This window comes from Pipra filicauda, unplaced genomic scaffold (assembly GCF_003945595.2).
Source record: "Pipra filicauda isolate LSUMZ 115617 unplaced genomic scaffold, ASM394559v2 scaffold69_size3009148_pilon, whole genome shotgun sequence".
Classification (NCBI taxonomy): domain Eukaryota; kingdom Metazoa; phylum Chordata; class Aves; order Passeriformes; family Pipridae; genus Pipra; species Pipra filicauda.
In genome coordinates, this window is record NW_024104864.1 from 2,801,958 (window position 1) to 2,869,230 (window position 67,273).

The 67,273-nt window shown below is 50.4% G+C and overlaps 5 protein-coding genes and 1 non-coding gene across 16 annotated transcripts in view; 2 read left to right on the forward strand and 4 right to left on the reverse strand.

The window, feature by feature from the left end:
- The first annotated feature begins 4,464 nt into the window (after positions 1-4,464).
- LOC113992773 (C-type natriuretic peptide 2-like) lies at positions 4,465-6,393 on the forward strand. Its single transcript, XM_027730418.2, has 2 exons — positions 4,465-4,563; positions 5,962-6,393. The coding sequence occupies exons 1-2, from the start codon at positions 4,465-4,467 to the stop codon at positions 6,232-6,234; spliced, it is 372 nt and encodes a 123-aa protein (XP_027586219.2). The 3' UTR covers positions 6,235-6,393.
- A 2,369-nt stretch (positions 6,394-8,762) lies between these two features.
- Positions 8,763-12,597, forward strand: GAPDH (glyceraldehyde-3-phosphate dehydrogenase). The gene is made up of 12 exons (XM_027730415.2): positions 8,763-8,797; positions 9,314-9,357; positions 9,947-10,046; positions 10,186-10,292; positions 10,379-10,469; positions 10,642-10,757; positions 10,857-10,938; positions 11,090-11,241; positions 11,352-11,430; positions 11,657-11,740; positions 11,856-11,953; positions 12,295-12,597. Exons 2-12 carry the CDS (start codon positions 9,335-9,337, stop codon positions 12,362-12,364), a joined length of 1,002 nt encoding a protein of 333 aa, XP_027586216.1. The 5' UTR covers positions 8,763-8,797; positions 9,314-9,334; the 3' UTR covers positions 12,365-12,597.
- Positions 12,598-24,125: 11,528 nt separating this feature from the next.
- On the reverse strand, positions 24,126-34,596 carry IFFO1 (intermediate filament family orphan 1). Of its 7 annotated transcripts, none has more exons than XM_027730412.2 (10): positions 33,851-34,596; positions 28,859-28,919; positions 28,678-28,773; positions 28,301-28,441; positions 27,849-27,857; positions 27,225-27,385; positions 26,622-26,742; positions 25,834-25,926; positions 25,510-25,640; positions 24,126-24,902 (listed from the first exon to the last, which is right to left on the reverse strand). In XM_027730412.2, exons 1-10 carry the CDS (start codon positions 34,531-34,533, stop codon positions 24,800-24,802), a joined length of 1,599 nt encoding a protein of 532 aa, XP_027586213.1. In that variant the 5' UTR covers positions 34,534-34,596; the 3' UTR covers positions 24,126-24,799. The 7 variants fall into 7 exon arrangements, with proteins under 7 accessions (XP_027586213.1, XP_027586212.1, XP_027586210.1 ...); XM_027730411.2 differs by having other exon boundaries at positions 25,834-25,929; XM_027730409.2 differs by having other exon boundaries at positions 27,225-27,409.
- Positions 34,597-42,448: 7,852 nt separating this feature from the next.
- On the reverse strand, positions 42,449-48,620 carry NOP2 (NOP2 nucleolar protein). The gene is made up of 16 exons (XM_027730407.2): positions 48,464-48,620; positions 48,342-48,387; positions 48,174-48,265; positions 46,781-47,049; positions 46,452-46,495; positions 46,102-46,286; positions 45,101-45,300; positions 44,908-44,997; positions 44,741-44,828; positions 44,504-44,644; positions 44,193-44,332; positions 43,827-43,916; positions 43,426-43,548; positions 43,244-43,341; positions 43,016-43,146; positions 42,449-42,907 (listed from the first exon to the last, which is right to left on the reverse strand). Exons 1-16 carry the CDS (start codon positions 48,567-48,569, stop codon positions 42,651-42,653), a joined length of 2,100 nt encoding a protein of 699 aa, XP_027586208.1. The 5' UTR covers positions 48,570-48,620; the 3' UTR covers positions 42,449-42,650.
- Positions 48,621-49,218: 598 nt separating this feature from the next.
- CHD4 (chromodomain helicase DNA binding protein 4) overlaps positions 49,219-67,273 on the reverse strand; it is a 20,811-nt gene continuing 2,756 nt past the window's right edge. The window contains exons 3-40 of one of the 5 annotated variants that reach the window (XM_039388916.1): positions 66,910-67,037; positions 66,535-66,726; positions 66,032-66,150; positions 65,342-65,583; positions 65,130-65,257; positions 64,871-65,006; positions 64,477-64,658; positions 64,102-64,341; positions 63,128-63,331; positions 62,840-63,045; positions 62,468-62,599; positions 62,112-62,208; positions 61,553-61,744; positions 61,265-61,465; positions 60,196-60,333; positions 58,022-58,143; positions 57,738-57,911; positions 57,278-57,419; positions 56,694-56,825; positions 56,464-56,581; positions 56,129-56,253; positions 55,613-55,850; positions 55,273-55,445; positions 54,932-55,112; positions 54,745-54,831; positions 54,485-54,573; positions 54,265-54,398; positions 53,643-53,787; positions 53,290-53,455; positions 52,794-52,903; positions 52,418-52,550; positions 52,193-52,270; positions 51,944-52,081; positions 51,741-51,849; positions 51,291-51,423; positions 50,201-50,396; positions 49,894-50,085; positions 49,219-49,815 (exon numbers count right to left, since the gene is read on the reverse strand). In XM_039388916.1, the coding sequence (XP_039244850.1) occupies positions 49,754-49,815; positions 49,894-50,085; positions 50,201-50,396; positions 51,291-51,423; positions 51,741-51,849; positions 51,944-52,081; positions 52,193-52,270; positions 52,418-52,550; positions 52,794-52,903; positions 53,290-53,455; positions 53,643-53,787; positions 54,265-54,398; positions 54,485-54,573; positions 54,745-54,831; positions 54,932-55,112; positions 55,273-55,445; positions 55,613-55,850; positions 56,129-56,253; positions 56,464-56,581; positions 56,694-56,825; positions 57,278-57,419; positions 57,738-57,911; positions 58,022-58,143; positions 60,196-60,333; positions 61,265-61,465; positions 61,553-61,744; positions 62,112-62,208; positions 62,468-62,599; positions 62,840-63,045; positions 63,128-63,331; positions 64,102-64,341; positions 64,477-64,658; positions 64,871-65,006; positions 65,130-65,257; positions 65,342-65,583; positions 66,032-66,150; positions 66,535-66,726; positions 66,910-67,037 (5,714 nt within the window). In that variant the 3' untranslated portion in view covers positions 49,219-49,753. Of the gene's footprint in view, positions 49,816-49,893; positions 50,086-50,200; positions 50,397-51,290; positions 51,424-51,740; positions 51,850-51,943; positions 52,082-52,192; positions 52,271-52,417; positions 52,551-52,793; positions 52,904-53,289; positions 53,456-53,642; positions 53,788-54,264; positions 54,399-54,484; positions 54,574-54,744; positions 54,856-54,931; positions 55,113-55,272; positions 55,446-55,612; positions 55,851-56,128; positions 56,254-56,463; positions 56,582-56,693; positions 56,826-57,277; positions 57,420-57,737; positions 57,912-58,021; positions 58,144-60,195; positions 60,334-61,264; positions 61,466-61,552; positions 61,745-62,111; positions 62,209-62,467; positions 62,600-62,839; positions 63,046-63,127; positions 63,332-64,101; positions 64,342-64,476; positions 64,659-64,870; positions 65,007-65,129; positions 65,258-65,341; positions 65,584-66,031; positions 66,151-66,534; positions 66,727-66,909; positions 67,038-67,273 lie in introns of all 5 variants that reach the window. The other 4 variants (XM_039388915.1, XM_027730351.2, XM_039388914.1 and 1 more) reach the window with 4 other exon arrangements.
- Positions 53,124-53,262, reverse strand: LOC113992794. Its single transcript, XR_003542356.1, has one exon.

The window sequence follows — 67,273 nt, forward strand, 5'->3', positions numbered from 1 at the left end:
TCCTTGAACTGCCCTGTGAACATAAAGTGCCCTAAATTAGATTTTGTGTTAATCACATAAATAACCTTTAACCTCCTGTCTCAGAGGCAAGTTGGCATTTGTCCCAGAGCTATTACTACAGAATAATTTCCTCTTACCTGTCAGCTGCCTACAAAGCAGACTAGTCACTAGCTGGGCAGGGACAGGGAGGGTCCTCCTCCTCTCTGCACGTTCCTGCAGATCTTCTGCAGTCTCTGTCTCTGAGGATCTACCAAGTTCCCACAGTCATTGGGGTTACCCTTAGTTCACCCAGGAAGTAGAGCACGGTGCTCAGTTCCCCTCTGGCCTGGCTGCATAACTAGCAATAAAAGATTGCTGTAGCTTAATTTGATCCCTATTTAAAAAAAAAAGTCATTAGTAATTGCATAGCTTTGCACTGACCTGGGCCTATGGTTTTTCATGCCAATACTTGAATGGACATAAACATGTTAAATGGGTGTAGAAACAAGTAGAATGGGGGGGAATGACGGGGTGACAGGTGTATCTACTGGAGTGGGCCATGTGGACGAAACACCACACTTGAGTCCCATGGCACAGTGAGAATACCTGCACACTTGCCACCACTGGCATAAGAGCCAGACACCAGTACAGATACACTCCAAAGCCAGAGCATGCCAGTAGCTACAGGACAATCACGTGAAATACAAAGATCAGAAAGCTACAGTAATATTGCCCCTCTCTCCCTTCCTCCCTGGTAAAATATTCAGTGAAGGCTACAGGAGAGAGGCAGCAGCAGTAAATATGACACAGTCATGCACACGGTACGTGATTCCCCCACCACCCACGGGGTTTGTCACTCACATATGGGAATGAAAAAAGAAAAGGGCAGCATGTATGGGTGTCTGCTCAGGCTTGAGGTTTTACAAGCCTGTGCAATATGTGAGATAATATGTTGACAGTATTGCAGTAGGGGAAATATGAATGGGTGGATAGAGGAAGCAAGGTGACCATAAAACTCTTATGCACTGGCTCACCTTCAGGCCATGCTTTTTCAGTACAAGGAGTTCTTTGGGAGAGCCGGAGGAGGGTTTGGCAATCACTAAATGAGTGACACGGTGGCTCCTTCACTGCTTTGCACCCTGTCTTTTGCTCTGTCCTGACACTATGCTGCCTGGACAAGTGAGAGTGGAAAGTCAGTGAGTGAGAGCTCTAGTTGATCCCTTTCTGCAACTTCTTCAGGTGGAGCATCCCCCTCTCCTCACTGTCATCTCCTGACACTGGAAAAATTAGCAGTCCTGTGTCATGGATCAAGAAGTCCTGCAGAAAGATGAGGCAAAACCCAAGAGGGGTTTGGACAGCTACACAGTGGCTACTGCTTAAAGTAGATGGTTGCTGCCCTTCTGTTCCTCAGAAGCAGATATTTTGGTGGCTGCCAAAATGACCAGGAATTGCTACTGAAGTACTAATGTCACTCCCTTGCTTCTGAGGCATTGGGATTACTCACTGCCAAGATCAGTGGTGTTTCCATTCTCTGAGGGCCTCCTGACCATGGCTGCTCTGAACTCCTTCCTACAAATGATACCAGTGGAATAATGTGAATATTGCTCTTCCTTCTAGAGCCTGCAGCCACCATTATCCCTTTCCATCACCATGGGCCAAGGGGCGTTCCCTCAGGGTACTTCACTCAGTTCCCAGTCCTCCCACTCTCCACTTGCTCTGCTCCTTTCCTATATAAGCAACTGTTTGTAAAACACTGACTGTGATTTAGCAGGAGACTACTTTTCTGGTGGTCTTGCAAGCTCTCAAATCAGTGCCCTAGCATCAGAGGCGGAAGGGTTTTTATAGAGGAAACTTGTTAGCATCAGAGAGGAAAGAAGGACAATAACCTATTTGAGTCTGAGAAAACTGGGGCAATTGGGGACTCGTCTGCCAAAGCCTTTTCACTTCACAGTCATTGCCAGGACATGTCAGACCAACTATTCAGTGCTACTGCAGTCCCAGCAAGGATCTGGGACACAGAGCAGCTGCAACATCATGGTACCTGAGCAATTGAGCACCATTTTATCCAGGTTTTGCTGGATTTGCAAGAATTTACAAGAATCTGCAAGAAAATTTGCAAATTTTCTGCAGTCTCTGAAGTTTCTTGTTTGGTAGGAGACAGTGATGGCTCCTTCCCCCTTGCCAGTGCCAGCTTTTGCTGGACCTAAGGAGTGGACTTGTCACTTGAGATCTCCGAGCCTGTCCACCCCTGCAGGGCTCAGTCTTTGTGCAAGTGGACTGGAATTTTGGAGCAGTTGCAAACACATTTCTGGCATTCTTGCAGTACGGGGGCCACCACATTCAGAGGATGCCAGGTCATGCTGCTGCTACATTTCATATCAAAAACAAAGTGTTGTTGCTTTGGTACTTACCTTTCACTCAGGAAAGACCTGACTCCCGCAACCGGTGCGTTCAGCCCGAGATGCACCTGCCTGCAGCTCTCTTGCCGGCAGCATGAGTGCTCTGGCAGGCTGACTCAGCTCCTGGATGGTCAGATGTGACTGGGAAGTACAGAACAGCATCCTCTGGGACATCTTGCATGTGGAATGAACACGTGCTCACTTCCTGTCCTCCTTCCTTTCTTTTCCACCCCTCTGAATCTTTCACACCACAATACTCCATACCCTACTGCACCCAGCACATGGCACATGGCTGTACACACATCCCACACTCTGTTTCTGCCCAGGCACCCCGTCTGAATGCCCACGTGGACAGCACATCCCATGACTCTCCAGCAGTCACCTGTGCTTTGTAGATTAAAAGGCTGGTATGAAGGTAAAAGGCTGATATGAAAGTAATCCTGTTCCCCACGAAAGGTCTCAGTGAAGGACATTAGCAGAGACCTAGGGAGCCCCTCCAAGTGCTGGGCCAGGCGAGGGGGTGACGGGGACAGGATCACAAGAGCAGTGCATTGCTCTGGAACCAACACCAGACATGGGTCACAGATATCAGCTGGAGCTAACAAAATTGGATATCCCCACCTGTGCAAAGTGTCTCCTTCTTCCAGCATCAATGCACCAGAGTGATGCCTCCTACTCACTTCTCATGGACTGGTTGCAAAACAGTTCATAAAACTTTCTAGCTCCTTGGGCAGCAAAGAAAGGGACCCACAAATCAGCATCTGCAAGTGCAGAAGGAAGGAACGGAGGGAGGGAGGAAGAGCAAATATCCGAACTGTGACTTTTGTTGTCTCTGCAAAAGACTTTTTTTTTTCTACTTCTCTTATTTCCTTGGAAAAAAAAAAAAGACCTTTTTTTTCTAATTTTCTTCTTTCCTTGTAAAAAATAAAAGCAGGCAGCACAACACTTCCTGTCAAGTTTTGACCCAACTGCTTTGTGCAACAGTACTGAAGAAAGGGAAGTTTAAGGTGGTTTTAAACTCGCCCAGTACAACCATTACTAATCCTGTACCGGGGTACAGTCCCCCCATTCCTCTCCCCTGACAAACCTTCCTGATTAGTTTCTGTCTTCACACTCAGGCTGACTTCTGCACCCTAATCTCCAAACAGTGACCTCATTGCCTTGTTCAACTGGTGAGAAACTACAGTAAAATGGGAGAGGTAAACAAAGGGGGGGAACTAATGGCCAGAAGATTTAGGAGGTAGGAATCTGCTCCTTGCCGTCCTGCTTCCATTGTGTGCCTGAGCTTGAGAAAGTGCAAGCTGAGCCTCGACAAGGTCTTTTCTGTGACGGTTCCTCTGGAAACTCACTCCAGTCTTCCAGATGGTGACTTGGGACAACCAGCCTGCATATTATATACCCACTAGTACTAGACCCAGGGTTCTAGTCACTGCTTGTTACTGCTACAAATTCCATATAGCATCAGAATTCACCCACCTTCTGCAGCAGGAGCTCTTCATTCCCAGGCCAACCGTCTCACCAAAATATAAATACTAAAACCAAATGCCTGTATTGTCACAGAGCTGAATCTGTGTCTGCTCTGTGCAGCCAGCAGTGTGCCCACCGCTAGCTGAGCTGTAGTTCATGTTCATGCTGATTAGAGAAACAGCAGTAACAGCACTCTGCCTACAAGGAGTATGTTCAATACCATTACACAATGCAACCTTCAATATCCTCCTTTGGTACATGTTTCAAAGTGTCACCCCGTTCCTGACCCTGACAGATACCTCCAGGTCCTGGGCAGCAGCAGCTCTACTCACACTGAGTGAGTTGAGTTGAAGACATTAGTCTTTCCAGACACTCAGTAAACACCTTTGTGTCCTTTTTCTTTAGAGGAAGGGGTCTTGCTGAGCTCACCCTGAAATATATCACCCTGGACAAAAGGGCTGAAAGGTTAAGGAGCTCCAGGGGGTGGATCAGGAGGGAGCTGGGGGCCAGGCACCGGCCAGAACCAAAGCTATAAAGGCAGAGAGGGGCAAGGGACCGCATTCAACACGGATGCTGCATGTCCTGCCTCACCTCCCACAAGCCCTGGGATAAGAAGAAGATGCAGGGGCTCCAGTCATGGCCTTGCTCGTTTTTCCTCCTCTTGGTTCTGCTCTCTGCCAGCGTTCAGACTGTGTCCTTACCAGGACAGAGGCTACAGGTAGGAGGGACTGGGAGAGAGCTGAGGGAGGTTTCAGAAGTGGAGTGACAATTTGGGGAAGTTGTTTTTGAACTTCAAATGAGTGGTGGTCCCAAATTTCAACTACTGGAGGCTGCTGTCTATTCTCACTGCTCCCTCCCCTTCAGTCCAGCAGCCTCAGCTCTAGGGTGACTTTATAACCCAGCTCCTAAAGAGCATCAGCATTTCAAGATGGGAAACACATAAAAGCTTTTTAGTGCTCTGCAGAGGATTTTAACCCATCTAACCCTGCTCTGTGTCAGCAACGACCAGAAATCACAGGTGTACCTCTCATCATGTTCATTGCCTGGTTCTGACGTTTCAGAGAGAAGATGTATCCTATTTGGCCAGGATTTTTGCTCCTAAGCTCATTATTGCCCCTCAGTAGACGCTCTTTAAGGCCAAGAGCCGCAGTCAGGATGCCAGCTAAAGGCTTCTTCACTTGAGTAAATCTTTTATCCTCAGTAGTTTCAGCAATAATATTTTTGGCTTTCAAATCTACACAGCTCCCTCTTACCCAAACCCTAGCCTGAGCCCCAAAACCTTGCCTTCACATAACCCTGGGAAAGCTCCAGGGAAGTTGTCAGGACATGAACTAAAATCATAAGACTGATCCTGGTATGACTCACCACTTTCACTCCTCGCTGAAGATGCCCGTGTCCGCTTCAGTTAACTCGCTACCGCAAAGAGCTGCACAAAGGCATCTTCAGCCTTAGCTCAGCATCCATGTGAGAGACAGATGTGGAACGGTTACCATAGGCTGCTTCCTAGGGCAGCCAAGCCGTGCCTCTACTGCGCCCAATGCACCCCTCAACCCTTGTCTGCAGGCTTCCAGCAGTGCTGGGGGGGTACAATCAGCAAAGATGATCTAGAGGATTCCTGACAGATGGGGAGTCCCCCTTCCTCACACCTGCTGTGCTCCTGCCTCTCCCTCTTACCAGCAATTTGAGACAGGTCCATCCTTCCCACCAGCCTTCTGGAAAAAATGAAATGCCACACAGCAGCCTGAACACGCAGAGGTGCTCAGCATCCACAAGAGGAGCAAGGACCGAAGCCTGTTACCTTCCAAATCCAGGACTGGGAGGGAGGTGTATGGCTTGACAAGAGCAGGGCAATCTGCATGCAGGTGGAGGCTCACAGCAGGTGCCTGCTTGCTGTTTTCAACAGCAAAGTAATTTCAGACAGCAAGAGCTCATGATCTAGCCCTTCCCTCTGTCTGGATGCAATGTCACAGGCATAGTGCTGTGTGCAGGCATCACTTTAGGTCCTGCCTGACCCCTAAGGAGGGTGCGGGCAGTGGAGTACAAGGGGGTACAAAGCTTATAGCCAGGAGCAAAGGGATCTCTGCTCTCACCCCCCTCTTCCTTCTGTTTATCCCAGATGCTCCTTTCACGGTTGCTGCCCCTGGAGCCCGAGTCCACACTGGCCGAAGAGGACACAAAGGAGGGGTCCAGCTTTGGGCCTCAGTTGGTCTCCTCCACCCTCCCCTTCCTCCCATCTGGGGCTAGAGCTGCCCGTTCTTCTCTCTGGCGCAAGACCCTCGCCAGTCGCAAGTGGGCATTGCCTGGAGATTGGGCCTGGAAGGCCATGCCCAGGGGCTGCTTTGGGCTGAAACTGGACCGCATCGGGACCTTCAGTGGTTTGGGGTGTTAGATTTGGAGGGGCTCTGAGGTGAGAGGGCCAGCAGTGAGGGGGCTCGAACAAGCGGGCAGGGACAAAGTTAAGGGGAGACTTGAACGCACAGATAGCGAGCAGATGGGGGCAGCGGGGCAGGCTGTGGGGCCACCACCTGCCAGCAGCCAGGGCCAGGGCCGGGACCAGGGACCCCCCGCGCTGACGGGGCTGTGCTGGGGCCCGTCCGGGGCGGGAGCAGGCGGGCGGGACGCCGCTGGGCGGCTCAACAGCCCCGCTTCTCCACAGCCAGGGGCACCTAGGCTCGGGAACCGGCACGGCGCACCGCTGGACGAAGCCCCGAAGCTCCCGCCCCGAAGGAGCGCGGCGGCGGCTGCGGGGAAGCGGCGCGGCGGTACCGGGAGGAGCTGCCCAGCTCCGCAGCTGCTCCCCTCGGCCGCTGGACCCCCGGCTACGCCGGCAGCCCTCTCCCCTCCTCCCCGCGCCTGAGGACTCGCTGATTAAACACGCTGTACTGTTTGCCGCGTCCGAGCTCGGCGGTGGCCGCCCCCCGGCCGCGGGGCGGGCGGGAGGCGGTGGCAGAGCGGGGCCCGCGCCCCCAGCCCCACGCGCGGGTCCACACCGGGCTGTGCCGCCGCCGCCGCCATTCCGCGTGGGGCGGGCGGCACGCGCGGCTGCGGCGCGGTGCTGCCGGGGGGGGGCGGTACACGGGTGAGGGATCGACCGGGCACCGGGGTAAAAGGGCCGCGTTGGCTCATGCCGGCCGCACTCTGCCCCCGCCAGAGCAAACACAGGGGCCTCCTGTTTGCGCTGAAGCTTCCACCGGGGAGCCTCCCTCGGTGGGCTGCGGCTGGGGCACCACGGACCCCGGCGCGCGTTCGCAGCCCCGCTGCTGTACCACGAGAGCCATCATCATCCTCTGGCCTTTAAGGAAAGGTTGTAACCTCAGCTGGGTCTAAACTTAGCCGCAAGCACCTCGGCAGTACCGGGAATAGCAGTGGTATAAGGAGAGTTGGGTTACGTTTGAGCTGTGTGACCCCTCTCTGCCCCCCACCCCAGTACCTGCGTCGTTCCCCCAGCCCGCTCCCCCCTCTTCATCATCAAAGACCTGCTCAACCGAGCAGCCAAAGGGACGTTCCTCCTTCCACCTCCCCCCCCCGCCCCTCCGCCAATCCAGATTTCCATCCTTTACAATCACCGGAATCCTTTAGAATCACAGACTCTGAGTTGGAAGAGACCACACTGTTCCCACACCTTCCTCCTGGATGGAGGGGATTTGGGCGTGATGTGGGCGTTGTACCTAACGCGGGTTTGTCCTGCCGCCCGTGCCCCGCACCGAGCCGGGAGATGCAGCCCGGCAGGACTCCGAGAGGGAGCCCGGAATGGGGGGCGGGGAGCTGGGCAGCGGCCATGCCAGGAACCCTTCCTCCTCGCAGGCAGCCGGGGAAGGCGGGCCGAGGCGGCAGACGAGCAGGATTTCCGCCGTCACGTCCCGCGGGCAGCGGCACCAGTGCCGCAGTGCCTCATTAAGATGGTGCTCACGCCGCAACCCGGCCGGGGCCCCTCCAGGACACGCCTGGATAAACCCACCCGGGGAGGGTCCCAGGCGGGGGGCGAGAGAGCTCCCAACCAACACCTGCAGCTTCCCAGCGCCGGGGGAATGGGAGATGCAAAGGGGCTGCTCCCTCGGGGTGTCCCCAGCATCCCTGCAGCCGTTTTCCCCTTGCTACCACAGAATTATAGAATGTTAAGGGGTCGGAATAGACCTTAAAGATCATCTAGTCCCAGTCCCCCTGCCATGGCCAAGGACACCTCCCACTAGACCGAGTTGCTCAAGGCCTTATCCAATGTGGCTTTGAGCACTTCCAGAGTTGAGGCATCCACGACCTCCCTGGGCAACCCCTTCCAGCGTCTCACCACCCTCACAGCAAAAAAGTTAATGCTAATATCCAACCTAAATTTCCCGTCTTTCAATTTGTACCCGTTACTCCCTGTTCTATCACTACAGTTCCTATCAGAGAGTCCCTTCCCGGCTTCTCTGTAGGTCCCCTTCAGATACTGGATAATATTCCATGCAGGAGGGCGCAGGCTGCAGCCGAGGGTTGGGGGGTGCCTGCCCTTTGTTACCAGGTGAAAGCAGCGTACGCCATCCCCCGGGGCAGCAGCGAGCCTGGCGGGGGCAGCCCATCACCGGGAGGGGACGGGGCGGGGGGGGCCCTCCCCGCCTCCTCGGGCAGGGGCGCAGCCGCCCGTTCTCGCCCTGGGGGCACCTCCCCGCAAAGACCAGGCCATCTCTCACCACCGCCATCCCTGGGGCGGGAGGAGGGTGAGTGCCGAGCCCCGCGGACCCGCCGTTCCCGGCGTGGGGCCTTTGTTGCCGGGGGGCGGCGGGGCGGGGGCCACGGGGGGGGTCCGGCAGCCGCACCCGCAGCGCCAGCGCACGTAGCCCGGCCCGGCCCCGCGCTTCCATTGGGCGGCGGCGCGGCGGGGCGGGCCCCAGCCCTGCCCTTCCGTGCCTATAAAGGGCGGCGGAGCGGGGCTGCGCCACCTCTTCACTGCGCGCTCGGCGGTTTGGAGGCAGCAGGTAACGGGCGGGGGCGGCGGGAGATGCGCGGAGTGAGAGAGTGGCGGTGGGGGGTGGGCGTGTGAGGTTTCCCCCTCCCCACATATACACACACCGCCCACTGGCGGGGGGGCGGCAGCCGGCGGCAGCCCCCGGGCGGAGCGGGGCCGCGTGGCGCCGGGGCCCGCGGGCACAAAGGCGGCGCGGCGCGGCGCAAAATGGCGGGGGTGGCATGAGGGGGGAGATGGGGACGTGGGGGTGCGGGATGATTACCTGAGGAGGAGAAGGAGGAGATGGGGGCGGGTAGTTGTCGCAGGCTGTGGGGAGCAAGGGGGAGGAGGGGAGGGATGATGGCCCGGGGCGGGGGGATGATCGCCCGGGTGGGGGCGGGCTCGGAGCGCGGGTACCCCCTCGCCCACCCCCCTCGCGCCCCCTCAGCGAGGGGCGAGACGCTAACGGTGCCCGGGGCGCGCGCGGCCGCGGGGGGCGGTTGGGGCCGGTTCCCCTCAGCCCCTCAACGGCGGTTTCTGCCCGCAGGAACATCCCGAAGAAGCAAAGATGGTGAAAGTCGGAGTCAACGGGTGAGTGCCGGGGTCAGTGGGGTGCGGAGGGAGTGGGGATGGGGGGGGGCAAGGTCGCCTCAAGGGCGCGGTGGAGGATTGGGGGGGGGGGCGGTTTGAGCCCTGCCGGTCCCCGCTCTGCCCCACCGGTCCCCGCTCTGCCGTCGTCCCCCGGGGCAAAGCGGTACCTGCTGAGTCACTTCCCTGCAGATTCGGGGTGACTCACCCCGGAAGGCGATGCCGCTGCTTGGTTGCCCCAATTTCCCCCCACGCATCCCCGGGGATCCCCGCAGCCTCCCACCGAAAAGTCGCCCGGTGGATCGTGTGTCGGTGACCGTCCCGGGGATGTGACCTTCTCGTGTGGGGCCGAGGAGTAACTGGATCCCCGGGGCATCAGTAAATTTAGCACTTGACCTTTCCGGGGTGGGGGTCGCTCTTAATCTTTAACTAGGGTGCCTTGGCCTTTGGACAGGCTACAGGGCTCCCTCCTGCCCTGGTGGGCAGGGAGGAGCGGATGATTCCGAGGGAAGGCTGCCAAGGACTGCCTGCCGTGCTCAGCCCAGTAGGTTCCCTGTTGTGCCTTCACACCCGTGTCCTTCTCTCTCTCCAGATTTGGCCGCATCGGCCGCCTGGTCACCCGGGCTGCCGTCCTTTCTGGCAAAGTCCAAGTGGTGGCCATCAACGATCCTTTCATTGATCTGAACTACATGGTGAGTTGCCTTGCAGTGCCCCCTCTGGGCCTTTCTAAGTAGGGCTTCTCTAGATCTGTTCTAGTAGCTTCCCAGGAAAAACGAGTGTTACAGGAGGATGGCAGCCCAGGTACCTGACCTTCCTCTCTCTCTCTCTTAGGTTTACATGTTCAAATATGACTCTACTCATGGTCACTTCAAGGGCACTGTCAAGGCTGAGAATGGCAAACTTGTGATTAACGGGAATGCTATCACCATCTTCCAGGAGTAAGTAATCTCTTTCCCTCTCACCCCTCTGGAGCATGGAAGTGTGTGTCTCATGGAGCAGCTCTTACAGTTCTATCCCTCCTCAGGCGTGACCCCAGCAACATCAAGTGGGGAGATGCTGGTGCTGAATATGTTGTGGAGTCCACCGGTGTCTTCACCACCATGGATAAGGCCGGGGTAAGTATGCCACAGTGGCACATGAGAGAAGGGATATACAACCACTTTTGCCTGTGGGGCACGTTACCACGTACAGAATTGCTCAAGATGAGGCTGTAAGGGAGAAGAGGTGGTGAAGAAGCAAGCTTGGAGGGATCTTGAGTTATCTAATGTCTTACCTCTTCCTCTCCAGGCTCACCTGAAGGGTGGCGCCAAGCGTGTTATCATCTCTGCCCCCTCAGCTGATGCTCCCATGTTTGTGATGGGTGTCAACCATGAGAAGTACGACAAGTCTCTGAAAATTGTCAGGTAAGGAGAGAGGAAGATGTTTTCTGGCCTGGAGCTCTCACCAGCTGCGTGGGGCCTCCTCTCACCTCTGGCTGATGTGCCTTTTTCTCTCTACCCCAGCAATGCTTCATGCACTACTAACTGCCTGGCGCCCTTGGCCAAGGTCATCCATGACAACTTTGGCATCGTGGAGGGTCTTATGGTAGGTCTGCAGCTTGGTGCTGAGAACTCAGGGTGCCCTATCCACAGGTCCCCTCATATGAGAGGGAAAGCATCAGTAACTCCTTGTGTCCCCTGGGATGCTGTTTCTGGAGAGTATTGGCTGTGTTCTTACTCCTGTGCTCTTTTCTCAGACCACTGTTCATGCCATCACAGCCACACAGAAGACAGTGGATGGACCCTCTGGGAAGCTGTGGAGGGATGGCAGAGGTGCCGCTCAGAACATTATCCCAGCATCTACTGGAGCTGCTAAGGCTGTGGGAAAAGTCATTCCTGAGCTTAATGGGTGGGTGCCCCTTCTTGGTTATGAGTAGGAGGCAGAATATTCCTAGGGGAGTGGAGGGCTGGCAGAGGGGTCCCAGGTGCTATTTTTTTGCCGACTCACTTCTCTCACAGGAAACTTACTGGAATGGCTTTCCGTGTGCCAACTCCTAATGTCTCTGTTGTGGACCTGACCTGCCGTCTGGAAAAACCAGTAAGTGTTGTGGGCAAGGTCCTAACAACCTTCAGATGGTGCCCCTTCTTCCTCTAAACTCCATCTTGCTCCTGGAATTGCCATCTGTGTACCTGACTTTGTCCCTGAAGACTTGATCTTTGTGAAAATAGCACCTGCTGTGGTGCTCCCATGTGTTTTTCCTCCCTCCCCTGCCCCCAGCAAACATTTTGTGTGAGTTGGGATCTGACCATCTGTCTCTTCTCAGGCCAAGTATGATGACATTAAGCGGGTAGTTAAGGCTGCTGCCGATGGGCCCCTGAAGGGCATCCTGGCATACACAGAGGACCAGGTAAGGAGCTCCCAGTCTCCTGGCCTGTGGTTACTGTCACTTGTCTCATTTTTGACTGGCAGCAGCTTTGCTGGGATCTTGGGTAGCTGTGTGTTAAAATTTCCCTCTGTTTCAGGTTGTCTCCTGTGACTTCAATGGTGACAGCCATTCCTCCACCTTTGATGCGGGTGCTGGCATTGCACTGAACGACCATTTTGTCAAGCTGGTTTCCTGGTAGGTGCAGCCTTGGTGAGGGCTGGCACAGGCAGGTTACAGAGTTGGGTCCTGTTGGTCACTGCTGGCATTCCAGGGGGATACACAGACCTGTGTGGAGTACGGTTGGCTCCAGCTTGTAACAGTCTTGATGGAGTGAGATTGTTTCTTAGCTGAAACAACTATAGCGTTCTCTTTCCCCTCTTGGACACGTGGGTGGGATGCTCATTGCTTTCTTTACTGGAAGTGGATGGGAAGCTGCCTGGATCAGTTGTGTAGGATGGGGCAAGGGAGCTAGAAGAATTGGAAGAAGAGATGCAAGGAATGGGTCAGCCCTGACAGCACTTATTTTCTGTCCCCAGGTATGATAACGAGTATGGATACAGCAACCGTGTTGTGGACTTGATGGTCCACATGGCATCCAAGGAGTGAGCCGAGCACACAAGCCCCCCTGCTGCCTAGGGAAGCAGGATTCTCCCTTGTTGGAGCCCCTGCCCTTCTTCACCACCGCTTAGCTCTGCATTCTGCAGTGAGAGGCCAGTTCTGTTCCCTTGTCTCCCCCACTCCTCCAACTTCTCCCCGAGCCTGGGGGAGGTGGAGAGGCTGATAGAAACTGATCTGTTTGTGTACCACCTTACATCAATAAAAGTTATCACCATCTGAAATGTCTTTTCTGTCTGTCAGTGGAAATAGAAGGGGGGGTGTAATGAGCAGGTGCAGGTGCCTGTGTGGCACAGTCTCTGCTGCATGTGGCTGATGTGTGCAGCCTGGTGAGCTGCTTATTCCACATGGGAGAGGCAAGGTTCCTGCCTGTGAGCCAAAATAAGGTGTGGTGCAAGGCTGTGCTCTCAAGACTGCCTTGTGGTAGAAAGGAGCTCTGTGAGTCCATCCACCTTCTGCCTCTGGATTTGCATGTCTGATGGGCGTATGCAGGATAAAGTACTGAGCAAGGTGACTTTGTGCTTGGTTTGGTAAAGGGGCACAAGAAAAAGAAATCAATTCTCCTTCCCTTGCCTTAGTAGGGGACAAGGAAAATACTTCCTGGTGTTACAAGGAAGATATTTCATCTGCTTTTACCTTTTAAAATGAACTGGCTTTGCCTGAGAGGAAATGGCTGCCTTGGGACGTGTCGGAGGCCAGTGTCAGCATGGTGGTGGCTAGTCTTAATTCTGGCTTAATTCTGTGCGTAAGGAGGGGCAGTTGCAGTTAAGCTGCTGAGCAGCAAATCTCTGCAAGGTGAGTGTCAGCCCTCTGATTCCCTGTGTTACCTCTGGAAGCAGGAACACTGCCGAGCAGGGACGGAGCCTTCCGCGACCTGTGAGTGCTAGGACAGATAAGCGATGCGCTGCACAAAATCACGTGGCCCTCCATTTTTAGCAACTTAATTTAACATCTCGGGGCTGATGTGTTGTTCTCTCTTTGGCAGGCAGGGTTGGAGCTGTTGTGCGGACCCCGCTTTAGATCCTGATCTGGATGCAGCAAGGACTTAGCTGGAGGACTTAAAACTCCCAGGATCAAGGTATGCTGGACATAGTTTCCTGGAGCCGCTTATCTCCAGTGGTTGAGCTGCGTAAAAATTAAATGTTTGCTGGACTAGAGGGCCATGACTCAAAGTTATGTTGCAAAGAGAAAAAAGTTAAATAACCTGCCTCTGGATAAGAACTGGGACTCTGAGCAGATCATTAGCCCTGGGACAGCAGGAATACCTGGCTTACCCCACAAATGGCCCTGTGGAAGCTTTAGGTAACTCTGGAGTTAAATGGGAGCTGCCTGATGCTGGGCTCGCTGGAGGCAGCCCTCCCACGGAGCTGGGTTTCTGCTGAGGAGAGGTGTAGCCTGCAGACCTGTCAAGCTTACAAATGAGTCTTGGGTTGGTCCCATCCTGTCCTTGATTGCTGTGCTTGGGTGCTTGGAATGGCTGTGCTGTGTGCATATTTGTGTGTGTGCCAGTCAGCGCCTTGCTTGATAATCTGGAAGCGCAGAGAGGCTACTGAAACACCTCGCGGGGGGGGAGGGATGGATATGCCTGTTTTCCCATGTAAAACAAAAATATTTTGAACAGGGTTAAAAGGTGGAACATTACTAAGAGTAACCTTTTTTTTCTCTAAAAAGCCTTATGTTTCCTAAGGAAGATAAGGGTGCCTGAAAATTCACATAGAGCAAAGAATTCTTGTTATTTAACAAGAGTGAGCTCTATCCAACCTGAGATCAAATTGCTGTGGGAATGAGCAAATTCATATAACCTGGGGGATGGGGTGCAGGGAGGAGTATGTGCTCTCAAACAACAATTGCTGGGAATGTCTTGAATACAGGTTCACTGTGTTTTAAAATACTATTTCAACTAGTTTACAATCTTGCTTGAAATTCCTAGAAAAATGATAAAAGTATTCAGGCAAGGCGCAAGCCAGGAATCACAGTCTTTAAAACACGGTTGGTCTTGTATGGGAACAGGGAGAACGAGTGTGGCAAACAAGTCGTGCAGCTTTTGGACTGCCTGGAGGGCTTGGTTTCCTCTCTCATATAACCTCCCTGAAAAGCACAGCACTTCTCCAGAATCCTCATTTTGCATCCAGACACTGTGCCTACAGCTGGCACCACAGCAAGGCCCCTCCGGGCAGATGGAAAAACTGGCTCAGTGGCCAGCCTGTCTGAGAACTGCAACACTGACCTAAAAAAACTAAATTTTTTTTTTTTTTTAGTCAGTCTGAAAAACTGACATATTACTGTGAATGGCATTGGGATAAAGGTGGGAGATCTGCTGTGGCAGCTGCTTCTGTCTCTGGAGAAGAGTTTTTTCCAAAGTAGGGGAGCTCTAGGTTTGTTCTTACAGCTTTTCTAGGGAGAACTGATAGAAATGCTTGGTGTAGCAAGGCAGGTGCTCAGGCAAACATAAGGAGGCTCTTGTTCAGCAAAGGAGTGAAAAGTGATCACACCACTTTGCTGGGACAAACCAACTCCGAAAGCAGCTGTGATAAGCCATAATCTATCCTGATTTGTGAACACCTTGCAAGGGGAAGGCATAGAAGGACACAGATCCTGGCTGAAGGCTTGACTGCCTTCCTGGACAGGCTAGGCACTGTGCTGGGCTATCATGGGAGAGGGATGGACCTGGGATCCAGGTTCACTCCTTTGCAGGGCTGTGCTGACAGAAAGCTCTCTGATGGGCAGCCAACCATTTCTAGGGGTGCTAAGCTGTAACTTTTATTTTCAGTTTTAGGACAGCTAATGGTAATTAGCAGTGGTGTTACGGGAAAATTTAGTTTTATGGCAACTTTGAACATTTAGAGAAATTATTTTATACTTCATTAGCATTTGCACGGGCTACCACACATGCATTACTTCCCCAAGAAAGGGCTAGTTGTCCTCAGACCACCTTCTTGAGATGTCAGCATGAAACCCCAGCATTAAGGAAGATGCCATGTAGTGAAAATCAGCTTGAGCAGATGTGTAAACTAATTAAGCTCACTTGAAAAATCACAACAAAATGTAACAAAATGGCGAATGCGTAAGCACAGTAAAAAAAAGATCTTGGACCTTTTAAACATACTCTGTCCATTACTGAAGTAAATCAGTCTTAGAGCAAAGCAACTGACAAGATCAATGCAAGGAAGAGGAGATATAGATCTCCGATGGAAAGACTATGACACAAGGCATATATTGAACAGTGAAAGAAGACACCTTAAACAATAATGTTCCAAACTCCTTCATAACAAATGCCATTCACAAAATGCAGGTTCATGACATAAACTCAGGGTATGCAAATACCCCTTGTGGGCTCCAGCAGTACTCACAGAATGCAGGCATTTCATCAAAAACAGGCTGCCTACCTTTGAGCAATCGTACTGTCTGCACACTGCAAAAACAAATAATTTGTTACGTACTCTTCTGAGCTGAATGCAATCTCTTACTCTAGGACAGCTGACTTACCTCCATATATTACCTTGCTATAGAAGTGTCATCTTCTCAAGGGAGTTATTCTCAATTAAATGTTCCTAGAAGGAACAGTAGTGCTAGGTTATACTTTACTGCATAAAATTTGAAAAGGCAGCCATCAAAAAGCGAAGCTGTAGTCAAATGAAAATAAAAGAAAATAACAGAAAAACTCATAAATACTAGAGAATGAAGCTTAAGAACCTAAAGAAAAAAAAAGGCAGATTTTTCAGGAGACTGTGACAAATAGAAAATATGAAAACCTCGTTCAATGCATCTTGGAGGCAAGAAAGCTGCCAAAAAGCCATAAGATGGTGTGGGAGTGATTAGGGAAGCTTAGGGCCATGACAGAAAAGTAAAGTTGATGTTTTGCCATCAGAGGAGCTTTGGGGTATTGCCAGACAAGAGATTTTCCTCGGCACTGATGAGATGAAGCTGCAATTGCAAACCAAAGCATCAGGACTTGAGAACACGTATCTGTGACACTAAAGGGCAGCACAGTACCAAGTGCCAGACTTGGATGGTCTCTAGCATGAAATGGATGTACAGGTAACTGTGCTGTAAGTAATTCACCACTCACCTCAACCCCCCACATGATGAAAAGCCACAGGATTTATGAAAAAACAGGCTGGCAAAACCTTTCAAACGACAGCCCTAGCACAGGGAAAATCACCTTCTGCAGGTTTTAAACTAGCAGCAAGGCTGGTGGCGACAGAGAGAAGGTATGAGTGTCCAGCATCTGAGGACATCTGCCCCACCATTCAGCACCTTCAGAACAATTTGGAGCATGGGGTACCAAGGTCTGTTGATTATGCAAAATGATCCAAAACGCTGAATACTGAGTCAGCCTGTGGAAAGGTGCAGAAGGATCTTGGGACCGAGTGACTGGGTTATTAAAATGGTAGGTGAAATTCAAGGTTGCTAAATGAGAAATAATACATGTAGTGGGGGGAGGGGACACGACTCTTAACGTTGTGGGTCTCAAAGCCTTTCTTTAACATTGCCCAAACCTCCACCAAACAAGCGAGCAACCTTTCTTGACCTTGCCCTGAGTCCTGGGACAGAAAAAAAAAAGTGGTTTGTAATCTCCAGCTTTTTAGTTGCCAAGTTGGATAGTGGTTTAGGTGCTGGACCCAAATTTCAGATGGCCTCCAGCTTCCCATCTCCTCAGACTCCTAGTATGCCTTTATCAGCCTGACTAAACTGCCCTATAGAATGTCATCGTGCACTGACTTTAGGCACTGTGCAAAAATGCTCACTGGTCTTTTTCTTAAGGAGCAAAATAACTAAACTTTCCACTCTTGAAACATATTTTTTTCCAGTCTGGAATCACAGTTAGGAGTCTTTGCTCTATCTATTCCAGTTTCTGATGCAAAGCAGGACAAAGCACACCGATGTCACATGTGGATAAAAGATGTTTAAAAATGCCATCTGCTTCAGTGCCTGGCTGAGAACTTGCACAAGGTTGTGAATCCTGCTCCCTAAGTCTTTCCAACTTTCCCGTTGTCACAAGGAAGGTTAGTCACCAATATTTCTTGCTCATAGATGTATGTATGCGTGGCTGTATGTGTATGGCAACAGAATGTATTTTGACTCTATTCAAAACCACACTGTAATGCCTCTTGGCATTTTTGAGTGAGATATTTATTCTTTTAAAGAGCCTATCATTTCTAGATATCAAGAATGGTCTCAGTTTTGTCTGTCAATTCCTTGTCCTTCTATAAATGTGTGTAGATCTTTTTTCCATTCCTTCGCGATGTCTCCCCTCCTCCCCCCTCCACTGTTTTTTCATTGGCTTTTGGACGTGGCCTGTCAGACTAATCACTGACGTCATTTGTTCACCCATCCACCCAGGCTTTTCTTTAAATGTCTTCCCCAGTGCACTTAAAAACTGACCTCAGCAAACCATGGATTTCAGCAGCCACTGCTTTTTTCTCACCGTGGGGGTTACTGTGCTTTGCAAAACACCGTTTGCAGGAACACAGTGATGGCTCCACACTTTATTTTCTGCATCACTCGCTCCATCTCCCCAGGCAGCCTCAGGCTTTGAGCAGTGGCTTGTTCATCACTAGAGCACCCCACGCACCTCTCCACATTAGCGTGCTCTAGGTCATCTGTGCCTGGAAATGTAGCAGTGTTCATTTGGAGAAGATCCTGTCAAGGATCTTCCTTATTTGCTAATGGCCTGAAAAGTGCTTCATCATTTCCTTCTGACCACATTCTCCTCTTTTCATAGACCAAACAGACTTATCTGGTGAGTACTTCTCTTTTTTTGCCTTGTTTTGATTTTTCCCCCCCAATTTCAGCCAAGAAGAAAATATTACTGTTAGGATTGATTTTTCTTTAAATATAAATAGAACAACTTGTTAGTGTCCTTAGACATCCAGCTATTGTTATTTTTTTCTGAGGTGATGTGAGTAGCTGAAGACCTTTTTATACAGCTGAATTATTCACCTACCCACAGTTGCTGTAGTTGTTATGACGTTTATTTTTGTTAATTTGGGTCAGGCTTTATAATTAGTTTTATTAGTTATTCTTATTTCTAAGTACCTTTGTCACAAGGCCACTTATTCCAGGAAGCAGTTCACTGAAAGCTAGCTTCTCATGTGTACTAAATCACAGCTTTTTGAAAAGCTGGAAAAACTCTGCTCTTTTCAAAGATCTCTCACTCCTTTCACTCAAAGAAAAAGCTACACAACACCATGCAGTTCTCTGCTGACATTTTTGTCCTGGCTGATATCTCAGTTTGTTTCTTGGTTGATGCCTTGTCCTTAGGCAACCATCAACCTTAACCCAATTTTCATCTGTCATGAGGACATCTAAAATCATTGCCTTACTTGGACATGCCATCATTTGTAAACTGATGAGAAACTCTCCCTGGCACAGCATATTCTTTGCTATCCCCAGCCAAAGTCTCCCATGACAATGTAATTTTCCTTTTCACACAAAGCAGAGACATTAAATGTTTTTTGGAGGGATTCAGGAGTATATAAAAGACCCTTCAATGCCTTGATGAAATTGTGTCAGAGCATGTTACTTGGCTATCAGCTCTAGAGTGAATGTGATTTTTTAACACAGCTTGTAAACCCAATTCACAATTGCTCTTGCCTATTTGCCTGTTACCCAAATGGGTTAGACTGAGCTAGCAGTTCTACCATGTGATTGTGAACATTAAAAATATCAATTAACTACATTTCCTCCTACCCTGAGAATTCCTGTTTCCTCTTGCACTTTGCCCAGATGCAGTCTGCTGTTGGGAGCTGAAAATGTTGCCTCTTCCCATCTGTGGTGATATTGGTCCAGCTTGATCACGATGCCTTTTGATGGCCGCTTGAGCTCCTTTTCCATAGTGTTACCTTAGTACCCAGCTCTTACATCTGCTCTCCAAGCTATGACATCTATATCCCCCCCACCAGAGGACCTACTGCATCCTCTCCTTGCTCTGTCTCAAGGGAAAGTGAAAAAATTTTAAAAATTCACATTCAAAACTTTCCTCACATTCTCATACATCCATTGGAAGATTAAGCTACAATTGGGCTTCCCTAAAGCTGCCTGCAGTCCTTCCAGTTCTCCATGCTCTCTTACTATCACTCCCAGCATTAATCACCATGTGTAGGGGCTTGCCAGACATTTTCAGGAGCCTGTCCATGCATCATCCAGGTGGATCTCCAACGAGGCAGCACTCCACCGTATTCTGCATTAATTCTGACTTCTCCTCTTGAAAGGAGGTTTCTTACCTGTAGCCAGAGTATTTCATATACTTGATCATCACGTGCAAGTTCTGGGACACCCTGTGCCACAGGTACCTGAGACAGCAACAACCATAAACGTATAAAGAGTATGGCCAAAAGTACAAGGCTTAGGAAAGTCCATCTCCCAGCTCAGATCTAGAAACAAGAAAAACTTTCTATGAAGCTTTGACCTCTCCTGACTCTTGGCTAAGAAACAAGATGAACAGGTTAGCAGGGAATCAAAAGTTGTTCTGGGGAAGGCAGTCAGCATCACATTTAGGTCCATCTAAGGAATCCCGATATGAGGAAAAGCTAATTCACACAAAGGCAAGTCGTGCAGGACAAGTGACAAAGCACCCTCAGCAGAAGGGTGCCAGGTGGAAAATACAGGACCTTAACTGACTCAACAGACAAGTCAGACTCTTTCAGTGATATGATCTAAAATAGATCAGATCCAGGAATGAGTGAAGGGATGGCGCAGGCTCACTTAACACAGGGAAGAAGATCTGGGCTACTAAGTGGTTAGGTTGACTGAACCCTCTCTAAAGCCAGTAAGAACCATCCCACACTCATGCAGTGAGGCACAAGGAAAGCGATGCTCCCCACCTTCTGTGTGGGAAATTCTGCTAGTATTCATCAAGAAACTCAGTGGGCCTGGTCAGAATCCCAGAATAGGTAAGGCTGGAAGGGACTACAGTGAATCATCTGGTCCAACCTCCCTGCTCAAGCAGGGTCATCCCTGGCACATGGCACAGGATTGCACCCAGATGGTTCCTGAATATCTTCAGTGAGGAAGACTCTACAACTTCTCTGGGCAACCTGTTCCAGTGCTTAGTCACCTGCACAGTAAAGTTCTTCTTTCGTTCAAGTGGAACTTCCTGTGTTCCAGTTTCTGCCCCTTGCCTCTTCTCCTATTGCTTGGCATCACCAAACAGAGCCTGGCTCCTTCCTCTTGACACCCTCCCTTCAGATACTTGTACACATCGATGAGGTCCCCTCTCAGTTGGCTCTTCTTGAAGCTGAACAGGCCCAGCTCCCTCAGCCTTTCCTCGTGAGCTGCTTCCTCACCTCATGATCTTTGTTGCCCTCCACTGGACCTGTCCAGGAGCTCCATATCTCTCTTGCACTGATAAGACCAGAACTGAACACAGCCCTCCAGCTGCACCTTGCTAGGGCTGAGTACAGGGGCAGGATCACCTCACTCGACCTGCTGACAATGTTCTTCCTAATGCACCCCAGGATATCATTGTCCTGCTTGGCCACAAGGACACACTGCTGCCTCGTGGACAGCTTGTCCACCAGATTTCCAGGGCCTTCTCCACAGAACTGCTTTCCAGAAAGTTGGCCCCCAGCCTGTACTGGGGAGTAACGTGGAGTTATTACTCTCCTGGTGCAGGACCCTGCATTTGCCTTTGTTGAATTTCAGATGGTTCCTCTCTGCCCAACCCTCCAGCCTGTTGAAGTCCTCCTCCCAGCTATGTCTTCAGTGAACTTGCTGAGGAGGCCCCATTTACCGTTTGTTGTTAATGGATTTGAAGAAGCCCTTCTTACTGTCCTTCACATCCTTGGCCAAATTTAGTTCCAGATGGGCCTTGGCCTTTCTCATCTCATTTCTACACACTCTGACAACATCCCTATATTTGTTCCAAGTAGCCTTTTCCTGATTCCACCTCCTGCGTATCTACTGCTTGTGCTTGAGTAGTGACAGGAGTTCCTTGTTCATCAGCAGTTCTCTTGCCACTTTTACTCGATTTCTTGCTCATGGGGATGCACCGTGCTTGGGCCTGGAGGAAGCAGTGCTTGAATACTGACCAGCTAAATTGGAAACCTTTTCTGTGAAGGGCCCATTCCCATAGGATTCTTCCAAGGAGGTTCCTGAAGAGGCTAAAATTAGCTCAGAGCCACCCTGAAGATTGTGTGTCCAAAGACCATCGCTCACCTTTCAGATGCATCCTAGGGGACATCACCAGGGAAAGGGTAGGGGAGGTGACTCTAATGCCACAGGATCAGAAATGCATCCAGCAGGGAGCCACAGCTCACTTCTGGAGCATGCCTGGCACTGCCTGCTGAAGGCCCTTGCTAGGAGACTGATCTCAGCATGGGGAGCATGGAGTGCAGAGAACTGCACCTCTCACTCCAGCTCGAAGGCTGATTGTGTCCCTCAGCTCCTCATGGAGGCAGGAATGCTCAAAAGTGGGTTTGTCCCAGCCCAGGGACAGCATTTACCTCAAAGGAGGGGTTTTGTGCCACTCCTGCAGCTGATATAAAAGTTGTGCCTGTCCTCACCTAGACACAGCAGTCCAAATGTTGGGGAGGGAGAAGCCAGAGTAAGCACTAGCATATTTCCAGACTGCCCAAGTAAGTCTCCGCCAACATGGACTTCTGAGGGGTCGGGAAGCTGATGAACCAGTCTGTGTAAATGTTCAGTGGGAGGACCTCATTGCCAATCCAGAGACTCAATCCTAAAAGGATAGTCTTGGACAAATGTTCATGGAGGTCACCAGTCAGCAGCCACAGCCCCAAGCTGGATGTTGACAGAAGGACTGCCCGGATGCATCCTGCTATGGAATCCCATTCAGTCCATACTTGGGCATTAAACATTCACATTAATGCATGGACACCAAGTGAGACAGGAATTGATATTGCTTCCTGAGCAGGCACTGCCAAGAGGTGTCCTGGAAAAGGGATGGCATTAAGCAACACAGCACTGAGCAGTTCATAGATGTCACTGGTGGGGGAACAGAGCCTCTTGCTGGTGATACAATTCACCAGAGAACAGCATCTTGCACATATGGGTGGCAGAGACCTCGGTTTCACTGCGAAGGGAGTTCTGTCAAGTCCCCAGTCCCCAGTGTGGGACTGGGGTCCTGACATGTCCTGGTACACAGGTGTCTAGCAGCACCTGCTGTTCCTCTGGGCAATGACTGCTCATGGCAGAGATGTCAGTCCTGCTGTGCTTCATGCTTTAAATCTCTCCAGTCTTGTGGGTTCCTTAAGCAGTACTGAGGCAAAGGTATGCATGTCCTGGATTATGCACGGGGAAAGCCAGACGCTGCCAGCCACTCACAGAGCTCTCCACAGCAGAGAAAGAGCAGAAAATGCTGCAAAGACACGTACAGGAAAGGGAATTTGCATGAACCAGAAGAGCCTCCAGGCAAGATAGAAAGTGATCCCTGATCTACTGTGTGTGAAGCATCATCACTTGAAAGTAAAAGACTATTAAAATATTTCCTTTGGCTTTAGCTCTTTTAGGAAGAAAAATAAAAAGGGAAGAGGGAAAGAAATTTGGACAAGGCAGCATGGAGGTGAGGGCCATGGCAGGCACTGAGACACACACTACCCATCCACTTACACAGCCACAAGCAGCCAGGACAAGGGAACACACCTCTGTTGCTTCCCAGCACCCTGCTGCTCCTATGAAACACTCTCCCCGTTTCCCTTCAAGAAGTGAAGGTGGCACTTGTGAGTTGGAGCGCAGCCACAGCAGACCATCAGCTGCAGAACTGCCATCTCCCAGCAGCAGCAGTCCTCCAGCTCCACCCTGGCCTGGAGGTTTCCTCGGCTGCTGACTTCTGCCATTTGCAGGGACTCACCTCCCTGCCAGCTCTAACCAGCCAGGTCAGCCCACACTAAAACACCAACACATGCCGTAACACATCTTACAGGCACAGGCAGAGGGCCTCACCCTGCCCAAATGCCAACATACTGTGCTGGGGTGCACGGATGCCACGGCATTCCCAGCTAAAGCACATGGCACCGTTGGCCACCTATGATGAACCTACAGAGAGAAACTCTTGCATCGCTCAGCCCCCATTTTATCTACCTTACCTAATCTCAGAGATGATCCAAAAAACTCTACTGCTATGTTACTTTCTTTTCCTTTCAGGACATTTAGTGAGAAGCATTTTTTCTCCAGAGCTTCACCTGCCTTGGCTGTGCAGCCTGAGTCCACTGCTCAGTGTATCACACTGTTTCTCCAGAAGACACTGCCTCTCTGGATCACATTGGCTCTCAGCAGGCTGCTCATCCCCTCCTGACACCCTGCCAGGCTCCAGCCTTCTTGTCACCAGAGGAGCACATGCCACAGGCCAGCCAGACAAACGCTGTAAGAGATGGTGGGACAGGGGATTCCCCACTGTGGTTACACCGAGGTTGGATGTGGGACTGAGAGCAGGCGAGGAGGGTGCCCTGGCACGGCAGAGGAGACCAGGCAACAGGAGAGGAAGGTCCACAAGTCACAAGCCAGGATCAGCTTCACTTCCAATCCCTCAGCCTCAGCATCGATGATGCTCCAGGTTAAGAACAAGGCAGCCCACACAACACCAATGCTACACACAGTCTGTTGAGGGCTGGTGGCTCTCAGAACAGGGACCTCACCACTGTCCCATCTGCCAGTCCCACCCAGCATGCCCAAGGGATGGGACTGCCCCATAAGGGGACCCAATGAGGTAAGCTTGGGGGTCTGGTGGAGGACACCCCCTGCCTCAAGCCACGCATCGCCCGCGACAGCACAGGGAGAGCCCACACCCGGCGAAGCTGTAGAAAAGGAAATTGTCCCATTTAATGACCTCGCCCCCGTAACACAGACGTGAGCGCATCGCCGACGGGCGGCAAAGCAAAGTGCACAGTGAGCGGGACTTGGCCCCCAACCCGGAGGAGGGGTGGGAGGGCTCAGGGTGCCCGGCATGGCAGGGGCACCAGCCAGGCACCCGGCCAGCAGCAAGGACAGAGAGAGCCCTGGGCTCGGTCCAGTTGGCACCAGTGTCAGGTCCAGTTTGCAGGGAGGTACGGCTCTCGTTCAGCTCCGTGTAGCGCAGGGAGGGCAGGGGGCAAGTCAAGTGTACCAGGACGGAGGCCAGAGGAGGTGGGTCTGGGGGGCCTGGGAACAGGTCCTGGAGAACGCCACCGTGGCAGGTTTGGAGCCTCCCTGCCCGAACCACGGTTTAACCAAAGCAGGAAAAGGGAATAGAGAAGGGGCTGAAGGCAGAGCAGCCCAGGCAAGGGCCCTCAGGTCTATCTAGCTATTCCCATTTGCAAGGTATCCGGTGAGGGGGGGTGTGTGGGATCTGCCAAGCACCCCAAAATGGGAGTGAGCCTGGGTGACAGACGTTTACCAGTGGTTCCACGTCCCTGACAGTCTCTCCCAGGCGTGACTCAGGCACCCCCATGCCAGGAAGGGGGTCCAAGGGAACAGGGCCTCCCCTCATTATCTGATAGAAGCATCGCTGGGTGGATCGCGGTCCGATTCCTCACTCTCCTCATTCGGGGCTGACTCGCTGTTGGAGCTCGGGGTGAAGGCAGGAGACTTTCTGCAGAGAATAGCAAAGGGCAGCGGTCACAGCATCACCCAGGAGGAGGGAAAAGACCCCGTTTGGTGTGGGCAGGGGGCAGGACAGCAGGAGTGAGAGAAGCTGAAGTGCCCCTCTTGCTCCCCTGGGGAGTATGAGTCTGTGGGAATCCCTGGAGGCCGGGGAGGGTGTTCCAAAGGACACCAATCAAGAGGTCAAGAGCATGGAGCAGAGCTGGGCGAAATGCTTCAGGGACCTGTCCAGAGCAGGACCCTGACAAGGCATGTAAGGCTAAGGGTCTGAAAGCCCACCACAGAGGTCCCTAGCCTGAAGCCACCCTGGCTCCACAGGCCTTTGGGGACTTATACAATGTCCCTGCAACAATGGCAGCACCTCTCTCCATCAGGGGTGTTTGGCTTCACCTCTCAAAACAGACTCCTGCGTGCAGCCCACCTTCTGCAGAGGTGGCACCATGACCTGAGCGGAGGCTGGTCACCACGAGTCCAACAGCCTCTGGAAGCTGCCCTCACTCCATGCCACATCAGGGCAGTGCAGGAGTCCTTCAGCTCCCACTCACCACCACCCTGGCTCCAGAGCATGGGTATCCCATCCCTCCTGCTAAGCTCACCTGTCCCCAGACTGGGTGATGAGCCGCCGGCAAGTCTCCATCTGCACATCCAAGCCTCGCTTCATGCTGCACATTTCCATGTACTCGTGAAGGTGCCGGTTCATGTCGTTCTTGGCTGTGGCCAGTTCCAGCTGCACAAGGGAAATGGTGCAGAGATGAGCCCAGGGCACAGTGCGGTGCAGGGCAGTGGGCACAGCCAGACCAGGGGCTGCTACCCCCATTGCCAATGGTCTGCTCCAGCATTGTGTCTCCCTCCCCCAGGGATCCACTCCCCCATTTCACACCCTTCTGTGCTATGCCCTTCTCACTTCCTCATTCTCCCACCTCTATTTGGTCGATGGTTTCCTGGTACTCCTTCTCACGGCTCTTGAACAGTGACTCCGTGTCCTTGATCACCTTCTCCAGGCTGTCGTCCTGCTGCTGAGGAGAGCAGACAGCATGTTTAGAAGCAGGGAGGTGTCCAACATGAGGAATCAGAGGCAAGACAGAAAGAGAAAGAACTGGCAACACTGGGAAAAGAGGAAGAAACATATACAGTGTAGCACATAGAAGGCATGAGTCAGTTCTGCCAACATGGAGTTAGGAGACCTAGGACTTGCCACGCTGGGCAGTGAACACATCAACCCAGAACAAGCCCAGCAATGCACAGAAGCTTTGGAGAGCACAGACCATTTCCAAGCATTACACATCCCCAGGGGACTGCTGGGGGCCAAAGATGTGGGACGACAAGGGCTTTAGCCAGACACTGCTTGGGCAGTTTTGCTGCACACTGGGCAGATGGGCTGGAGAACATGAGCAAGGGATCACCACAGACCAGCCCAGTCAGAGGAGGTCTTCTCTTCTGGGAGGACTGTGGCTCCCCTATGTGTGTGGACCATGTTCTCAGCACATCCTTCAGGCTACAGGTCCCTGGTGAGTCTCTAATAGGGGGACCTCAACAAGTAATGTATTCATGTATTCGTGTAGAAGGGGTAGGAAAGCATCTGTACAGGCCTGAAAAGGCATAGATGAGTTGAAGTCTGGTTTTTGAGGGAGCATCTTCCCAGGCTGAGGCAGGACCAGGTGTCCCAACCCAAGGCTGGATCCCCAAGGGGACCTGACACCACCATTACCTCCCCCTGCACCTCTGCGGCTGCAATGGCATATCCAGAGAAGTCCTCCCAGAGGAGCAGCGTTTCTTCTGTCTCCTCCCACGTGAGGCTGTCACAGTCATCTTCAAAGTCATACTCCCTCCTGGGGGCAAGGGAACAGCACATCAGAACCCAGCAGGAACACCATGGCAGGCAGGGGCTGAGTCGGTGCCAAAAGCCTTGCTCCCGCTCATGAGCTTGCAGGGCTGCAGCTCTTGGGTGGTCTGGCCAGGGTGAACTCAAGTGTGCCCAAACCCAACACATGATGGGGAGGGGCTATATGGTCAGAAGCCCCAGAAAATTCAGGCAGGGACTCCCAAAACACGGCAAGGGGTCAAGAGAGGGGGAGCTGGTCCAGCTCCCACTCACAGCACGGGTGGGCTCAGGACTCCCAAGGGGGTCAGTCCCACCATGCCACAGAGCACAGGGTGTACATACTCCACAGCAGCACCTCCCATCTTGCCCTCAGCTGGGAAGGGGAGCTGCAGACCACCCCTGCCCTCCCCATCCCAGGCACCAGCCGGGAGCCTGATGCTGGAGCCTGGCACAACACCGTCGGCAGAGGAGCGCAGCAGCCGCACTCACAGCTGGTTCAGCATCCTCTGCATTTCCTCATTGATACTCATGGCAGTGGTCTCATCCTCCTCTTCCTCTTCAGGTTTTCGGGAGGCATCACTCTCTGATAGTGAGGTGTCTTCGTCGCTGACCTGCTTGCGCTCCCGCTTCCGCCCCACCGAGGCTGGGACCTTAACGGGAGACAAGTGCAGAGACTACAGAAACGAAGCCGGGTCCGAGGTCAGGAGCAGGTAGTTGGGAGATGGAGGGGAAAGGAATGGTGGAGGGACAGAAAGGCAGGGAAAGAGAGAAAGACAGAAAGAAAGGAAGGAAGAGAAGAGAGAGAGAGAGAGATGGGCTCATTATGATCAGGTTAAAGGTGGATGCAATGGATAAAACATGGTTTTAGCATTTTTTAAAATTAAAACTAAGCAACTAAAAATGGAATCTATGAATCTGATGAGAAAAAACAATGTGGTTTTACTGCAGAAAAACTCAAATCACCCACCACCCCAGTCCAGAGACAGAGAAACACAGTGACAGAAACAGGAAAAAAGAGAGTCTGAAAAAGGTGAAATATGTCAATATATACAGTCCGACCTTATTTATAGTAAGTTTAAAATTTGTAAAATTTCCCAACTGAATGAAACTAACCAGTTGCTTCTGTAGGGACAAAGAGCGAAACAGAAAGGCAGCAACATCCAGAAAGAGAAAAGAGACAGAGACAGAGAAGAGAGACAGAGAGAAGATGACGGAGAGGGGAAGGGGAAGGAGAGAGATGGAATTAGAGACAGACGCTCGAGCAACTCGTCTCCCTCCTGCAGCTGTTCCCCTACCACTATGGTGTCCCCGGACCCAACACAATAGGTCAGCAAGAGGCTGAGGGGACTCTTGATGCCCAAAGCAACATCTGGAGCTTTCCACCTCCTCTCTGTGCCCTTTAGCCTGGTCCTCCCGAGAGAGACAGAAAGCAAGGGACTGCAAGGAGTGAGGGTGACCAAGCGTCTCCCCTGGCAGGGGTCTGGTGTTGTCTCTTCTACCTCCTTTGAGAACTCTCTTCCCCAGAGCCAGCAGCTGAGCCTGGAGCAGCATCAGGCGCTTCTCACCTGAAACATCTTGATCATGTCCTCGCAGTTCCTCTGCTGTGCCACGTCGCACAGCTTGGCAGTGATGTCGATGCGCCGGCAGATGTCCATGTCCACCTTCATGGCCTTCTCTTGGATCTTTGTGTCCAGCTCTGTGATGTTCTGAACCCACAGCATCACAGAAAGGGGACAAAGGAGGAATATTAGGCAAGGCAAACAGCAATCACTGCCCCCACTTTCCTGCTCATGCAGGACCGCATCCACATCTCCACTTTGCTCACTGCACCCTGCCAGACCACCTCCGTGCTGGTTGTGCCCCACCAAGGAACTGCTTTTCTACACAGCCCCACTGCTCACGTAGGACCAGCTGTGGGGTCAGAGAGGGGTTAGGGACTCACATTGCTCATCAGTCCCTTGAAGACAACAAGCTCTGCCTTGAGCTGCTCCACCTTCATGGCCAGCTCCTCCTGGCAAGCTTCAGCCTCCTGGGCTTCCTGCCCCAGGCAGAGGGAGACAAGCAAATCAGCATTAGGGGGGGGCAGCTGCATTGCAAAGGAAGTGGGGGACGGCAGAGCTTACCTCCTGCAGCTCAGTCACCCGGTCCTGAAGCTGGACACGCACCGTGTACTCCTCTTCCCATCTAGGGAGACAAACGTGCTGGTCAGATCCTATCGGCCTCGCCTCGCTGGCTGCCAAAGAGAGAGGACGGAGCAGCAGCTGCTCACCCCAAAGCTATCCAAGAGGGTGGGATGACGGCACCGGGGTGGGAAGGAGAACGTGCCCAAGAATGCATAGCCTCTCGTGTTCAGGCGATGGCAGCTGCCAAGTGCATCGGCCCCGCTGGCCACGAACCCTGCCCCACCACGGCTGCCCACCCTGCGACGGGGGGAGCTGGGGACACCGACCCAGGCTGTACTGCACACTTTGCCACACTGGGGCTGGCTCACGGCCTGATGCAGCCCACTGGCCTCTCCATCCACCCCCGAGCCCCTCAGCCCTGGGTCACATGAGGTTCAGCTCCAACACTCAACAACGGGTTTGCAGATGTTGCAGAGTTGCCTCCTGTGCCACATTTTTGTGACCACATTTGTGTGTCTGCAGTGTTGCAGCTCAGACTGTCCAGAAGCACAAAATCCAATCTTGACGCCAAACCACCTCACGGTGTGAGTGACCACAATATGCACCACATGAAGAGCTGCTCTCCGCCTGTACCAATGCAGAGGGCTGCCCTGTGCCGGGCCACGCTGCCTGGGCAGGAGCACAAGTGTCCTTGGTTCTACTGCCGCATAACAGGTTGGATCAGAGAACATTGTTTCATCCTAGAAGGAAGCAGGATAGGGTGTCTCAGTTTACACCAGGCTGGCTGGTGGGTACTGTATTAGGCTCTGCAGCTTTTAAAGCGGCTGACCTGCAAGGCGCCCGGCCTTGCTATACAAAGACACATCCCCTAGCAATTATATTATATTTCACTGCATGAGATCGTCCTCTTAGATCATGCTGCAGTGTTGGCCCACTCCACAGTCTATTGGGAGGCCATGAAGCTGCACTGCTCTTTGCTGAGTGACTATCCCATAGAGCAGGTGGGCTGGCATGTGCTGTGGTGTGGCATGGGGCAGGGCTGCTGCATTCTTCCCTGGCTCCTGGCTTCTCTGGGAGCACCAGATTTTTCCAAGAAAGTAAGACTACTCTGGGAAAGCAACCAGAGCTGGACCCTTCCTGGTGCGGTGATCTCTGGTTTCTATTTAATGCTTGCAAGCACCAACACAGACACTGTGACTCTGCATGAGGACATGAAAAATCTCTCTTCTCACTTACACCAAGTTTGAACAATAAATCCTAATGTCTAGGAAATCAGAAAGTATATGAGAAGCCCTCACACTTGTTATCTCAGGGTATCTGGACAATCTGACAACGTGGGAGAGCCCTGGCTTATGAATTTCTAAGCTCTTAAAGCTACCAATGCTGCTCCTTACTCAAACAAGAACAAAGTGTACACTCCTCCTGTTGATGCTGGATCCATACCACAGCTCCAGAAGGGGAATCAAAGGGGGTTCCCATCCCTTTGGGGAAAGAGAGAGATGAAGGGAAAAGAAAGAAGAAAGTTAAAAGGTAGAACTGCCCTTATATGGGAGCTGCTCAAACAAGGCCTTCCTCGCCAGGGACAAAAATGCCTTCCACCACAAGAAAAAAATTTGCAGCATCTTTCTCTGTGAGGCACTTCCTCTTTTTTGGTCCCCGCCTCCCTCCAAATCTCTATATATCCCAGACTCACTGGGAAAGTAAAGCACAGCTGCAAATCCTGGTAAGAGTTCATTTCATACCAGTGCTATGGAAGATGAGTTCAGATCAGACAAACAGCAATTTAAAGGCAGAAGGAGACAGCGATTCACCCCACAAGAGACAAATCTGTGCACCCATCCATTATGAACCTCTCACCCTCTCCTCTTCTGCCTGGCTCCTTCCCTGCTCCCTCCTGCAATGCACCACTCCTAATAATAACCTGCCTGCAGCACTGCACCCGTAGCCCAGTGCGGCCGGCGGCCGTGCCAGGTTGCTGCCAGCTGGAAGCAAGGCTGCCCCACGCAACCCCATGGCCACCAGCGCATGCCAAGGGGAGATGTGGGTCCTTCCTGCACCACTGCAAAGCAACAACCTGCCCAAAGGCTGAAACGCAGAAGGCAGAGAGCAAGGGCAGGAGGGTCCCAGCAGCAGGCAGACCCGACCATCTCCTTGCCAGCCATGGAACAGCCCTCCCCTAAAGCCGGTGACATGAAAAGATGCAGTGCTGTCCCTACAGCATCCCCCCTCCCAGGTGTGTCCCCTCAACAAGTTCATTTAGCAATATAAACAACTCCCCCATCTTTAAAAATCCTGTTCACTGCAAGAGGCACTGGGGTGCCTCACCCTATCCACGGTTAGTGCACACCGGTGCTTTGGGCTGCTCTTGCCATGTCTGAAGTAGGTCTGAGCTTCACCTTAGTGGTGAAGGCCCTGTAACCTGGCACAGTTCCTTGGAGGGCAATTACAACAACAAAAGACATTCTTGATGCCTTTTAATAAACAAGGGGGCTTACAAAAATGATGGAGAGAGACTTTTTACCAGGGCCTGCAATGACAGGACAAGGGGCAATGGTTTTAAACTGAAAGAAGGTAGGTTTAGATTAGACATAAGGATTAATTTTTTTATCATGGTGGTGAGACACTGGAGCAGGTTGCCCAGAGAAGCTGTGGATGCCCCATCATTGGAAATGTTCAAGGTTAGGGCTTTGAGCAACCTGATCTAGTGAAACCTCATGGCAGGCAGGTTGGACTAGGTAATCCTTAAAGGTCCTTTCCAACCCGAACTATTCAGTGACTCTAACACACTGTTGTAACACTGCTCACCCCACATCTCCAGCATGTCCTTGCAACATGCAAGATAAAAACTACTTGTAAATACAGATGTAGCAGACAACATAAACCTGATGAGACTCCCAGATCCCCAGCACTTAGCAGGTCTGTATGATATTCACAGGCACCTTTCGCCCCTCTCCAAGCCACCCAGCCTCAGTCCACTCCTCCCAAGTGCAGCTTCTGCAAGCCTCTCTCCTGTTGCTGCATCTATTCTCATCCCTCCCTATAGCCCCCGCACCCCTCTTAGATCCCTGACTTGAATTTCAGGCCCTTGTGTATCCAGAGAGAAGCTCCTGCTGCACTGCTCCAAGTGCTGCGGGCTGCATAGCAGCAACGCTGCCCTGAAGAAAGCACAAGCTCAAGCACCCAAGCCACAGGTCATAAACCGGGAAGTCCTGTGTTAATACGGTCTCTTCCATCTGCTACCAGGCAGGTGGCAAAGGCATGACACCAGCTGCACTGTCCCCGTGGCAGATCACAGCCCACCATGGTAGGGAAGTCTCAGCTCCCTGGGGATGTTGCTGTCAGGCTTCAGCATGGAAAAGGGTGTGGAAATGGGATCCTCCTGTCCCATTCCCCTGTTTGGGACTTGGTTGTTCCCATCAGAAAGTTCCCAATGCTGGATAGGGTCTGGGGGTGGGGTCTGCTTTCCCCCAGCTCCTGGTAACACACTCCAAAAATAGATCCCACCAACAACATTGGCTCATAGCAGCCTGTGGTGCTCCCTCTGCTCACCCTCAGCAGTCCCTCTGTCACCCTCTCTGCAGCCTTCCCCAAAGCTCACTTTCCAGAGCAGGATGACCCCTAAAAGCTCTCCATTCTCTAAAGTTTCAGCAGCATCAACAAACCCAACTTGGTCCTCTCTGACTGACCCCCTTTGTGGCTCAAGCTGTCCAGGCCAAAAAGGTGGCTCCAGCTCCCTGGTATATGATCTGAAAATGCAAGGCAAGGAGTGCAGCTCGCCCCTGGAGAAGGAGCCAGACCCCTGGTTTAATAATAAAAAGCCTAAGGTACACACAGTAATCATTGGGAAAGAAGAGATGCCAACTCTTCCTTTCCATGTGCCTTGCTTGGTGCCTTCAGAGCATCTGACAGTCAAGTTTGCTCAGCCAAAGCCTTATAAAGCCAAAAGTGTAAGGTGTCATCTTGGATCCCCAGCCTTGATCTTGGCACCAGAGCCCACAGCTGTGCAGAACTGGTCAGCAGCACAGCTCCCGTGGGTAGTTGGGTGCACAGTCAGTTACTTTGAACTGGTTCTAAAGCACCATAACTTCCGAAAAAGAAAATCAGTCTGTCTGATGGTGTCAGTCGCAGCGACGCTCTCACCCGGCGCCGTGCCCTGACCCTGCGACGCCAGCCCCTGCCTGATCTCATCCTACGTGCAGCTCTGGGAGCAGCCTCGGAAACTGGCCTGAAACAAAAGCACAGCCGGCGCAATGGGAGAGCAGCAGCCACCCCGCACGGGAAAGAAGAACCGGCCAAGAGATTAGCTTTGCATTCTGCTTCATCCTTCTCCAAGGCACATGCCAAGCCACAGCTATTTTGGGTCCAGAGGAAAGCCCCGGAGGAGTGTGGTGCTCCAGCACAGCTCTCTGCTGCGAAGGCCAGCTTGAGATCACTGGGGAGGGAAAGGGCCTGGGGGACCCGGCTACCCTGCTGCAGGGCTTCCTGACATCTTCCGACATATCCAGAGAACTCTCCTCTTCCCAGCAGCCTTTTTCAATCCGAACCCGCTCACTGCTGCATGCCCACCTTCCTCACCTACTTTCTGGCTGCTCCTCCTTCCCCATTGTTTCCAGAATCTCTCCCCTCTAAAACACATCTCTTGGAGTCATGTTATTCCTTCCCTGCTTGGAAAGGTATTTCTAGTCCCTCATGCCGGGTTGATAAGATGGAAAAAGGCTCAACGAGCATCCCGAGAGGGTTCACAAACGAGGAGGCAAGTGAGGAGACCCAGGCATAGACAAATGCTTTCAGGGGTTCCCATTTTTGCTTTGCAACCCCGTCTCTCGCTGCCTGGAGCCCACGCTCCTGGAAAGTCTGGCGAGGACTGTCTCCTTCCCTCCCTGTTTCTCCCGCACAGCGCCCACCGGGCAGAGCCTTACAGCCTCCCCGGCGACGGTTTCGGTCCCTCGGGGGATGCTGCTGGGACCCCTCGCTCCCGCCGCCCCTTCTCACCTGCGTTTGTACTCGTCGCGCTCCCTCTTCACCTTGGCCAGCACATTGTAGAGGGCCCGGATCTCCGGGGTGATGGTGTCGATCTGCACGCCCACCCCGTCGGGATGGACCCAGGAGACTCCCGGTCCCTGCACCAGGGTGGTCTCGGGCCCCGGGCCGAGCCGCCGGGCTTGCGAGAAGGACCAGATGGTGCCGGGCATGAAGCGGGAACCGGCCGAGAAGGCAGAGGGCTGGGCGGGGGCGCCGGGGCGGCAGCCGGGGGACCCCAGCGCCCGGGCAGGCCCCAGCCCCAGCCCCGGCCCCAGCCCCAGCCCCAGGGTGCGGATGGGACCCACGAAGCCGGTCTGCACCGCCTGGTCCCGGCGCGGGGGTCCGCGGCCGCGGCCGCCCGCCCCCTCCTCCAGCGCCTGCTGCAGCTGCTTCTCCAGCTGCCGGTTGCGCCGCTCCAGCTCGTGGACCTTGGCCAGGAAGCAGCGGAACCGCAGGTTCAGCGTCTTCAGGACGCTGATGTTGGAGCCCAGGTCGTTGCGGAGGGCCATGGCGGCGGGCGGTGCGGGGAAGGGGCCGGCGGGCGGCTCCCCCGGCAGGGGCTCGGCGGCGGGCGGCGGCGGCAGCTCGGGGCCCGGCAGCCCCTGCTGCTCCTGCGGCAGTAGGAAGAGGTTGGGACCGAAGAGCGGGTTCATGGCGGCGGCGGGACGGGGCGGGGAGCTCCGGGGGTGTGGGGGGGATGCGCCCGGCCGGCCCCGGCGGCGGGGGTGCGGCTTCCGCTGCGGCGGGGATGCGGCGGCGGCGGCGGGCGCGGAGAGCCGCCCCCCGCTCCCCGCCGCCGGCCCCGGGCGGAGCGAGCAGAGGAGGGGACACGGCAGAACCTCCCTTTCCTCACCCGGCCCCCGAGCCCCGCGGAAGGAGGGGGCGGCTCAGCTTCCCCGGAAGGTTTCGGGGCGCCCCGGGGCGAAGGGATGCGGCGGGGTCCGGCAGGATCCGGCGGGCACGATCCCGGGGGAAAGTCCCGCTCCAGCACCGCTAGCTAAGTCCCGCCGGGTACTAATTCCCGTCATCAGCCCAGCAACAGCACAGCGTGCCTCTGTCTCTTCCTTTGTATTTTTTTTTTTTTAATTCGCATTGCATAGAATTTAGTGCTTTCCCCAGGGCTGCTTCCCTTTAAGAGGGCATAACTTTCCCTCTGCACTCCCGAAGCCCTCTCCTTATGCTTCCTGGAGCCCCACAAGGCAGCCTTGCCCCTGCTCTGCCAGCAGCCCGCCTACGGAGAGCTGCCACTGGATAATGGCGAGCCAGAGGGCAGAGGAGGCTGTGTGGAGGCAGCCAGCCTCTCAGATATCATGCTTGGCTTGCAACTGGCTTCCTTCTTCCTTGCTCACAGAGCAGCCTCGGGTCTTATATCGTGCCCCATATTTTAGCCTTCTTTAGGTCTTTCCTTACAGTCTCTCCCTCCCTGACCCCAACCCCAGGTCAATATCGCGAAAAGCACTGGCATCGCCCCTCACCCTGTTATCCATTTATGGACACCTGTGTTCCCTTGATGTCTGTGTGCTCCTGGCCAGTTGCCCCAAGACTTCCACTGCAGACCTGAGCCGAGTGTGGCACTTGAGCTACGTGGCCTCCGAGGTCTCAGCTGAGCCATCAGCAAGGGGTGAGCGAGGAGTGGGTTTGAATTAGGGGAGGTGACCAGCACCACACTACATTGAGCTCTGTGGAAGGAGTGGGCGTGCTCCAGTATGGTGGTGTGCTACAGCCCTCCCATTGGGATCCAAGGTATGACTGAATCCACACTTCCAGAGACTTACCAGCCCCACTGAAGATGGCTGGCTTTGTGAGTCTTGACCGAGTCTGCCTATTGCATGTTCCCTGCTGCCTCTCCTTCAGGGTTACAGGTCTCCTCCATCCCTCCATTACTCTTCTGCCTTCCTGACCTGGGAGCAGGCTAAATCAAATTTGTTTCCTTCTCCTGCCTTGCTGTGTCCAGTATCACTTATGTCTTCTGACCTACCTATCTCCCCTGTCCTGTCCATGCCTCTAGGCTCCCCACAGCAGCCCCCAGTTGCATTTATACTACCTCCTATCCCATCACTAACCTGACTGCATCCTCCCTGGCGCACTCATGACCACTGGAACTCATAACTGGATTTTGGTCCCTCCCAGATGCGGTTAGGTTGGGAAATGAAGTGAGCTTTCCTTCTCTGTCACCTCCTTTTTTTAACATTTTTCCTCTTCTTAAGTAGCTGTTCCCTTGCTCTTCCTCTGACCAGAGAGGCTGAGCTGTGGCACACGGTGCTTTTGTCAAGGGAGAGGAGGGCAGGAGGGCTTTCCTCATGGACAGGCACAAGAGATCCCCATCTTCCAAACACCAGCACTGAAACAGCAGACAGTAGGGAACCATATGCCCAGCAGCAATACTACCGAATGAACAGCCAGGGAAAAGAGAAGGACAGGTGGACAAAAGGGATCCCAGTCAAGAAGCTTGTTTTGAAGCAGCGGTGGCAGCTCCAGCTCGGAGACCTCCCAGCACACGCCCGTTTAACAGTCACTGACGTCCCTTCACCCGCCCCCCAGGCTGCCACAGCCTGCCTGCACGCCTGGCAGCCCGCGTTTTCTGCCAGCATCCTCCTCTTGCACACACTCCTGATTTTACCCCTCCATACCTGTTGCACCCAGGTGAGCAGGGTCAGGCAGGGGTGATCTGCTGCTGCATGCAGCCAGCAGGGAGCACAGGCAAGAGCAATGCCACAAACCGTGGAGCAAGTGCTTTCCCAAGCTCTGCTTGGCCTGCTCCTGTCCTGATAGGGAAACCTGGCACACGGAGATGATTAATGAAATGCCAGTGGAGGAAGGCATCGCCATCCATCAGGGAAAGCTTTTCCACCAGGAGGCTAGCACAGTGCTGGAGCAGGTGGTGGGATCTCCATCCGTGGTGGTTCTCAGGGCTCAGCTATGCAAATCCACAGCGATGTGACCTAGTGCTGGGACAGTCCTGTGTACAAGCAGGGATGGAGCTACAGACCTACAGCACCTCTTCCCACCAACACTCCTGCTGTCTCTTGGAAAGGACAGGGCAGTGTGGAGCCTCCTTTTTTTTCTAACTAACTTCCCTTGCTTGGGATACTTGCTGAGTAAAGGATTCCTACTGACACAGAAGATGGCTAGGGCAAAGGGCCAACTTTAGTTACTCCTGAGGAAGCCCAGAACCTAGAGAAAATCCTGCTACCCAGGGGACCACAGCACCCCTCCACTGGGCCTCAATCTCACTGCAGCACAAGAGTTCCTTCTCCTCATCTTCCCTTCTTTGTTCACCAAGAAGGCACCTCTCTAGCTTCTGCCCCCACTTTATCAGCTCAGGGTCAGCAGTGGCACTGCTGGACCATACCTGCTGACATGCAGAGCTCCTCACCACAGCTCTTAAAATCATCCCTGTAGCCAATGTAAAAATATACACTTATTCACAAACATGCTGATGGTTATCTTACTTCCACAGATTTTAGGGCCAAGAAAGAAGCATCGCTTTTTCTGACCCTGTGCAAAACAGACAGTGCAAATTTTTGTAGCTCAGGTCAAGTAATTGTGTGGGACTGTGTCTCTAATTGCTGACAGCACAGTAAAAAGAGACTGAGCTTCTACCATTAGCGTCTGTGGAAAAATGAAGGTAGATTCCCCAGGTGGCTAATGCCCTATTAAAATCACATGCCTCATTTGGATTTGCCTAGCTATAACATCCATTGCCACGTTGCGATGCTCCTGCTCTCCCAGATCTCAGAACCTCTTGCTAGCTAATGCATCCTCCTTGCAAATGTGCTTCATAGGTGAAACCTGTTCAAATTAGCTCCACAGCTTTCATGGAGGCTCTTTCTTTTAAGGCTACATCTCATCAGTGTGTCTATACCTCATCTCCCTGCTCTCCTTCCCTCTGAGTACCTCAGTGGTACCTTCTCCCTTGCACCACACTGCTGGAACGTTTCAGTGTAAACTCTCCAAGTCTGACCCCTAAAATTGCTTCTATCCACAGCCAGAGGCAGATGCTGCAATGAACACACAACTTTTGGGTACCTAGCTGCCTAGCAAAGCCATCAGCCCTGTCAGCTGCCTGGATTTGGGTGCAAATGTGAAAAAATTGGCACAGAGGAACAGCTACCAACAGCAGCTGGGTGATCGCCACAGTTACCAACACACAGAATAATACGTGTCTAATGGCAAAGGAGGGAAGGGATTTCTTCTAAAAACCACCAGTCCAGGAGGGAGTTTTGGAGGCAGGTCTTCATGTGAAGGCAGTTCTAGGTGCTACAGCCAAGAGCCCAGGGCCTAATTGCCCTTACCTTCTCAGCAGTTCCCCACTGATTCCATCACACAGGTGGGACTTAGAGACAACCTCTTTGGGAGCTCTCCGTATCCTCCCTAGCAGGGATGGACAGCCTAGGGGAGCAAAGTCTGCTGATGGGACCTTGGTCATTTGTGGATTCAGCCCCTACAAAAGTGTATGTATCCATGGGTGTTATGTATAATACAGTGTGTGCTCAGAGATACAAATTTTACACCCAAGTCTCTGAAACGTGCAGTGTGGGATTTCAGTCCCTTCCTGTGGATACATCCAGACACGAGACAATACAACCGCAGGCTGCCTGCCCAGCATAGAACAGACATTACAGCATATGACATCACTGGAATTAGTGACTGACACGCAATGCTGCTCGAGTCTCTTCTTTCCATTATGCACCACTGTCCCCAGAAGTTTTTGTTTGCCTTCTAACATGCCGAAGATGCAGCAGCACAGTGCCCTACCTCTCCCTCCTGTCTTGCAGAGGTGAGCTGGCAGCACTCCGGAGCCTGGCAGGCAGGAGCTGCCGGCTGGCCGTCTTCATTGTATCCTGATAAGGCTTCTCCAATAGACTCTCTGTTTGGGGAAAGGATTGTGCACAGTACAGTGGAACAGATATCATGACACATTATGCTGACTTCTCCCAACCAGCTTTTAATTTATGACAGCGTTTTTACCCCTCAGATCTGCTTTCATTCTTTGCTTTGCCTCAGTTCTTGCTTTGCTCTGCCTCAGCTCTCACAAGCCACGTTATCAGCAGCTTTCAGATACTAAAATACATTAAAGGAAAGTACTGAAAGGTGATCCAGCAGTCACGTTTTCCAGAAATCTCAGCTTTCAGGTAACAAAAGATTCCTACAGTAACAAGGCAGCTGCAAACACAAGTCTAATGTGACCAGCAGCCTTGTACCAGAAAGCAGAGGGAAGCCACCAAGCTTCATCCCCAGCTGCTGCCTCCCCAGTACCGCCTCTGAAGCTCGATGGCAGCGTTTCAATGCCACACTCAACATTACCTCTCTGAGCAGTGATAACTGTAATGGCTGAAATAAAGAACAGAAGGGGAGCAAACCACCAAAGAGAGCTGGAAATCTCCCCTGTCTCTTCCCAGTTATAACAGAAGGCATGCCAAGAGAATGGAACGATGCTCAGCAAGAAGGAAGTTTTATTGACACAGCTAAGCCAGCAGCTATTCCCACCTTTCAGAGGTGATTGACATAATTTGGAGATCCACTAGAAACCAGACAGTTATGTTGGGATCCCAACCACGAACATTCTCTCCCTGCTGCTGGGGTTATCAAGATAAACTGATTCTCAAGCCAAGACTGCAGGTTAGCGTAGAGATCTCGACAGGCAGCAGCAGCAAAGTGGGACAGGTTAGCATCGCTCCTGAAAGGACACACCCATGGCTGGCCAGAGGTAAAAGCCCTTCCAGGTACAAGTTGCCCTGTAGCTGGAAGATTGCCATATGGTTTGAGTTTTGACTTGTATGCTAAAATCCTCTATTTCATCACTCCTTAAAAGGGGAAACCTAGAACTGGAAAAAAAGGCTGGAGAGCCAGGACTCAGCCTACCTGGAAGCTCCTGTTCCCACACGCAGTGCAAAGCCTTTTGTGGCAAGGGCCCAGCTGAGGGAAACGAGGTGCCAGGCAGCACTCAGGACTCAACCTTGAGGGCACCGAGGAGCAGGCACAGCAGTGGGACCACCTCCCAGGGATGCAAGAGCCACAAAGCTGGGGCAGACCCATAGTCCATCTAAGCCCAGATACCAGTTTCTGGTGCAGGATGAGGACATAGGAGTTTGTGACCAGGGTAAGTGAGCAGTGATCCCTCCTCACAATGCTCTCCAGGCTTTAGCAGTTCACAGCTTGTGGATGTACTGAGTCAGTTGTGTCTACCAACCATTACAAAAACCATTTTTCCTTGTGCATACAGCTGGGTTTTCAACCTGTATAAGTTGCTAACATCCACTGTATCCTGCAGAAAGGAGTTTCATGGCTACCTATACTTTTGGTGCGTTTGATGGACCCTAGGGTTTTCATTTTTTGTGTTCGTTGGAAAAGAGCAAGCAGTTGTTCTCTGTGCATCTTCTCCACGCCACTAACAACTTTACACACTGTAATATCACTTCTTTCCCACGTGGTCTCTTTTCCAGGCTCTAAGAGGCTCTAGCTGTTTCTTCCACTGAAACCATTCCATAACTTAGGATGTATTTGTCCTCTCTGAACATTTCCCAGTTTTACAATCTTTATTCAGATGGGGGGCACTAGAAATGCAGTATTGAAGCAATAATTTCTTCTCTTGGGTGCTATTGCACCCAGCATTTATTTAATTATTCTGAAAGACACCAGAAAACTTCCCTCAGGTCCCATATATCTGGCAACCCAGACCTCACCACACAAACCTGGATTGAGACAGTTGCATTCAGAGGCTCCTCTCTGCCCTAATTCACTGGGAAGCATGGGAAAAAAGTAATATTCAACTACAAAGATAATTGGTTAATGGCTATTCAATACAAAACGACAGTCAGCCCCACCCCCCCAACCAGAGTTATAGTAAATGAAATACACAGATAGACAAACCCTAAAAAGCGGAAGATAACCAGGGCTGCAACAAAGACCAGGACTCCTGAGACACAGAGATTGAACCATTACAGGAACCACTCAAATGCAACCTTGAAGAGCTTCAGCCAGAAACTTTGCAACTTATAAAAAGGCAGTTTTATCATGAGCTTCGTGGGAAGGAGCAAATTTATGATGGGATGTTTGAGGGTGTGTGACTGTGTAAACTTTATCATGCAATGTGTCAAGGAAGATTATGGGAGGAAAACTTACTATGGGATGTTTTGGGGAAGGATTGAAGGAGGGGAAAGGGAAGCATCGAGCTAAATCAGGGAGAAGTGAATATGGGAAATGGGAAATGGAGACAAGGAATAAATAGAAGGAGCCAGTCACACAGAGAATGGCTGCTGGTCAGCGTGCCCCTCTGGCTGAGCCCTGCTCCCGATTACCACCATCTGTCCTGGCCTTGTATTAAACTAATCCCAGCTGTTTCCTCTGCACGTATGCACGTTGGTGATGTGTTAGCTCACTGCAACCTGGACTAGCCTGGAAGTAGGAAAAGAGGTCTGAGGACCAGCTACCAGCAACCCATGAAAGTGAGGGCAGACAATCCACTAGGCATGGTCTAAGTTTCATGGGCCAGGGATTAAGAACAGGGTTAGGCCTCTTTTGTTATTCATGCTTTATGAGTGCTGTCTGTTTCCCTGGGTACTCACCACAGTAGTTTTCCTCAGTTTCTGCTCATTGGTCTGTGTCTGCTTGCATCAGTAGTGCATGTGTGTGTCTGACAGGGGTTCTGAACCACTTGCTGAACCTGGTAACACGGGAAAGCTGCAGTCTCACATGTAGCATAGCAGACCAGGACAGAAAGAATTCCCTAGGTCTTACAGCCCACTGCATTCAGCTGTCCTTAACACCAAACACTGAAACAGCACAAGTTCTCCCATGAACTCAAAGCTTGGCAAGGAAAAAAAAATCAAGGTAAAGCCTTCTGTGGGCTGAGCTAGTGAGAGAATTACAGAAACAAGAGATATGCCTCAGGTCTGTTACACACCCAACTCCACGCACGCTGTGGTAGAACAAAAGACCTTTCTAAGCACACTTAGAAAACTTACTATTAAGGAATTGCCTCTAGAAAAAGATTTATTCACTGGAGACAAGAACCAAAGAGAATATCCCTCACACTGACAACAGAAAGGGACCTAAGGTGATGTTTAAATAGAAACAGCCCAGACCACTGTTGGGTATGTCTTGAGGAGAAACAGCCACATTTGTGTAAACAAACAAGCAAAAAGAAACATGACTGTACAGCTCCAGAACCAACAGCGATCCCTGCTCCAGCCTGGGAGGCCAAGAACTAAGAGACTGCTGGGGACCAGCAAAAGCGTGAAATGGGGACAGTCACAACAGTGAACTGGTAGCACTTAGTGACAATGGGGAACTAGGGAACAGCATAGGACCAGTGCCTAGGAGCTCCAGCCTGACAACACACTCAGCTGGACAGGCACCACATAATACAGCCTTCCTGCAGGGAGCTAGGATTTCAACTCCCACTGCTTCTTCACAAACATCCACATCGCAGGGGATAAGGACAGACACCAAAAATGCCAGGGCATCAGCATGGAGTGGAGGGAGAGTAAGGGGGGACATGGCAGAATTCCCTGTTCAAGAGAATGTTTCAGAATGTATTCCATGTTTAAGGGAAAAGGACAAGACTTGAGCAAGAATATAAAACTTTTAATGGGTCCGTGCATCACTCCTTGATGCAGAGGGAAAGGAGCAAAGGAGGCTATCGCTGTCCCAGGTGTCCAGAGCTGCAGAGATGATCTGCACAGAGTAGCACAGTGGTGGTACACACATAGCTGCAGCAGCCTTTGCTCTCTGCGGAAGGGACCAACACCTGGAAAAGCAGTTTCTTTCACTGTCCATTCGGTTTCACTCTATGTTTCTTCTTCCTGGTAGGGATTTTAGGACGCATCATTTTGGGAGAAGGCCGGACAGCCTTTAAGGGTCTCCTCTGTGCCTGCAATGAATGTTTCTTCTTCAAAGTCGGTTGTGGCAGCTTCTGCTCTTTGTCAGCTTTTGATCCCTCAAGTTTCTTCTTTTTTGGTGGAGGTTCCACAACAGTCTCAGGGACAGCAGACAGAGTTGCTGCTTCTGCAGCAGGTTCTTCATCTGAAAGGAGAGAAAGGCACTGTAAGAAGCATCCCCATGGCTTTTGCAGGGGAAGGAGCATGTGAGAGCAGCCCTGGGCAACTCAGCCAAGTTCCAGCACTACGTTACCTTTCTGTGCCTGGGGGATGGCATTAGAGAATTTCTTGAATTTGGCAATGAAGAACCCATCCATATTGTGTGTGTGGGGATAAAAACGCCGCGTAGACTTGAGGGAGGGGTGGAAGCGACGGTCCTTGAACCTGGGGGAGGAAGTGGGGTAAGAACTGACAGAATACCTCTGCTCAAGCCTGGCCACTAGGGAACAGTCACCTGTGCTGCTTGTGACCTGACACGCACCTGGTGAAGCCTTCCTTGCCAAAGTCCAGGCCCGTGGCCACCAAACGGACGTTGCGTTTCTTCAGGGCATAATCCACAACCCACTCATTCTCCTCCACCTGCCAGGGGCTAAGCATTAGCATCCAAAACTCACCAGTCCCCTGAGGGTGAGGTGACCGCAGAAAAGTGTGGAAGGGACTTACCATGATGGAGCAAGTGCAGTAGACAATGTAGCCCCCTGTCTCTGAGGCAGCATTGACCGAATCTATAGCGCTAAGAATCAGCTCCTTCTGCAGGTGAGCACAGCGCAGGATGTCTTTCTCATCCTGTAAGAGAAAGACAGGTTAGGATGCCAGAGGCATGAGGAAGAACCCCAGGCCTCTACTGTGGATGGAAGACATGACAGGAGAACAAAGCACACATGACATAGAAGATTCTGGAATCTTCTGCAGAACTAATCTCAAAAAACTAGCTCTGGTATGACACACAGAATAGGAAAGAGATGGAAAAATCAGTGTCTCTATTGCAGGCATCTCTCAAGAAAAAAGCTGTCCCAAAGTCCTTCCTCTCATGACTCATCCTTGAGTCCCCACTGGTCACTCACTTTGTTGGTTTTGACAGCAGGATCCTTGGAAATGACACCTGTTCCGCTACAAGGAGCATCAAGCAAGACACGGTCGAACCCTCCAAGCACCTACAGGCAGAAGTACATTTGGAATTACACTCACAGTGGGGACTCAGAACAAGACCAAGACTAGAACAGGAACCAGAAGACTGGGAAGGCAGGAAAGATTCCTCCCTCTTCCCTGTCCATCTTCCTGCCTTCGTTTCAAATAACAAACACACTCCCCAGCAGCTCTGCTCATCCTCTTGTGACAAGTGGCTTTGGAGAACACAGCTTTACTAAGGGGACATCACAACAGCTCTAGGTAAGCATGGTAAAGACACCTCAAAACAGGCAGGAGCATACCTTGGGGAACTGGCGTCCATCGCAGTTACTCACGACAGTGTTGGTGACTCCCAGCCGATGCAGATTCCCTACCACACTGCGCAGCCGCTCGGCATTGCTGTCGTTGGCCAAGATCATACCTGTGTTCTTCATAAGCTGAGCTGACAGAGGGCAAAACACATCAGCAAGGGGCTGCAAACCTCCCACGCTTTGGTCTGTACGGACCGCTACCCCCTCCTTTCCTTAAATTCAGTCCCCCTCTATTCCCCATTTCTGTATAGACCAGTGGAAACTCATCACAGAGCATCCCTCCCAAGGCTCCAGGGCGGTACCTATGTAGCTGGTCTTGCCTCCTGGGGCACAGCACATATCCAGGATGCGCTCGTTCTCCTGTGGAGCCAGAGCCATGACAGGGAGAAGACTGGAGGCTCCTTGCAGCATGTAGTGTCCAGCCAGATACTCAGGGGTGGCACCTGAGCAAGGAAGGCAGAACAAAAGAAGACGACACGTGACAGAAAGGGAAGCAAGAGCGGGTCAGCTCAGCCCTACAGCTGGAAGGGTGATCTCACCGATGGGCACAGAGGAGTCATAAATAACAAGTCCTGTTTTCGACCACTTCCCCAAGGGATCAAGATTCACGCCACGGTTGATCAGAGCCTGCAAGACAAGGAGAAGGGACTGAAACACCGCTTCCTGTGACAGGAGGTGCAGGAGACAACCCCTGGTTCCTGCTCACCTGCGCCAGGTCCCGTCGCCGTGTCTTCAGTGTGTTGGTGCGAATAGTCACAGGGCGGGGAACCTCATTGGCTTCCAGGAAGTTTATCAGCTGGATGAAAGAAGGGGCAGAGAATACAGACAAAAAATGAAGACCCAGGGAGGCAGCCAAATCCTCACCAGTCAGCAAAGCTATGGGAAGGGCAGGATCCCACCTCAGGGAGTGGGAAGATGTCCATGAGCTTCATGAGCAGGAAATCACTGTAGGAATAGTAGGCAGCCATGTCCCGGCGCAGCAACGCCAAGTACTCCTGCCGCGTGCGTCCCTCCTCCCGCTTCACCACGAAGTCCTGCAGCACCTCCATGTTGCCCTTGATGCGCTGGTGAATGACGTGCAGGTCGGGCGGCTCAGCAGGTAGGAAAACCATTAAGGAATCATGAACAGACACGAAACTCTCACAGAGGCTCTTTACAAGTACAATGAGTCGTGCAGGAGTCACGCACCACAACAGCACGTGTGCCAGAAAGGCTTCGTGGGAATACACCCTCTCAGAAGAACTCAGCAGAGCAGGGAATCAAAGGATGGAACTGGACAAAAAAGTTCCCAAGGCAGGACTACAAGGTGTTTAAAAGAATTGGGTTGGTTACTTTTAGATAAACAGAAAAAGAATAGGAAAAATAAAAAGATCCAACAAAAGAAGTCTTTTAATAGCGAAAACATTATCTGTATCAGAAAGGAGACTAGAAGTTCCCCAAGGGCAACCAAGGGATACAGAGGGGAACGAGAAGAGACAGGATTAAATTGTACTGGGAGGCAGGAAATTAAAATCACCAAAGTCCAGGAGCAAGCACTTTGGATGCTGGAATTGCTGTCATCAGAGGCTCTAGGAATGGGTTACACAAACACCTGCCAGGCAAATCAGGGTAGAGAGGAACAAACTACGTGATAAGATATCTATATGTATTTAGGACTAGAAAAGAAATTAGGACAGGCTCCAAGCTCCATATAGGGTGTAACAGATTTCATAACTGTGCTGTACAGAAACACAGCATTATATACTATCTATTAGGACAGCTCATCTAAAAATACGTTGTCACGCACAAACCCTCTTGCTAAGCAATATACACGATAAAAGCCCAAGTGAAGCTCTTTGATTGTATCCAGGCCCCGTGCTGCATGCCTACGGCTTATGGATGTCACAGATAAAAAGGATATTCTCTTTTTCAATCTCTTCATTAGATGGCAGTTTAAATTGTTCATCTATATCTAGGTTGAGCTGCAGATCTGGGTTCTCTTCCTCCTTCTGTCCCATTTTCTGTCTGCCTATTGTCTCTGCTGCCTCTTCCTCCTCCTCCTCCTCCTCCTCCTCCTCTTCACTGTCATCTTCACTGAGGCCTTCCCTAAGGACGAACAACAGGACAGTTGCTTTACACAAGGAGAGAATCACACAGACACTTCACAACTACCACTTCTTAGATGGCAGAAAGGGTGGAAGAATAAACAACACAGGCTCCTCATCTAGCCAGGGAAGGCTCTGCAGCCTGGTGATGTTCTCATATCCTCACCTGTCAGGCTTCTGCTTCAGGGCAGCTTTTTCAATAGGCAGCAACTAAACAGAGACAAAAGATTAATGAAGCATCCACAGTTGCCCCCTTACTTCCCACCATCTGTGAAATTTACTTGCTCTGTTTAAAAAAGACAACAAACAAAAGCACTTAATGTTATGCTACTAAACTTGAAATTGTTATTTTGAAAGGAAGAAGGGGAAAGTTCTCCACTACCTCACCATCCTGCCCCCCCCCAGTAAAACCATCCTTTTTCCCCAGGCCTGATGGGTCCTTTCAGCCAGCAACATCAAGTATTCCTTGTAGAATTACGAGCAAAAAGTTCCTACCTCTTCTTCTTCTGATGATGATGAGGCACCATAATCATCGACCATCTCCTCGCTGCTCCCATCCTCCTCCTCCTCCTCCATCTCCCAGTTGCCCTCTTCCACCTCACCATCGCTGGATAACTCCACATGGTTTCCTTTAGATCGGATTTTCTTGGCTTTGGCTGGAGCCAGCCATTTTGAATTGTCATCACTGAAGCCAGATCGGCCACGAGTGGTTTGTCCTGCTGCCTTTACGGCACGTTTCTCCTGTGTGGACACCTGCTCTTTAACTATGGGCAGAAAAAGCAGGTAAAAATTAGGGATTATTCCCAAAAGCAGCTGCTCTGTTTTTCCAGTTGTTATACAAAAAGGCCTTCATCTGAGTCCTGAGCTGCCTGTCCAAGAGAAGGGACTGCTTGCTCTCCAAATCTCAACCAAAAAGAAGGGCATATTCTCATGTTTCCCCTAGTGAAACCTTAGGGAAATCTAACTAGAACTACCAAACTAAAGCACTGCTACAAAATTCTTATGGTATTTCCTCTGACATATTACAGTGCCCTCCTTCCCAAATCTTTGTCTATCCTTCCTTCTTCCTACTGCAACAGCTTCCTGGGCTGTTGTACACAGGGCATAACACAGCGATTTAAAAACCTCAGCTACACAACCGGCCTGCAATAACCTTGCTGTGAAGGGAGGATAAGTCAGAAACGGATTTAACACATAGAAGAGAGACCTTTTACTAGTTCTTCAGACAGCACTGCTGCCTGGCATGGCAACCACCGGAAATCAGGTAGAATTCATTGTTATTATCTATTAGAGAGCATCCAAGGGAGGGCCATGAAGATGGTGAAGGGCCTTGAGGGGAAGCCCTTGAGGGGAAGCCATATGAGGAGCAGCTGAGATCACTTGGTCTGTTCAGCCTGGAGGAGAGGAGACTGAGGGGAGACTTTACTGCAGTTATAACTTCCTTGTGAGAGGAAGAGGAGAAACAGGCATTGATCTCTTCTCTGCGGTGACCAGTGAGAGGACCCAAGGGAATGGCCTGAAGTTGTGTCAGAGAAGGTTTAGGTTGGATATTAGGAAAAGGTTCTTCACCCAGAGGGTGGTTGGGCACGGTAACAGGCTCCTGAGGGCAGTGGTCACAGAACCAAGCCTTACAGAGTTCATTCTCTCAGCCACACGATGTGATTCTTGGGGACGGTCCGGTCCGGGCCAGGAGTCGTACTCGATGATCCTTGCGGGTCCCTTCCAACTCAGGATATTCTATGACTTCCTGACTTAAAATAATGAAATTCCACCTGTCCCGTGCCGTAAGAGGTCATAGCCTGACTGTGGTGGTGGGGATACCCCGGGGAGCAGCAGGACAGATGGGCTACGGGCCCGTCACCCCGGTTCGGACCCCGCTCCCACTCACCTGCCGGCTCCCGCCCTCCTCCTCCTCCTCCTGCTCCGAGCGGCCTCTTCCCCGCCGGGCCACTGCCCGCTCCCAGCCGCCTCTTCGCAGCCCTGGATCGGGAGGGGAAGCGGCGATCAGCTCCGGCCCGGCCCAGCTCCCCCCACCCCGCCGGGCCGCCCCCCTCACCTCTTTCTCCCGTGACTGGAGAGCTTCTTCCTGCCGGTCTCCGGCTCTGCGGGAAGACACGCGGCGGTCAGGCGGCCCCGGGCGCCGTGGGGCGGCCGCGGGCCTGCTCGGGCCGGACTTACCTGGCGGCAGGAAGCGGGCCAGCTCCACCTCGGCCCCGCGCTGCTTGCGGGCCTTGCGCCCGGGGCCGCGCTTCTCCTTCCTGGTGGGATCGAGCTTCCGCCCCATGGCCGCGCCCGCTCTCCGCGCGGCTCCGCGCCCGCCGCCACCACACGTGCGGGGCTCCCCGTCGCACCGCGCACGCGCACGCCGCCGCTCCTGCGCGCTGATTGGTCCGCACGGCAACGTCGGCAGCACCGCCCGCCCGGCCCCGGGACACGTGGGAGGCTCCGGCGCTACCGGGAGCGGGGATCCCGCCACCGGCGGGAACGGGCACCGCGCAGTGCCACCCTTCCCGGGGCACTCAGGTGGCAGCAGGCTGCTTTACGCGCTTGGTTGAGTAAACACGGAAAACGCAGGCAGCAGAGAAGGGGAGTGGCACATAGGCAAGGCGAAAACAAGTATTCAGAGGTGGGGGATATCACAAAACCTGCTCTCGGAGAGGAAGTTGAACATCAGGAGGAATTTCTTCGTGGAAAGGTGTTGATTAATAGGGGAATGGGCTGCCCAAGGAGGTGGTGGAATCACCCTCTCTGAAGGTGTTAAAGAAACAACAGGACATGGCACTTCAGCAACAGGAGGAGGTGGTGATTGGTCACAGGTTAGACTCAGCTTTGGAGGTCTTTTTCAACCAGAATCATTCTGTGAGACAGGACAGAGCCTGGCCCTTGAGTAAATACTTACCCAACTGGTCTAATGCTAAATAGAGACAACAAAATAAAATACAAGGAAACTTTATTTTTCAGTTTTATCAACGTTTTGCTCTGGTTTTTTTGTTGGTTTTTTTTTCACTGTTGTTTGCTTTTGTCTTCAAGCTGCTTACTAGTGGATGAGTCCGGTCAGTTTTTGTATTAAAAAGGATTTTGATGGAGGTAGCTTTGTCTCTGTCCTGGCTTTTACTTGGTCTTGCCTGCGCACTCTTCTCAGTAAACAAACTCAAAATAAAATTAAAAACAAAAACTGGAATTCCAGGCGGAGGCAACGAGCAACACAGCCAGGTTCTCCGTGTAACAGACATGGCGCTGGGGCCTCCAGTCACTATATACAGAGTCCATCATACATCCATCCCCCTCTCTCCTAAACACACTCCTTGCTCCAACGGGCTGGCTGCAGAGGAAGGAGTTTCTTCTCCTCCCAGAGACCTGAGCAGCAGCTTCCATGGAGGGAAACAGCACCCAGTCAGGAATGTCAGGCAGAGGGGTAGAGTGTGAAGGGGTGGGGTGGGGTGGGGTCACTTCAGCTTGGCCAAAACTTCAACAGCACTGGGCCAGGGACTCACTGCTGCTGGGCCACCTGTAGGGCGAGAGAAGAGGATCTGAGACTCGAGGGCTGGTCACCAGAGCCCAGCTTTGCCCACGGAGCCCCCCCCGCCTCAGTAGCAATGCTTACTGACCAGAGAGGGTACATACTTGTTGGGGCGGGGGTGGTGGCGGGGGCTCACTGCTGCGGTTGGCCAGGCGGCTGAGGATGTTGCGCTCGGACATCTGGAGGCGCACTGCCACGGGCGGGATACGGGCAATGGTGGCAGGCAGACGAGTCACATCTGCCTTCATGTCACTCAAAAGCTCCTCCAGCTGCTTCAGAACTAGAAGAGAAAGGGACATCTGTTCCGAGGGGAAAGGGACACCCCAGAGGGAAAAAACGAGAGGGGACAGTAATGGTAAGCACCTACCCCAGCCTTGTTTATCACACCGCATTACCTTTGTGCAGCACAGCATTGGCCGGTTTATTCCCGGCCATTGACTCCTTGGATAGATGCTGGTGGCTCTCAGCCAGGCATTCCACCTCTGCAAAACGTGTGTTCAGAGCCATAGAAGGGTGAGATGGGTCTTCGGACATGTTCAGATAGGCAGCTCGCCGCAGCTGCTCCTCGATCACCAGTGCCTGCTCCAGGAGCTGCAAGGGGGGAGGAATGCGTCTTTCAGCAGCTGCCTGAAAGGGGGGGGCCTGTTTGCACCCCTAGTCTTACTCCAGTTCTTCACCCTCTCATAAGATGAGATTCTGCACCTGAGCCTCCTTTCACCAGCCTCTTTTACTGAGTAGCCCAAAACAATAAAGGCTTCGTGAAGCTAAGCCAGGTACACAAGAAAACCAGGCTACATCAGGTTTAATGAAAGGCTACTACAAATCCTCTTGGATTCTCATTCCTCCTCAGATTCTCTTTACAGACCAAGTTGTTTGCCATTTTACTCTTCCTTTGAGACAAAGGGGATGGAGATTTCTCACTGAATCCAAGTGAGAAGTGTCCCATGCTACTTACAGGAAGAATCTGAAATCTTATAAGCATTTGGAGAAATCAACAAGAATCCTGTCAGTGCAGAACTGACCATCCAGACTATAATGAATTAATGTTTTGCCGAAAGACTGAGACCTACATGGCCTTTATTTGGATTGGTCTTAAATCACTCCCACAACTAAGCCATGTTCACTACTGAAGAGGATGAGGTAAAGACTGAAGGCAACCCTTTCACCAATCCATACAGTTCTGTTTAGGCACATGGAGTAGGCTGTAGCAGACAAAGCCACTTCAATCTTAAGCCTCCTGCATATCAGCTGTTGAATAAACATTTGGATAGAGAGCACTGAACCAAGCTCCCCAGTACCATTTCCAGAGAAAAGAGAACTATCATGGAGCAACTGCATGACCCTAAGATATATTGATTCATTTTTTAATTTCCCCTAAAATGAAAGGCACTGCAGAAACCTTTTACTTTCTTAATGGAAACTCAGAACTGAAGCTTTTGTTCTTAAGAGGTCCAGCCAGTTATCAAACTGAAGACAAATTCTTACCTTAAATCTCCTTGCCAAGAACTTATTCTTTATTTCCAGGAAGTTACCCCTGTTCATCTCACCCTTGAAGGGTTCATTGAGGATGGCGTAACGTGGATCATTCTGAATATCCTGCCAACGGGCATAGCCATGACTGAGATGGGATGAGCTCAGGCAAACAAAGGCAGTGAGAACAAGGGAATACACAGCCCAGGCAGTACTGTTCTTCAGAGGGGGTGGGGAAAGGGGGCACACAGAGGGGAGGAACAGGAGCCAAGGAAAAGGAATGAGAACTATGTCCTGCTAAGTGTTAACTGTGCTGGCAGGAAGCTCCTCCTCCCACCATCACTATCACTCTTCTGAAAGAGGATAAAGCGCTATCACTCAGCCTACTCCAGACAGACCCAGGACTGTCACCATCACAAATTATATGTACAGGGCAGGAAAATGGATCCATCATGGCAAGGATACTTGATAATCCCAGCAAGGAGCCAGTAGTCATGACGCCGATGCCAGATCTCATAGGTCTTCTTTGTGACAGTTGCAGCCCGCTCTTCATTCTGCCAGAGGGAGTGTAGTTCTGGAAAGGCAAGAGACACCAGAAGAGTTGGAAGTTATTTCACAAACACAAGCAGGGGCATATAAACCAGTTCAAGCAGATAAAGATCTCATACCAGTGAAACCACCATCTGCTATGTTGAACATAAAGCGCTGCTTTACTGCCTTCTTGTGCCTTTCATCTACTGACTCTTTCAGCATCTCTCCATTTTGCAGCATCACCACGTCTCTCTTATCATCATCCTTTTTCTCATCTGTACACATAGGAAATTATTAGAAAAACGAGATATCACACAAGCTGGACCCACAAGGACTCCTTGCAGAAGAGAGGTTAAGGGAGAGAAGGGAATTATCATTCCTCACACCTTTCTCATCCAGAGTGATTATAGGAGGTTCAGGAGGATTCTCAATAGGTGCTCTGTCCTCCACTTTCTCCACATCAGCTGCAGGAGGGAAAGGGAACATGAGATGCAGAGGAACACAGCAAGTCCACAGTTTTATTCTTCAACCAGAGAAACTCAATACTGTTCTGTAACTCCCCAGTGTTTTTCTACATTCAGGCCTGCTTTTTAAGATGAAGTGTTTTGTACCTTTGCTCTCTACTTCCATTGGTTCATCTGGTCTTTCCTTTACTTCCGGCTCCTCTACTTTTTTTTCATCTGCTTCTGTGGGGTTTGCTGGGGATTTTGCTTCCTGTGGTGGTGTCTCCACAGGCTGAGCACCCTGCAGAGGACAGCAATCAGTGAGAAGTAAGGTGAAGCAGTCCATGGAAACAGAAGACAGCTACAGCAATTTAGAAAGCAAAGATGCACAAAACTGTCAGGCCAATTCTGAGGATCTGAGAGTTACCTTTAAATATCACTCCAAGAACTCATCTCTGTCTTATCAGCTGAACAACAAAGAGAGGTCAGAAGTAGAGAAATTTGCAAGAGATATTGTGAGGCAAACAAGCCACCCAAGACTCACCTCCATTGGGACCTCTGTTTCAGTAGCAGAGGCATTGAGCTCTTTCTCTGATTCAGATGGCTCTCCTTGCTCCTTAGCACCGGCTCCTTCTTCTACTTTTACTCCTTCTTCTGTGTATTCCCCACACCAGAGCAGCACAGCAGACAAAAGAAGAGAAGCCATCAGTAAGGTCTTCCCCTCCCAGTTACCAAGCACACATCTCCTTTGCTCCCAGAGATCAGACCCATCAAAACGGAACCAACATCGCTCAACACAACCACCCCCCACCCCTTTCCTGCCCACTACAAAATGCTGGACTTTTCACTGATGTCAGCTTATCCAAGGAAAGCTAGTGTCCTCTCTTGCCTTTAAGGGTTTGCACATGTCTTTGGCAGCCCTCCTAACACGAGAGTAAGTTGATCTGCGTCCACCTCCAGACCCCACCACCACAGTTCCGGTGAGGGGAACAGCCAGGATGAGGTCAGGACGCAGGGCTGTACAAGGGGGGAGCCCTCACCAGGTGGAGGAACAGGGGCAGGTGTATTCGGCTGTGTATCCCCTGGTGTTGAAGGAGTCGGAGTTTTTGGAGAGGGAGAGCTTGGCTGTGAAAGTTTCTTGTTCTCCTCTATCTCTGCCAGTTCTGGCATACTCCAGCGGCCGTTCACATGCTCAAATTCCTGCACCTGCATGAGAGGGAAAGACATATCATTGGAGAGTCATACAAAGCTCATCCTCAAACCAGCAGAGGCGGATCACTCAGCATACAACAAAAGTAGGTGTGAAAGGAGAGATAACTCCCTAGCTCACTGACTACAGTGTGACTACAGCTGTATGGACAGCAAAGGCCACATTGCCCTGCCAGGCACCCACCTTTTTGCGTATAAGTGACATGACCCCAATGCGAGTAAGGACGTGTTGTCGAGAAAGACCCTCCCGTGGGACCCCATCTGCAAAGGTCTCTGCACCATCAGCTCCAGGTTCACACAAATGGCGCATGAACAGCGAAACATAGGCCCTGAAACAATTGAAAAAAGCAATTAGTCCATAAATCAAGTTGGCTGGAGACACACATCATCAGACACCTTCTAGCACATAAGGGAAATCACCCCAGGATTCCTAACCCATAGTAACACAAGTTCTGGGGCTCCAGGCTCCTTCAAGGGAGAATTTCTTGACAGAATTACTATATAAAGGACACAAAGCTGACTCAAGGGACTTGAGCCAGAAACAACTGTAAGCCTAGGAAAGACTCAGGGAGAGTATTCATTACATGCTTACTCCTCTGAAAGCATTTGCTTTTGGTGACTGATGAGTTGAGTTCAAGTAACAGAGCTGGGAACAACCCCCTCCATCTCTCCCAGCTTATACTTCATCCTCCCACGAAGAATCAACTATTACATTAAGGAAGTGTAGTCTCTAAGGCCCCACTCTCATTCTTTCCCAAAGGGACTAGATGCTGCCTGTCTTCCATCCCTGCCTAATGCAAACTCACTTAAACTCTTTCTCTGACTTGCCACGGAGGTCCCGAACAAGCCATTGAGTGGTGAAGGCATCCTGAGGTGGCATTCCATAGCGCATGATGGCATTGAGGAAGGCTTTCCGCTGGCGAGCATTGAAACCCAAAACCTAGAATGGAGGAGGAGACAGGCAGACATGGCAAGAGCCATACAGAAGCAGATAGGATGCAAACGCCTACTCCTGGTACTACTTACCTCGATGTTCCCCCCCACACGGGCAAGTAAGGGAGGCAGAGGCTTATCCTTATCATTTCTCAGGCCTTTGCGGCTAGGCCGACGAGCTGCTGAAGAGAGAAATGCAGCTAAGGAGGAGGGACAATGCACAGCACACTGTTGTGTGAATATTTCCCTGGCAGAACAGCACCACAAAATGTATAAATCTCCCAAACCGAGTCCCAGCTGTTTCTACACTCAAGAGAAAGCGATGCAAGGAGTCTAGCTTCACCAGAACTTACCTTCAGACCTCTCATCGAAGTCCTCATCTCCTTCCTCAGAAGCAACTGAATAATCTGACTGATTATCTGACTGGTCATCCTGCCAGTCTGAAAGAAAAACAGCACGTGAGCCTGAGACGCTACTCCGTTACTTCCCAGCAAGATATACTTACACCCATTTTTCCCTCAGGGTCCTGTGGATTTGTACCTCTATCCTCCTGAGAGCCATCATTGTAGTTAACTTGCTTGCGGATACGTTTGCCCTTGCCCAGATTCCTGGCCAGATCCTCCTGTTGTTGTTCATAGTGGTGACGCAGCAGTTTCTCCCAGTAATCAGGATCCACTGACTCCTCCTGCTTAATGATCTCCCGTTCAACCTCCTCTTCCTCCTGCCAGAAAGGTAACAAATTTAGGGCTCTATGCTCCAAGTCCCAACTTGTCATAGCAGATATATGCCTGCTTGTCCTTAAAAGCATCAGAGCTCAATTTACTTAATTGATCGTCCATCATTCCGCAGAACATACTAGCTGACATCCAACTTCTACTCACCCCCATCTCCTCCTCACGAACCACATACTGGGCCACCTTGAAGGAGCTGAGATACTCATTCATGCCCTGAAGTTCTGTATCTTCTGTTTCATCCTGGTTCCGATCCAACAGACGCTCGATTGCTTTGTCATCATAGTGGATGACACTGCTGTCCTCACCTTCTTTGTTATCCCCTGAAGGAAGAGCACAGGCACAGTTGCTGTGTGGATCTCGAGGGAGTAGGAAAGGGAATGCCAGCCTAGACCTCTCTGTTGAGCTATAATCAGCACTGTGTCCAGTCTCTCACTACATAAGGAAACAGATCTGCCCACCCCTTTCGGTTCTACTCCCAGGCACTCACCCCCCTCAGTAGCCTCATCCTTGAAGAGCTCTTCAGTGCCAAATTTGAGAATGTCATCAAGTTCCTGTTTGGACATGGAGCCTGTCTTGGAGCCCAACCCTGGTCTCACTACCAGATGAGTTAGCATCATTTTCTTCTTGGCCACCTGAGTGATACGCTCCTCCACTGAGGCCCTTGTCACAAAGCGGTATATCATCACTTTCTTGTTCTGTCCAATTCTGTGTGCACGACTGAAGGCCTAGAAAAGAGATGCGCTCAAAATAATCTAGAGCTACACAGGTAGTTGTCTGATACACCCCACCTACCCAGTTGCCTTCATTTTGGCTCTTAACATTAGTGAAGGCTGTACCCTGGAGGAACCCTCCACTATTTCACTGCCCGTCTCTACCAATCCTCACTGCTCTAATTTTGCATATTTCTAGATGGGAAGTCTCACATTCCTTCACTCCTCCTGACAATCTAATTCCCCCTCTTCCTCAGGATTACTCCACAGTGAGTGGGCTCATTCAGACTCACCTGGATATCATTGTGGGGGTTCCAGTCTGAATCGTAGATAATCACAGTGTCTGCTGTGGCCAAGTTAATACCAAGACCCCCAGCTCGAGTTGAAAGCAGAAAGCAGAACTGCTGAGCTCCAGGAGCTTAGATAAAAGAGAATAAAACTAATCAAGGGAGAGTGTAACACTCAAACAAGGATTTTTATCTGACCCACATCGCTTGACAGGGAATTACTACTAACTTAACATTCCAGGAAAGCAATGGAAAGCTTGGGCCACAACAATCCCATGTTGACCACTATGCACATCCAAGGCGACAGTTTTCATTTTACAGGAAAAAAGGAGACTCCATACCATTGAAGCGATCAATAGCCTCCTGACGCATGTTCCCTGTGATTCCTCCATCAATCCGCTCATATTTGTACCCTTCATGTTCCAGAAAATCTTCTAGAAGGTCCAACATTTTAGTCATCTGCACACCAGAAAAACACCACCACAAAAGAGTGAGGGACAAGGGGATACCAGATCAACAGAGTTCTTTCTCAGAAAAAGAATTCCGAGCCTTAAGGTTTTTCCCCATATACCTGAGAGAATATGAGCACCCTGTGACCCCCTTCCTTCAGGTTCTTTAACATCTTCTGGAGCAGCAACAGCTTTCCAGAGGCTCGAATAAGTGCACTACCATCATACATGCCATTTGGCATTTTTGGAGCTTCCTGAGAAGAAAAAGAGAAAGAGGGAATAAGGGGTAAGGGACAAAAAACAGCTTGAAGGGATGTAACTTGGCCTTAGTCCCCAGCTGTGTTCATCAGATGCTGGGTCACACCTGGTCATTTACCTTGGCACAACCACAAGGTAGTACACTGCTTGTATAAAACATCAGTGCTACCCTGTGCCTTTTCTCTTGCAATTTGACTTCTAGACACCCCCCTCTTTCTTACTTAGTCCCTACTCTTCACCGTCATAAGATAGCTCCTACCTGTCATAAAAATATGCTGAAAAAAAAAGGCCTTCCAGCATGTTAGGTCCAAATACAGACAAAATGAAAAAAACAGAGGCAAAAAGAGAGGAATGGGAACCCCTCCATGCTTCAACTAGGGAGTTAAACTGGCTCCTTGATAACAGCCAGCAGGGAATTTGCTTATACAGAGTAAGTGACTGGACATACCATAGCAGCCACAGGAAAGAGGTAGGGGTGGTTACAGCACTTCTTCAGATCCATAACAACATTGAGCAACGAGACTTGGTTACCACCACCTCGTGCATTCAGTGCCTCAAAGTTTCTTGTCAAAATGTATTTATAATATTTCCTGAAACAAAAAAGAAGGTACAACTCAGACACACCTCGTGAGAATGACTAACATGCTCTTCTCTTGCTAGATTCTGCACAGCTTGTGGCACTACCTGCCAGCTACCCAAACTCTGCCAGTGATATTCACTATTTCTTTATCCCTTACATCAGGGCACAGGATCAGTCCTTCCTCTGCTATAGTGGAAGCAGGAAATTTTCCTCTCATCCACTGTGCAGAAAGCCCTATAATGAGGATAAGGCTGTTTCAGCATCCTCTTTGAAACTGCAGAACAAAGAAACAGCAACTCGACAGCAGGTGCTTCATTCTCACACTCACTTCTGCATAGGGCTCAGCTCCACTCTGACAATGAGTTCAGTCTTAGATGGCATATTCTTGAAAACATCAGCTTTGAGACGCCGCAGCATATGCGGGCCCAGCATGTCATGCAGCTTCTTGATCTGATCTTCCTTGGCAATATCTGCAAACTCTTCTAGGAAGCCCTCCAAGTTACTGCAGAGAAATAGACACTCAGCAAATGCCACAAAGGAAAAAGAGAAAAAGAGCAAGGAAGGGGATAGGAGTGACAAGGCAGGCAGGCTGACTTGTGCTGCAAGACATACTGGAATCTCTCAGGTGTCAGGAAGTTCAGCAGGTGGAACAGCTCTTCCAGGTTGTTCTGCAGGGGAGTTCCTGTAAGCAGCAGCTTGTGCTGGAGGGAGTAACCATTAAGCACACGGAAGAACTGGAAAGTAGAGAGCAGGGAAGAAATGGTGAGAAAATTAAACAAACAAAACCAAACACAAACATATTAAAGGCTTATCAAGTCATAGGCCTACAAAAAATAAATCTCCTAGGAAAAAAAAAGTTGACACCAAGCTAGGTTTCAATTTAGATCACATCAGCTGTTTGGACAAGAGCTCCAAGTAGTTCACATTCCAATCAGGGTCACTAGACTGATCTCATTTGGATCATTGTTGTGCATAGCTAAAACATGACTGCAGCAACTCCTACAAGTTATAAGGTGCTGGTAAGGTTTCCTTTGCTCTTACAAGTTACAAGCTCCTTCAGACCACCAATCACTTCTAGACTGTATGTACTTTTTCTTCTTAAAGTACTATGTACTTTTTCTTCTTAAATTAGTGTTCCACGTTCCTACAACTACTCTGCCTTGAGAATTCTAGAAATAGCTAAGTCACTCTTCCTATTCATATCAATCCTGGCAATATTCCAGAGATCTGAACAAGCAGAGGAGAAAGAGAGCTAAGAGTCTGCCAATGTGTCTTCAAGGTAATTTGTGCTGGTTTTCACAACAATGAAGTTAATTCCAGACAGATGTAGCGAGCAGTTCAAGTACTGCACAAAAAAGCACAAGTGTACCATGTTCAGCAGCACGAATTGACAATAGAGCACTATTTTACTTACAAACTTGGCGATTTCTTTGTGTATCTTACACTTAACATGATACAAGGTCAAACTTAATGAAAGTAGCTTGTACTAGATGGCAAACAAAAAACAAAGGAAACAAAGAAAAACCCACTATCACTTATGTTTTGGTTATCGCACAAGAAGAATCCTTCTAGTGGCCTCCATGGGGACTTATCTTTCTATATAGTTACAGTTAAAAACATTCTCATTTTGGAATAAAATGTGGAAGTTACTGATCATATCTGCAAAACTTTAGTAGATAACCTCAATCTGTAAAGAAGCATCTGATCTGTCTTGCAGCCAAATACCTGTAAGCAGGAAACTGCTCTAGAAAAAGGTAGATTTAATGGTTCTGGGTGGATAACCAATAGCATCAGAGTGTAACCTTGAGCCTCTACATCCTCTTTCAATTAATGAATATTAATAGTAAGCATTCATTCGTACTCCCAATAGTTTCAATGCTAAGCACAGAATGGCATCCAGTCTCAGTGCCTACAAAGATCTAGAAACTGAATTGCAAGCACAGCTGTGATGCCTCATGAAGATGCCTCATGCCGAGACCCAAAAAGCTAAAGCCATTTAAATGCAAAAACAGAAAACAAGCAGCAACTGTCTTACACAGTCTCCAAGAACCTCTAAAACCAGATTTCCAATAACAATTGTTTTTAGCATCCTGAGCACTAGAACCCAACAGATTAAGGCACAAAGGCCTATGGGGGGGCTGGATTAAGGATGTACGGTCAAGTCTACAAATTCAAACAAGCTTAGCTAAGGTGCAGCTTCATATAAAAGCAGCTATATGGCTTTCAGCACCTACCCAGACATTTCTGAACACCTCTGCCCACCTCTTCCATTTGTATAGCATCTAATTAGTTCTGCTTCAAAGCTGGATGAATGCAGAGAGCAAGCCTACTCTGGAAGCAGGGTAATTGTGCTCATGAGCTTGTTTTATGTTCAGCATGGTAAACCTTTTCAGAATAAAGGTGTTGCAGATATATGACCTGCTTTCAGAGAAGCCAGTTTGTATTTCAGAGCAACAACCACATCCAGGTTTTCCTGTTTTCCAGTCTACATCAATTGCCCGTTCACCTGGAAAGAAATGGTGTTTTGACCAGTGGTCTGTATTTAACCCGTGTTTTAACCAGTGATCTGTATAAAAGTAAAGTTGTTGCCAATGATGACTGATATCCAGACAAAGGCTGATAAATTTCTTTTTAATAATACATGAAATTTATTACTGAACAAATGACTAAGACTTGTCAGACAAACTTATGAGCTTAGAAGCAGCTACTGAATCTTGTGAACACTCTCTGCCCATTCCCCCCCACAACATATGCCATGCCTACGAACCACCTATGCTTCTCTGTACCTTAGACTGATTGTTCTTCAGCCTGTGAGCTTCATCCACAATGAGACAGGCCCAGTCAATAGAGCCTAGTATGGCCATATCAATTGTGATCAGTTCATAGGAAGTGAGAAGCACATGGAACTTCACAGCAGCCTCCTTCTGCAAAGGAAAAGGATGAACATGTAACGGGATAGAGGAATGGTCCCATGCAAAACAGATGCAGTGTTTCTCCATGTTGTGCTATTTGACTAGGGCTCATGAGGATATCAAAAACTTTTCACACCGACAATTTTCTGTCACAAGATTCAAAATGCTGCCCAAACCATTTTAGTCTTTTAATCCCCCATTACTCTCAACGCATGTAAGTCTCCTCAACCCCCTCAATACCTGCTACTTTTGGACAGCTGCCAAATCCTCTAACACAGATGTTTAACAACAAAGTTGTGAGTAGAGGCATGTTAAGAAAATGAGATTCGGAGAAGAGTGGCTCATCAAAAAGCTAAGACTAAAAAAGATAAATAGCTTACCATGGAATTTTAAATTACTGTTAGTACTTAATGTAGTTTAATTTCAAGGGAAGGAAGGGAGTCCTATCTACCTCTGCCAATGAAAATGCTTTAGCTTCCATACTGGTTTTACTAGGAAGACCAAAATTCTGCAGAAACTAGCCACCTATATCAGACTCTTCCTTCTTGTCTGGGCATGGCCTCACTGTCAGCCAGTTCCTCAGAAAGATTAAAAAGTTCATACTTTTTTTTGTATATTTGTCTTTTTCATACAATGGACTCATATCTGTAGAAACGATACACAACTTCACAGGTTAAGTAGGAAAGACACAGGGACTTGCCTATGCTCAGTATTATCTTAGCTTTCCTTTTTCAGTACTGAATTAGTTCAGACTAGTCAAGTGTTTAAACAGTCTACAGCAGGAGTCTAAACGCCCACTTGTCATCAATTTGCAGTTATTTCCCCTTGGAAACTAAAAGCATAATCAGTTCCCAGGGACATCAGAGTATCTGAACCTCAGCTGCTGAAAGCCAGTCTAAGTGCGTCTCTTAATTCAGGCTTGTGTTACAGCGGAGTTCCGTACCTTCATTCTGGATGCTTTTTTGCCTCCACGTATGGCATTATCCTCAAAAGTAAACTCATTCTCACGGATGATGGCCCGGCTGTCTTTGTCCCCAACATAGGTCACTACGTACATATCTGGGGCCCACATCTCGAATTCTCGTTCCCAGTTGATGATTGTGGACAGGGGAGCACTCACCAAGAAGGGACCCTTGGAGTGGCCCTACAAATAGAGTCAGTAAGAGCATTAGATGACTGCAATCACTAATACAGGCACTAATACACGGGGTAGTGACCTCCCAGCTCTCACCTCTTTGTATAAGGAATACAAGAACACTGCTGTCTGCACAGTCTTTCCCAGACCCATTTCATCAGCCAAGATTGTATCTGTACCCTGGGCCCAAGAGAAGCGCAGCCAGTTCAGTCCTTCCAGTTGGTAGGGGTGCAAGGTCCCGCCTGTTACATCGAGGTACTCCGGCTGCCGGTCATATTTCACTGTTGGCTACAGTGGAAAGGGAGAGTTAAGACCTTTTACCTTAGCTAGATAGCTACCAAGAGTCCTTTCTCAGTCACCCATACATTCATTAGTACAGATAAGGCTTCACAGATGACAACCAGACTAGCACCAAACCTAATTCCCAAACGGCCAAAGGTACCCATCTTATTTTTGTAAAACCCTTTCACCTAGAGTTAGAGTCTCATCCAATGGACAAGGTAGACCTTTGTCTGAAGGCTCTATAAGCCATTTTTGCTTTAGGCCATGAAGGAACTCTAAACCATATGCTGTTTCCTCTTCAGTTTTCTATTTACCTGCTGGCACCCCAAAATAAGCAGATCAAATGGTTTCTAAGCAATAAACATTAACTTACATCTACTGTGGGAGTCTCAGGGGGCCTTTCCAGTTTCCGCATCTTCACTTTCTTTAACTTCTTACCAGGCCTGCCCTCTTCACCTCGCATCAGCTCCCTATGCAGAAACAGTCCCAAGAACATGTAAGTTTAATGGCTTTTTGTTAACAGATCAAGAGAAAACTATTGCAAAGAATAGGAGGGCAATCACCCAACTCAATAGGCTCAAGAGAACAAGGCTGGAGCCTTCATGAACTGGTGGAGAGGTACAAGGCCCCTGCCCAAAGGCATAAGGAGTCAGCAACAAGGGGGACTGACATATGCCAGTATTTTCTCTTGAGGGAAGTGAGAACACAACCTCTAGATACTCCTCCTACCTATGATTCCAGTAACCTTGCTTGTAGAGGTCATAATCTTGAATATCCACATCTTCACTTTCCCAGGAAGCCTGGTCATAGGGTAGGTCTCTCCATTTAATCAAATAGTGGACATTCCCCTTCTTATCCACACTGCGGAAGAAACCAGTAAGTCTTAAGCACAGTGAAATGGCACTACTCACCCAATCTACTCAAATGCAAGAGAAGGGAAGGAGGTCTTAGTGAAGCAACAGAAACAGAACAACTATATTTGTCATACCAACAAAAAAACTCCCACTGTTTCTCCCAGTCGTATTGCAGATTAGCTCTTCCATTCTCCCTTAGCCCTGCTTAAGGTCTTTGTTGAAAATCCTCTTTGTTACCCCCACCTACCTATGATTAAGGATCCTGTGGATCATCATCCACTCTGGCTTGATCCCATATCGATAGAATCGCTCCTCCATCTCAGCATACTTGGGGTCCTTGTTTTTTCTTTTTCGGCTCTTTTCTTCTTCTCCTCCAAAGTCCCCTGAGGGTGGCTCATCCATATCATTTTTGCGTTGGTAGTTACGAAACATGACCTGGCAGTGCAGCTCCAGCTGAAGTCAGGACACAAGCAGTTAGTAGGTGTTTTACCCTCAGCTATCCATCCTTCTAACATGGTTAGAGTCCTCCACTCACCTGCAGCTCTGACACCCAAGAGCAGTGCCAGTAGGACATGCCCTGCCATTTGACAAAGAACTGCCTTTCAGGTCGACCCTCCAGAGGTTTAGGGGGTGGAGCGTTGGGGTCCGCATCAGGTGGACGTGGTGGTGCGGGGCCAACTGGGGGCTGACCCCACTTCCAGATCAAGATCTTCTGCACTTTTCCTTTCAGAGCTGGGCACTGGAAAGTTAAACAGAGGTTGATGCATCAGAGTGTAGGTACTTCAACACTCAGAAGCACGGAGCAGAAACACAGAGTCACTTTCACAGCTTTACTATGCAGATAGAATTTGCTAGGCTTGATGAGCCCAGTAGTCTGTCCAACCACAACTTCATTTAAAGTTTGTGCAGAAAATATTCTGCTGTAGAACTAAGGGCCCAGCATAGGGCTATGTCCTAAAACGGCTTTTTTGTTCATCATCTTGTAAGTCCATATCAACTAATGAAAGCAACTAACACCACTTACATTAATTATTTCAAGAACTTTCTAGATAAGTGTGATATTTCTCCTAACCATCTACTAAAAAAGGGCTTGGCATTACAGAGCTTACACTGCAAAATAAAAACCAAGTTTGTCTCAGCATCAGTTTAAAACACTTTCAGCACTGAATTTGCTTGTAATTGTTCTTCTGCTTCTACGCAGATACACGAGCCAAGAAAAGTGAGCCTTAGCATCCTGGACTAAAAATCACTCAACAACCCTGCACATGGGCAAACTTCATGAGACCCAAAGGCTGTCAATCTGGTCCTTCCCACTGTCTGGAGAAGGCAGCCAATCAACAAGGCGCAATACAGCCACAAAAAGCCAGGCCTTTATGTTTTATGACAAAAGTGTGAGAGGAGGTAAGAGTCTTCGAAGGACCAATCATTTCCAGGAAAACATGATAAACTGAAGGGATTAGATCAATCAACTCTCGTAGCAATAGGAGAATGGTACTAGCAGAAACTCACAGTGCAGCGAGGACACAGCCACTCTCCATTGGGAATCTCAGGCAATGGGGGATTCAGACAGTGGATGTGATAGGATGAAGGACAGGCATCACAGCACAGCAGCTCTCCTCCATCCTTGCAGACTCTACAGAACTCCATATGGTGGTCATCCTCTTCCTCAGCATCCCCCACTACATCCTCCAGGATTTCCTCACCTTCAGAGTTATCCTCCTTTGCTTCCCACTGAATGCCCTCTTTTTCCTATAGGAGAGGGAAATCAGAAAAACAAAGTCACATATTTGTGGTTATTTCATTACCACAGAAGAGGAGCCCCAAGTGACTTGACATCCCCCTCCTCCATGGTCTCTTGCACTGCATGGGGAATTCATTACTCACACAGTGTGGGCAGCTCCATTTGCCCTCTGGAGCTTTCTCCATATCTGGGTCCAGGCAAACCATGTGGTAGGCACGCGGGCAGGTATCACACAGTATAATTTCTCCTCCCTGCTGGCACACCTCACAGTAGTCCTGGTGATCAGTCTCATAGCCATCCACAGCCACTGCGGAGTCCTCCTCACCTGCAGAGGGGTGGTGAGGAGTTATAGTAGTACAAGTCACAGGTACAGGCTTCGTACAGCAAGGGTACTCTCCCAACAGCCTACATAGCAATGCAGAGACCCAGAATCCAAAACTCTTGTATACTGTTAAATATCCAAACTCTGCACAGACGTTCTCCAATTTTTCCACACACTCAGCTGTGCTGTCTCCCATTGTCAGCAAGTATCAATACCTTTCTTTTTCTTTTTCCCAGCTTTGAGTTTTTTGCGACTGCGGCTACTACGGCTTGTAGATCCATCTGAAACAGAGTAGCTGTTGATACTGGCATCATCGAAGTCTGACTCTATATCCAGATCATCATCTTCACTCTGAGGTAAGAGAAAAGCTGTGTCACTCAGACACACGTGCTGGGGGGCAGCAGATATCCCCCCCAGCATTCCTAGTACATCATCACCTCCTCCTCAGAAAGTCAAGGTAGGAGCATCACTTACTGATGATCTTTTACGCTTGGAACCAAATCCTCCCAGTTTGATTTTCAGAGGTGCCACCTTCTTTGTTTTGGGTTTCTTGATATCAGGAATACGAGGACTTGCCTTAGGCTTCCGCCGGGCATTGGGTCCTGAGAACACAGGAGACAGAGTCAGAAGGGCTACTGCCTTCACAGCACTCACGCTCGATCATCCTGCCAGACTCTTCATCTCACCTTTGCCTTCCTTCGTCTTGGCTTTCCTGAGTGGCACATCTACGGGGGGCTGCGGCAGGACAGCATCCACGTTTGTCACCATACTCTCCACTACTGCAACAGCCGCAGCTGCAGCAGCTGCCACAGATGCACCTGAACTTCCCTTGAAGGGGTTGTTTGTGCTAAACTCCCTCCATTTGGCTCCCAGTACCATCATCATCTTCGACACTGCTATTTTTGGGTTCTTGGCTGCGATAAGTGGCCTGTGTGCAGTTAAGGAAGGCAGGAAGGAAGGAAGAGTTACTGAACCACCCTGAAATCTACATTATTTCTGCCCGCTGCCACCCCCATCAGCACATCTATCTCAAACTACCTTCCTTTCTAATCTCTGATCTCAACAGTCAATGAATCTTTCCACTCCCATCCTTCACTCTATGGGGAGGATGCAAATACTCAGGGGCTTGGAAAACGAAACAGAATTCAGCATAGTAGGGAAGAAAGTGGACTGGAAGTGAGGACTTGCATCATCTCGATGACTAGAAACAAAAAAGCTGTGGATCAACTATTTTACTGTTACTTCAGTTTTTGCTCTAGGTATGACACCAGTGTCTCTAATGTGCACCTGAGGTTCTAAAAATCAAGGAATCTAGTTTTTGTCCCATCTGTTTTTTTTTGTTCCAGAGTCCTTTCAGGCATAGGCTTGCAGCTCACCTGACAAACTGGCTGAAAGCTTTGTAGTTGGTGAGTGTGCGGTAATCCTCTTCTGTGAAGATGTGATCAATATCCTCCATGCCCCAATCTTCCAGGAGCTGAGCAGATGACTTTGGCTCCTATGAAGAGAGGATTACAGAGAAAATGTTCTGGTTCTGCTCTAGGAAAGAGTAGAACTTCCACACATCTTCCATATTCCACAGATGACCCAGGGAATTTCCCCCCCCACACATCCACTTATCACCATAAGACACAGTCTCAACAAAAGACAGTGAAGGTGGGAAAAATCTTTGGATCCAATGTAAATTCCATGTGTGTTTAAAGTAAAAGACAGGAAGGAATGCAAGGTGGGAAAAAGGTCAAGTCAAGCAGGTGTAGTGGAGGAAGAAGAAACTGAACAGCCCCAACTCCCTCTGCCATCGCAAATGGAGAGCACAATGATCCCCCAAATCAGATACCTGGGAATGAAGAGCAAGCACTAAGTCAGCAGGGTAGCTTCTCACCTTTGAGTCATCATCTTCTTCCTCTTCTTCCTCCTCCTCCTTGCGCTTGGCTTTGTTTTTCTTTTCCTTCTTAGGTCCTAATTTCTTCTTTTTCTTTTTCCCAGGGGTATAATCACTGCCCTCACTGTCAGAACGCAGAACCTCCTCTTCTTCCTCCACAAACTCATTCCCCTCACCAGAGCTGTCCCCTAGCTGGGGAGGGAGGGAGAAGATCAGGCAGCTGTGAGAAAACACCCTGGAGAAGCACTAAACATCGCTCTCTCCCCATGCTCTAGAGGACTCATACAAAGGACTGCTGCCATAGATCAACATCAGTAAGCACCCTCACCCTACATATCCATATTTCAGTGTGACCTTAGGCATCCTTTTCCTTACCTCCTTCTTCTGACGCTTGCTGAGCTTGGGCACTTTGGGTTCCTTTAGTTTCTTGGGCTTCTTCTTCTTCTTGATTTTGGGGGTGTCAGCCTCTGACAGAAGCTCTTCTTCTGCCTCTTCTTCAGGTTCTGGATGTGAAGAAGCAACACGTCTCATTCAAACCACACCTGTGCACTACAGTATAGCCCACTTCACAGAGATCAACTTGTCCATACTAACTTGCTCCATACAAACAGAACTAGTTATAACTCTTACTGTTCACAACAGATACTCCAAAATTGTTATCCTAAGGTACCACTGAACACAGTTTTCCCCCTCCCAACACCTCCTATTTACACAATATTCCTTCTCCAAGCAGAGTTAC

Bases quoted from the DNA above. Each gene is read 5' to 3' on its own strand.
- LOC113992773 (XM_027730418.2), top strand. From the start codon at position 4,465: ATGCAGGGGCTCCAGTCATGGCCTTGCTCGTTTTTCCTCCTCTTGGTT. The intron at 4,564-5,961 runs GTAGGAGGGACT...TGTTTATCCCAG, and splicing joins TACCAGGACAGAGGCTACAG to ATGCTCCTTTCACGGTTGCT.
- GAPDH (XM_027730415.2), top strand. From the start codon at position 9,335: ATGGTGAAAGTCGGAGTCAACGG. The intron at 10,758-10,856 runs GTAAGGAGAGAG...TCTCTACCCCAG, and splicing joins AAGTCTCTGAAAATTGTCAG to CAATGCTTCATGCACTACTA. The intron at 11,242-11,351 runs GTGGGTGCCCCT...CTTCTCTCACAG, and splicing joins GTCATTCCTGAGCTTAATGG to GAAACTTACTGGAATGGCTT.
- IFFO1 (XM_027730408.2), bottom strand. From the start codon at position 34,533: ATGAACCCGCTCTTCGGTCCCAACCTCTTCCTACTGCCGCAGGAGCAG. The intron at 28,774-28,858 runs GTAAGCTCTGCC...TGCCTGGGGCAG, and splicing joins GGGTGACTGAGCTGCAGGAG to GAAGCCCAGGAGGCTGAAGC. The intron at 24,903-25,509 runs GTGAGCTTAGCA...TATTCTCTGCAG, and splicing joins ATCACCCAGTCTGGGGACAG to AAAGTCTCCTGCCTTCACCC.
- NOP2 (XM_027730407.2), bottom strand. From the start codon at position 48,569: ATGGGGCGGAAGCTCGATCCCACCAGGAAGGAGAAGCGCGGCCCCGGG. The intron at 48,266-48,341 runs GTGAGGGGGGCG...CTCCCGATCCAG, and splicing joins TCCAGTCACGGGAGAAAGAG to GGCTGCGAAGAGGCGGCTGG. The intron at 42,908-43,015 runs GTAACGTAGTGC...CTCTCCTTTCAG, and splicing joins CATCCCCCAGGCACAGAAAG to ATGAAGAACCTGCTGCAGAA.